The 60,236-nt window shown below is 39.0% G+C and overlaps 3 protein-coding genes across 3 annotated transcripts in view; all 3 read left to right on the forward strand.

The window, feature by feature from the left end:
- The window catches only part of LOC149841742 (uncharacterized), a 3,648-nt gene extending 311 nt beyond the window's left edge, over positions 1-3,337 (forward strand). Inside the window, exons 1-3 of the mRNA XM_090001138.1 lie at positions 1-137; positions 1,409-1,756; positions 2,000-3,337. The exon at positions 1-137 is cut by the window's left edge and continues 311 nt beyond it. Coding sequence (XP_089857264.1) covers positions 1-137; positions 1,409-1,756; positions 2,000-2,614 — 1,100 coding nt within the window. The 3' untranslated portion in view covers positions 2,615-3,337. The remainder of the gene's footprint in view (positions 138-1,408; positions 1,757-1,999) is intronic.
- A 34,581-nt stretch (positions 3,338-37,918) lies between these two features.
- On the forward strand, positions 37,919-39,056 carry LOC149841743 (uncharacterized). Its single transcript, XM_090001139.1, has 2 exons — positions 37,919-38,610; positions 38,733-39,056. Exons 1-2 carry the CDS (start codon positions 37,990-37,992, stop codon positions 38,814-38,816), a joined length of 705 nt encoding a protein of 234 aa, XP_089857265.1. The 5' UTR covers positions 37,919-37,989; the 3' UTR covers positions 38,817-39,056.
- Positions 39,057-43,354: 4,298 nt separating this feature from the next.
- Positions 43,355-59,524, forward strand: LOC149841744 (upstream activation factor subunit UAF30-like). Its single transcript, XM_089998515.1, has 3 exons — positions 43,355-43,453; positions 55,716-55,880; positions 59,392-59,524. The coding sequence occupies exons 1-3, from the start codon at positions 43,355-43,357 to the stop codon at positions 59,509-59,511; spliced, it is 384 nt and encodes a 127-aa protein (XP_089854641.1). The 3' UTR covers positions 59,512-59,524.
- Positions 59,525-60,236: the final 712 nt, after the last annotated feature.

Consider the following 60,236-nt stretch of genomic DNA (forward strand, 5'->3'; position numbering starts at 1 on the left):
CGACCTCCGTATCTTCGGTCTGCAACAAGCGGTCCGACCTCCGGCTGCTCCTCGGTGTCATGGGCGCGCCGCTCGCCCCCGTTCACGTGAGCACCAGCGACCCTCTGCCTCATCTCAGCATCAAGGACACGCCAATTGTGAGCGACGCATCTTCTCCTTTTCTCTTCTTCATTACAAAAAATGGAGTCTTCTTCTGTATTTTTCTGTATCTTCTCTTTGGTGTTTGGTTTTCTGGGTTGATTTGTTTCATGGGTCATGAGTGCATTTTCTTTTTATTTTATAATGTTTTTAGTGTTTTTGAAATGGTGATTCTATCGAGTAGTAGGAGGATTAAGTGGATTTTTTGGAGATGAAATTTTGTTATTGTTATTTAGTTGGTTTATTTTTCATTTTGGTGTTTTAGTAGTTCGGTATGTCCGTTTTTTTCGTTTAATGTAACTTTCCTTTTTTCTCCTCACAGCGTTTGTGAATAGTAGGCAAATGTAAGGAATCTAGTGAGTATTGGTTTTCTTCGGCCTTTTCTTTTTTAGTTTGATTTTGGGGTGTGGAGATAGGGTTTGAGTTGACGATATTTTTTGATGAATATGAAAATGTTGTTCTTATGATTTCGTGTGTGGTATGCGGGAGGTTTGATGTGATGGCTATTCTGATTAGTTGATGCAGAAGAAGAAAAGAACAAGCAATTTTTTTTTTGTTTTTTTTAGTGGAAGTTTTTATCGTTGTTGGGGGATTTGGATTTGAGTCATTTTCTTAGTGTCCAAGAAGTAGATTTGTTAGATTAATACTTCGATAGATGTTTTTTAAACTTTTTGTTCTTAGTGATTTGGGGATGTGGATTGGTCTTTGATGTTATGTGCTGTTCTTAGTACCAAGAGGAAGTAAGAAATAAATTTCCAGAAGGAGTAATTACAGTTGGGTAGATGTCGTAGTGGCAGATTGTTGGTTGATCCGTGATCTGATGGAGACTAGGGGTTCCCGATCTTATATTTCTCCTGTAGTTGGAAATGCTTGTGGATCAGAAATCCGAGTTATGGATATAGTGACGGTTTAGCAAGAAAGAAGGAAACTGGGAGTAACTTAACAGCGTCTACTGAGTGTTAAATTTTAGGATATTCTGTTGAAGACCTGACCCTGCACGGCACCATACAAGTAGAAGAGAGCCCTGTAATTTTTACTTTCTTTTGTTTTAGGTTTAGTTTTCTCTTTTTTCCCTCTCAATTATGATAATCTTTTAAGAGATTTGTTATTGGTTAGGACATGCTTTCTCTGTATACTGATACACTGAGGCACAAGCGAGCCTATGTTTTTTTGTTTTTCTTTGGTTCTTCTTTGCGTTGGTAAGGAAAACATTCATCCTCTTTGTTTTGTCTAATTCTTTCTATGCATTTTTTTTTCTTTTTCTCTATAGGAAACTTCCTCTGCCCAGTATATCTTGCAGCAATACACGGCTGCATCTGGTGGGTTGAAACTGCAGAGCTCAATCAGGAATGCATATGCCATGGGGAAGGTGAAGATGGTGGCATCTGAATTTGAGACTGCAACAAAGGTTATGAAAAACAAGAATCCTTCAAGCGCTGCTGAATCGGGTGGCTTTGTTTTGTGGCAAATGATGCCAGACATGTGGTATGTCGAGCTTGCAGTTGGTGGTAGTAAGGTTCATGCTGGTTGCAATGGTAAGCTTGTGTGGAGACATACACCATGGCTTGGTGCCCATGCTGCAAAAGGACCTGTGAGACCTTTGCGCCGTGCCCTTCAGGTTGGTCAGTTGTTCCTTTTTCATGATAGTTCATCTTCTCAAATTGATTGGTCTTCTCATGCTATAGTTCATTTCAGTTGGAATTTCTACTTTATTGAATGTGTAGAATTTCATTAGGAAAATCTTTTCATATTTTTCATGAACGACTGTTTTCCTGAATTTGTGTAGGCTTGCTGGTTTCCAATTTAGGTATGTTGTGTCTTATCTGTTTTTCTCTCTGTCCATTTTTTGGGTGGTGAGCAGGGGTTGGATCCCGGAACTACTGCAAGCATGTTTGCTGATGCGAGGTGCATAGGAGAGAAGCAAATAAATGGAGAAGAATGTTTCATTCTCAAGCTCTGTGCTGATCCTCAGACGCTCAAGGCCAGGAGTGAAGGGCCTGCAGAAATAATAAGACATGTTCTGTTTGGTTATTTCAGCCAAAGGACTGGCCTTCTGGTTCACATGGAGGACTCGCACCTCACTCGAATTCAGTCAAATGGGGGAGATGCTGTTTATTGGGAAACAACCATCAACTCTTTCCTTGATGACTACAGGCCAGTTGATGGAGTGATGATCGCTCATTCGGGTCGATCAGTGGTTACCCTTTTCAGGTTTGGGGAGATGGCCATGAGCCACACAAAGACAAGGATGGAGGAGGTGTGGACAATAGAAGAAGTGGCATTCAATGTGCCTGGCTTATCCATGGATTGTTTCATCCCTCCAGCTGATATCAGATGTGGGTCAATCAGTGAAGCCTGTGAACTCCCTCGTGGAGAAAGAGGTAAGGGTATGCCTGGTGCACATCGATCTAAGGTTGCTGCCTTAGAGAAACCACAAGACAGTGTCGATAACATCATATGGAGGGTGGAAGTATGATAGGTGAGGGAAGCCCCAAATACTGAAACCATTTGTTCATATGGGTAGTGTAGTTTACTGACTCTATGGTAGCTGGTGGCAGTTGACACTGATCCGGATAAGCAAATTGTTTGGATTGCAGTCAGAACATGGTGTCCTTGAAGGCGTTAGTGTTTTTTACTTTCAATGTTAAAACTCTGCTTTTGAGTGCATCACTTTGGGTTGTGGGTCAGTGATGGATCGTATACGGAGGTTTGGTGTTTTTTCCGGTATGCCTCCCATGCCTCAGAGATGGTGGTGACCCTTTGATTCTAATTTACTTTCCATAACCCCTAACCCGTTTATTCTACTGATTTTGATGTCAACAAGCATGTATCAGATATAACCAATCTGTTCATTCAACCTGTATGCCGTGTGAGTGTGAGTAAACACTCACTTACCCACTTATTTTCTTCAAGTATTACTGTTTGTGGTGTTGATTGATAGTTAAGCTACCAGTGTTGGGTTTGGGAAGAAGTAGTTTTCTCTGGATCAACATCAGCAACAGCAGAAGGAAGGATGATGAACTATCAGCTGTTTTAACTACTTGTAGAGAAACCTGTTTCAGTCAACCCCAATGTGTAACTTGTTTTTCTGTCCTTTCACTCTGGTGTCAAGGTGAAAAATATGTAAACAAACTATTTGGTCTAATATTGGATGCTTTTTATTATAGATATGAACATCTCATTTTGGTGCTTTGGAAAACGTAGCTGCCAACAAGTTGATTGCAGATGCTTATCCTTTTTCTCTTTTTCATGTGCTGTTGGTTGTGGGTGGTGTGACGTATGGTGGGATGGCTTTCATGTGAGAAATCCTACTGTGCTGCAGAACTTGCTGGCTTTTTGACCAAGGTGACCCAATGTGAAATGAGTGTCTGCCTTGCTTTTGTGTACAGTAGCAAAACTATGTGTGTTAAAAGCATCATTACAGCAGGGCACGGGGTTAAAGTCCCCCCCCCCCCCCCCACACACACACACACACACGCTGTTTGTGCCATCCATTTCCCATGCCAGACTCAAACTTGTTGCAAGGGACCAACCTTTCTGAATTTGTCCCCTTCAACTTCTCTTCTTAATGCACGTTCGTGGAACCTTGCACTTCATGGTACTTTTGTTATGTTAGTGGGCCCCTTCATTGATCAAATTTTACATTATAAATAACTCCTATATTTTTAAAACGCCATGATTTTATCGTGATATTTCTCATTTGTGGGCCCAAATTGGAAGAAACAACTCATGCAAGTGGACTGAGCCATGGAAAATGGTCAGATTTGTGAAAACATCGCTTTAGTTTTAGCCTTTTAGTAGTTATGGGAATTTATTAAATGCTTTGGTGAAATTGGGGCAAACACTGTTTGGTAGTTTGTTTTTCTCAGGACCCACCTGAGTGCCCATTCAAAGCCATGATTTATGGGGATCTGATGCCCTCCAGATCTTTGTTCTCCGTTTCTTAAGTGGGCCAAGAAAAAAATTGTCCATTAGAGCTATAAAATTATCCTTGGTGCTGTCTAAGGTCTCCATTCATTCAAAGGAACTTTGATAGGTCTGATTATGGGTGGATCATTTTATATTGTGGCTTGAGAATAATAATTAGTGAGAAAAATTCATTTTGAGTCAAGCCATTCTTTCCATATTAATCTAAAAACAGTCCTATGTTTCTGAAAAGACATTGAGGACCTAACTTTTCACTGAATCTGCCCAATAGGGAACTTAGTTGGAGGAACTCAGGTTAACCATGACTTATTCATAAGGGTGGCCGTTGGGCCAGGCCGCCCCTTGGGCTTCTGGTACCCAGCCCGAATTGGGTCAGGCTCGGGCTGCACTTTGCAGCCCAGGCCCGAATAAAGTCAGGCCGGGTCCGTCCCAATGCCCATGTACAAAATGCATAGGACCCGACAAGCCCGATCCATTAACTGGGTAGGCCTTAAAGGGGCCCGGCCCGACCCGGCCCGACCCGATTCCGAGCCGGATTATATCTGAGTCGGGCTGGGCTTGGGCCTCAATACAGGTCGGGCCTGTCGGGCTCTTACCGGGCAGGACTGACGTCCACCGCTAGTTATGCATAAGGAAATTACTATAGCACTTCTATAGAATAATAAAATAGTCAAGGCACGACTTTGCATACCACGGGTTAAAAATGATACTCTATATTAGGGATGGCAGTGGACCGGGGGAAAGCGGGGCCTTGCCCCGCCTCGCCCCGTTTGGACCGGGGATGAAGGGTATGAAACGGGGATGGAGGCGGGGACGAAGGTTAAAATTCATCCCCGTCCGTGGGTGGAGGTGGGGATGGACGTGCACTTTTCCCCGCCCCGCCTCATCCCCGCCCCGACCACTTTTCCCCGCAATATCCCCGCCCCGCCTCATCCCTGTTTGAACTGGGGATGGAGGACATGAAACGGGGATGAAGGCGGGGGTGGAGGATAAAATCTTGAGGCAGGGGTGGAGGATAAAATCTTGAGGCGGGGCGGGGATGGAGACCTTGTCCCCCGCCCCGCCCCACTGCCATCCCTACTCTATATGGATCTTAACCATGAAAGTAACTTCGGTATTTGGCAGTTTTAGTGAAAAAGTTGGGTCGTGAAATGCCTTTTCAAAAAACATGGGGCTCTTTTTAACATATCAGGCAAAACGAGGGTCTCTACTTAATTTCCATAAAAACAAGAACAGCCACATACTCTCTCTCTCTCTCTCAATGTTTTAATCAGTTGCATGATGCATATATAGATCTTCTAAACTAGAATCTGGATTTCAGCCCGAGGCAGATAGAAGTCCAACCAGTTTGCATGTAAAACACCAACCCAAAAAAGCACCAAATCTGATTACTGTGGATCATGTGGGATTGTTCCAGCCCAAAGTCCAATATGATCAGATCACATGAGGCCAAATTTGACTATGCTGATGGACCAGAATCCTAATTTATACCCATATGAGAAAGAGAGAGCAACTCTAAGGAGTTGGGTTGGTCCAATATCCAATTTAATCCAAGCAACCAACCTGCTGACATACACTGTAGTACCTACATGCATTACTCAGTCAGTGGAAAAGTCAGTCTGTACGTTTTGATTTTTCTTGTAATAAATAACATTAGTAGGGCCATCAAGTCATGCTAATTATGTATAGTTCATGCAGTGTATGAGCAGTTAAGTGTATCAATCATGAGCAATTGATAGCTTGTTTCTTTATGCATAATAATGACATTATGTTTAGAATAAAAGATTGAACAGTTAATCCAAACGCCATCCCATTTATATCCTCCTTGTAAATATGATTAGGCCTTCAATGTGACGCTTCACTCTCTCCCTTTCTTGAATGAAAGCTCACCAAAAAGAAAAGTGGATGTGGCTTACCAGAATTTTCCTTTTTCTTCTTTTCAATAGTTCTTAGCACATGCGGTGATGCTCTGTTCATGTGATGTGATGTATCATGTATATGCCTGTGTGTGTGTGTGTGTCTGTGAGAGAGAGAGTCATGGTATGCAAAATAATTAGACTGAGATTGTCGTGCCTATCCTTACTTTAGTGAGTTTCAGGTTTTTGGTTTGGCCTGACTTGGTCCAATATAGGCCAGGCACACCTGAACCAATTTGAGTTAAGCTACTCGAACCTACTTTTCTTGCTCATCCCCATTGAACAGTTTTTGTCACAATGGTCAAGAACTTCACTCCCTTGGATATCCTACATATAACTCGTTAAATTAGCATTTTTCACCCGTTAATAATACATGTAAAAAGGCCATACCTATATACATACTCAGATGGGTGTGCCCCACAATAGAAATTCCCATACCCTAATGCGTGCATGTAACCTGGTCTCTTGAGATATAGTGCTCAACTTAGAATCTTATGCATGGGATGCAGGCCGTCGATCTCGAAGATCCAATGGCTTGGTTCATCACAATCTTTGCCATGATCAACACTGGGTCCCATTTAACTTTGGAATCTTGGGAAGATATTCCCATGACCAGGCCACCCTTGACCAACTTTGTGCCGGGGCCCCTCTCTTTTCCACTTCCTTTTTCTTCATGCACTCATGTAAAATTATGATGCACCTTTTATGATCATTTGGGATAAAATGGGTTCTGGGTCGGTCACACATCCGACCCAAAACCGAACCATATCCCTAACAATGTGGCAAGCAAAAAAAATAAATACATGATTAAACATATTTTTATTCAAAAAGACGCATGAAAATAGACTAGCTAAAAATGAATCACAAAAGAGAGGAATTTGTTCCTCCTACCCGTTCATAAGGGATGGTATTTATTTTCAATATTCCAAGCCAATCATGTTTTTTCAATAAAACAATATGATTTTGTTAGCTTTAAAATTTTGAAGCATTGATTTTTTAATCCTTATAAAACCCTGCTCATGTGCCATAACCTGATGATTCAAAAGCTGGTTCCTACTCAACAAACCATGTACGGCACATTTATAAGGTCAGATTTAAAAAAAAAACATTGAGAAAAAAAAAAAGAAAAACTGAGACTGTCCATAGACTCCAAGTTCCAACCGTTAGGAGGTTTCTCGAAAGATATTGGCATATATTATATTTTATACGGGTAAACAGTTTAATTTTATAAACTAGGCAAAAATAAGACACATATATTTTCTTGTCAACATTGTACGTAACATGTGGGGGGTGGGGTTCTAATCTACATCATTGTGGTTCAAACAGAAGATTGGATAGAACTGAATCCATATTAGTTATTTAGAAGTATTTTTTTTTATATTTACACAAAGAAACCGCCCCACGATAAGAGACTTAGCCGCGCTGGCTTTGCCTGCCGTACTTCCAGTAAGTGTCCAAACATGATTACCGGGTTAACACCCAAAACCCTTGCATTAGAAAAAGAAGACCTTAAAAATAGTGTTAACCACCTTTCAATAGGGATGGCAGTGGACCGGGGGACAACGGGGCTCTGCCCTGCCTCGCCCCGTTTGGACCGGGGATGAAGGGCATGAAACGAGGATGGAGGCGGGGATGAAGGTTAAAATTTATCCTCCTGTGGGGATGAAGGCGGGGATGAACTTAAGCTTTTCCCCGCCCCGCCCCATCCCCGTCCCAATCCCCGCCTCAATCCTTTAAGGGATCACTATAGACTAAGGGGAAATGGAGCCCCACCCCGCATCACCCACGTTTAGACCGAGGATGGAGGACATAAAATGGGGATGGAGGTGGGGGTGGTTGAAATCCAACCCCGTGCGAGGATGGAGGCAGGGATGAAGGTTTGGATTTTGAAACGGGGCAGGGTGGAGACCTTGTCCCCCACCCACGCCCCCGTCCACTGCCATCCGAAGGTTGAATTACCTACGTGATTTTTGCAAATTGCATTAAATTTTAAACTAAATTCCAGTTTGCATATTTAAAGTGACTATATCACCGTGTGAATAGGCTGAGACAGCAGGAAAATAATTTTAAAAGTGGACCCAAGGGGTTTGGTGTAGTGGGATGGGGCCTAGCCTGTTGGCGTAAGCCCTCGGAGTTTTACGATGACATGGACAGCGACCATAAAGTATGTTAGGCTAAGTCAGCGCGGCTAGGTCTTTGTGGCTGATGCGGTTTCTTGGAGTAAAAAAAAAAAAAAACAATTTTAGAAGTGTTTGACTCAGCATAGATTCCCTTGGACGAACATGATTGTGAAGATTCTCCTTACTTGACCCAATTAATCAACTTGATTGCACTTCACGTGATGCCCCTATGACCATTAAGTGGGATAATGATGCTTAAGAAAAACAGGGTTTAACTGGGGATGCTTTGAGCCTTTGACAATGAAGCTCTTGGATTGTTTAGTGTAATAACCAGTTCTTAAGTGAACGAGGAAAAAAGCATCCTATAAAAATACTATCGATTCATTTGTCTGCCACTTTCTTTTCAGTGGAAGGTACATAGATCAAAGTTTCCCTGGAAATTTTGGTTCAGTTGCATTGCAATGTGACCATATGGTAGTGTGGGTCGCAACATAGAACAAGAATTCTGATACTCCACCAACGGGTCTCCGCTGGCTTCGCAGGAGCTGTTCACCTCACCTTGTGTTGGGGACGTTGCAAGTTTGAATCTCAATGGTATATAGTTGTATAACTGGTAGGGGTCTGACTAACCCCAGCTTTCTCTGTCAAAAAAAAAAAAGGAAAAAAAATTCTGAACAGGGCATGTTTGATTGTTATGTCACAGCATACCATGAAAATCAAGCAGGTAGATCACATCTATATGGTCAGAATAAAAAAAAAAAAACTTGAAAAACCTTTTTTTTTTTGACAGAGAGGAGGGGGTTAGGCAGACCCGTACCAGTTATACAACACTATACAAAAATGTGTGTGGAGAGAGAGAGAGAGACTCTACCGTGCTTCTAAACTACAAAACTGTTATGGTGCACTCTTTGTTTGTGTGGGTCTCAATCAAATGCTGCTTCCAACGATACACATTAATTATTTACTATATTCAATACATCATTATTTCAAAGTAGAAAAAAATATATGGCCAAAAGTGACTCAAAACATCAACTTAGAGTCAACCAAAATGTAAGAAAATAGTAAATAGGACATACTAACCATGCATGAACCAAATGTTAGTCATTACTTTTGGAGTCTCGATCTATGTAAATCCACATTGTACTATAATAAGTTATGATATATAAAAGTATTGTACGAATCGATGCAACCAACACTCGAGGAAGGGTGAATAGTACTTTTAAACTTTATTTTTGGAATTTGAAAGATTTTGAATTCTGCAAAGCAATCACACACAAAGAATATGAAGATTTTATTCTAGTTTGGTCCTTCAGACCTACATTCAGTCTTCAAGCAAAACTCATTTAAGATTTCCACTATCAAACGTGTGTCACTACAAGATTAAATAGACCAAAATTGGTCTCACTTTCAGCAACAACCCTGATGAAAGCAAACTTCTCCTTTAAACCAAGGCGACTGCACTTTTACAAAAAAATTTGAAATAAACAACTTACAATTAGCCTATGAGCCATTCTTGTGAATGCAAAAGAAGTGGAATAGGTTTGCAAAGGCTTCTAAGGCTTTAGAAATACTTAACTCATGATTTCACTGACTCCCAAAAAAATTAAAGTGAAAAACTTGAGTGAAAAGATTTAGTGAGTAAAAAAATGAATACTTGAAAGAATCAGAGTAAAAAATACAGAATTTGATGTTTCAATTCATTTATTTTGAGTGTAGATCTTACTCTTATTTATAGCTAAATAATTTCAGACGTTGGTGGTACGAAGGGGTATCAAACTGATAGTTTTGAACAATCAAAATGTTTGAAAAATAAAAGAATGTAACTTCTGAAAAGTTCAAAAAAATGACTATATTAGTCAACTAAAAAATTTATCAGTCAACTGAAATCAAATATTAGCAGACTGATTGTTAAATCAGTCAACTACTATGTCTAGCCGAAAAGATTTGAATTTGGGATTTTAAAAATTAGCCGACTGATGAAAATCGTCAGTAGACTGAAAAAAGCTTTCAGTCGACTTCTGTTAAATTTTTCAAAAATTAGACATTCGGGTCGGTCGACTAAGAGTAGATTAGTCAACTGATTAGAAAAAAGAGATTTGGCTTTAAAAAATGCCCGAAAAAAATGGTCGATTGATAAGACTATTGGTCGACTGATAAAACTAAAAATATAGGTAAAGGGCTTTCTAAAATGATTTTTGCAAGGGTTCTTTTTAAAAAAAGTTTTCCTAAGTATTTTTAGGTGTAATGCAAGTGAGATATGCAATTAAAGTAAGGCTCTTATAAGAATCTAAGAATTTAAAGAGATTTACACTTGCACAAAATCTCCAATCAATTCTTCAATGTAGAACTTGTAAACTTTTTCAATTCTTTTCTTCTTTTTTTATTGTTATAACTGAAATTCAGTTGTTCATCATCAAAATATCATACTTGAATTATCGTATACAACTTTCTTGTCTTAACAATCTCTTCCTTTTTTATGATGACAAACTAGTTACAAATAGAGCATTAATAAACAAATAGAATAACTTACTCCCCTTATCAATATGATGTCAAAACATAAGAAGATAGCATATCAAATAACATATATCACACATCCATATTAATCTCCATATATCACACATTGTTCACATGCATATTGTTCTCCATATATCACACATTGTTCACATGCATATTGTTCTCCCCTTTGTCATGATCAACAAGAGTAGGTGGAGTCATAGTATCAAAAAGATACACGCAGATACAAGTTCAAAAATATTACAAACCAAAAATGTTATTATAACAATCAATGTTCAAGAAAAGTGATGCTTGAACATCTTCTTGAGTTCAACTATATCAGACTAAATAGATGAAAGTTGTTGACTAACATCCTCACGAAATGTGTGTTGGTAAAGTTCCAAAGCTTCAAGTCGTTTCAAGATTTCATCATCTTTTTCAGTAGAAAATTTCTACCTTTTATCTTGAAATTATATCATTCATAGACATGAAAAAGAACGTTTCGACCGGATAAAATTGGAAGGGCAGATATAGACCCAAACCTATCATAAAGAAAAGGATTTCAAAGAAGGTTAAGAAAAAAAACATGACGTGTTTTGGCCATGGGTGTGTTTGAGGAAGAGGAAGCATGCCCGAAAGTAGTTTTCTGACGAGGCATCTTCGTCAAGAAAGGGGTAAAGAAAATGAAATTTGTCGAAGATGGTGTTGTCGCAGGGAGTGACAGGACACTGTGAGGAACGGAATGGATGTCGTCGTCTGGTGCTGCAGTGACATCGTTCGACATTATAGAGGTTGTCGTCATCTGACGAGTGGAAGAGGCATGCTGATTCACCAAGGGTTTTAGAGAAGAGGAAAAAGGGTCGACTACTGTAGAGGAGAGAGAAACACAAGGTTTTTTTTTAGCCTAAGTCGACTGCTCTTTATTTTTTAAAACAAGTAAGTTGTCAGTTTTGTTTTGTTTAAAAAAAAAAATTTAACCAACTATCAGTCGACTAATCGACAAATGTCAGTTGACTGAAAAGTTTAGTCTTAAAATTTTTTAAGTAAAACAAAAATTTCAAAAAAAAAAATTATAAGTCCAATAATGAGCAAATACCAAATTCTCTTCTAATTCTCACAAAATCTTCATTTTTGAATGGTTTAATAAAAATATTGGCATGTTGTGCATTTGTGGGTATAAAATTCAAAGAAATATCATCTTTTAAAATATGATCTCATAAAAATTGATGTCTCACATCAATATGCTTAGTTCGTGAGTGTTGAACAGGATTTTTTGAAAGATTTATAGCACTAGTGTTATCATAATAAATAATTGTTATGGAGTAATTCAAACCAAAATCTCTTAAGATTTGCATCATCCATAGTACTTGTGTGCATGCTAAACTAGCTGCTATATATTATTCTTTAGTTGTTGAGAGTGATACCGAATTTTGCTTTTCACTAAACCAAGAGACTAAGAAATCTTCTAAGAAGTGACAAGCTCCACTAGTACTCTTGCGATCAGATTTGCTTCCAGCAAAATCTGCAACACTATATGAAACTAAATCGAATGAAGATGACTTCGGGTAAAACAATCCAAAGTCTAAAGTATTTTTTAAGTATCGAAGAATTTGTTTTACAACAATTAAGTGTGATTTCTTCGGATTAGCTTGAAATCTAGTACACATACATACACTAAACATTATATTAGGTCAACTAGCAGTTACATATAATAGAGATCTAATGATACCTCTATAGAGTTTAATATCTAAAGTTTTACCATTTTCATCTTTGTCAAGAGAGGTAATTATACTCATAGGATTTCTTCTTGATTTAGATGAGTTCATGTTAAATCTTTTAAGGAGTTTTTTTATATACTTGGCTTGGTTGATGAAGATTCCTTCTTCAGTTCGCTTTATTTGAAGTCCAAGAAAGTAGTTAACTTCACCCATCAAGCTCATTTCAAACTCTTCGTGCATAGCTTTAGCAAAATCTTTGCAAAGATAATCATTAGTAGAACCAAATATTATATCATCAACATAAATTTGCAGAATAAGAATATCTGAATTTAGATTTTTAATAAATAGAGTGGAGTCTACCCGATCGATAGAAAAACCAAATAATTCTAAAAAACTTTGTAGTCTCTCATACCATGCTCTTGGTGTTTGTTTGAGTTCGTACAAAGCTTTTTTTAATTTATAGACTCTTTTTATATATTTTTCATCTTCAAAGCCCGGTGGTTGTTCTATATAAACTTCTTCGTTGATATATCCTTTCAAACATGCACTCTTAGCATCAATTTGGTATAACTTAAAATTTATGTAGCTAGCAAAAGCAAGCATAATTCAAATTAACTCCAATCGAGCCACAAGAGTAATGGTTTCATCAAAATCTATGCCTTCCTCTTGGTTATAGCCTTGTGCTACTAGCCTTGTTTTGTTTCGAATGACTTCATCGTTCTCATCCAGCTTATTTCGGAAGACCCATCTCGTTCCAATTATCGAATGATCATTTGGTCTATCAACTAGATCTCATACATCATTCTGAGTAAACTGGTTAAGTTCTTTAGACATGGCCAAAAGCTAAAATTCATCATCACAAGCTTCATTGATATTCTTTGGTTCTAATTTTGATATGAAAGCAATATTTGTAATATATTCTTTAAACTGGCTTCTAGTTTGGAAACCACTCTTTATTTCTCCAATAATCTGCTCAATTGGATGATTATAAAGTTCTTTCCAAACCAGTGGAAGATTTTGAGGAATATTTTGTTGTGAAGTACTTTCTATCAAAGGTTCTCCTTGAGGTATGACTTCTTCTCCTTCGCTTAGAGGTACAACCTACTCACCATTCTCATTAAATACAATATGTAAAAACTCTTAAATGCAAGACACTCTTTTATTAAAAACACGGTAAGCTTTGCTTCTAGAAGAATATCCAAGAAATATTGCTTTGTTTGAATTTGAATCAAACTTATCAAAATTATCTTTGGTATTTAACAAGAAGCATTTGCTACCAAAAGTTTTGAAATATGAGATCTTTGGTATACGATCATAATATAATTCAAAACAGGTTTTATGTAAAAACAGTCGAATAAGAACACAATTTAAAACCTAACATGATGTATTTACTACTTCAACCCAAAAGTATTTTGGTAAATGTTTATCTTGAAGCATAGTTCTAGCACATTCTTACAATGTTTTATTCTTTCTTTCAACAACTTCATTTTGGGGAGCCACTCTAGGAAAAGCAAAGTTGTGAGATATTATATGTAAATCACAGAACTTTAGAAAAGATTCATTTTCAAATTCTCCTCCATGATCACTACGAATAGTAATTATAGAGGCAGATTTTTCATGTGTAATTCTTCTACAGAGTTTAGAAAATTCAGAAAAAACATTATTTTTGTTTTTCAGAAAAAAACCCCAAGTAAAACAAGAATAATCATCTATTATGACAAAAGCATATTTACTACCATTCAAACTTTGAATTCTTGACGGTCCAAAAAGATCTAAATATAAAAGTTCGAGAGGACGCTTTGTTGAGATTAGATTTTTTGCTTTGAAAGAACTCTTGATTTGTATACCCATTTGGCAAGCATCACATAAGTGATTTTTTTATATGATATTCTAGGTAGGTCTCTAATAAGATCATTCTTGGATAACTTAGAAATTAATTTGAAGTTAACATGTCCAAGTCTCTTCTGCCATAACCATTGAATTTCATTTGAAGCAATAAAACATTTTTCATTAAGGGTGGGTAACTCATCAAGATAAATTTCATACACATTGTTTCTTCTCTTTTCTTTAAAGATGGTCTTTTTAGAACAAGAATAAGAAATCAAACATAAATTATGTTCAAAAGAAATGAGAAAACCTTTATCACATAATTTACTAATAGATAATAAATTATGAATTAATCCATCTACTAAAAGAATATTTTCTATTAAGGAAAATTTTGGATTATCAATATTACCAATACCAATTACTTTTTCCTTACTATTGTCACCAAAGGCGATGGTTCCTCCATCCTTACTTTAAAGGGTAAAAAATAACTTCAGCCTTTCAGTCATATGTTTGGAACAACCGTTGTCTAAGATCCACTTGCTCTTTATTTTGTGTACCTACAATAAAATTGAAAGATAAAACATTTGGCCCCTTTTCGTTTTCGGGTCCATGAGAATTAGTCTTAGGAACCCAAATCCATTTGGATATTGGTTTCCTTTAAAAATAATGATTTTTTCTATCATAAAATGTTTTAGCATTTCTAGAATTGTAGAAAGAAGCATGATAAGATGGATAAACATGTTTAGGCTTATATATATTGGAAGTACCATGATGAAATATGTTTCTACCATGATATGCATGACTACAAAAGTGAGTTCTTTGAACCAATGATTTTGAGTTTTGACTTTGATGATTCTTTACCACATAGTTTGGTCTATTTTGAGTATCGAAAAAACTATATTCCAATCCAACTTTATTAACCGAGTATCTTTGAGAACCAAAAAGTTTTTCTAGATTTTCTTGACCATTAGTCAACTTAGTCACTATAGATAGAAGATCATTTGATTTTTTTTTTCAAACTAGATATCTCTTCTTGTAAAGCATTGGTTTTAATGCCAATTTTTTTTATCTTGAATGCTTGAGAAAAGTTTTCCTTCTTGAGATCTTCCATCTTTTGAAGTAACACTTTGTTCTTAGAGTCAAGAGTCAAATTTTCTGTTTTCAACTCTTTGTTTTTAGAACTTAGACTCTTAAATTTAGCATATAATTCATTAAAAGCTTCTAATAACTCATCATAATTAAATTGACTTACCGATTTTTCTTATACTGAAAGCACATGTTGGCAACTTCTTCATTTGATTCTTCGTCGGAAGAAGAGTCACTTTCGTCCCAATTTGCTTGAAATGTTTTTTTCTTCTTGAATTGGTTCTTAAGCTTGACTTTGAGAAGAGAACAATCTCTTTTGATATGTCGAGCCTTTTTGCAGTTGAAACACTTAACTTCATCAGAATTTGATGATTTAGTTTTCTTCACCTTTTTTGAAATCTTTTATTTTTTACGAATCTTTTGAATTGCCTAGTGATAAGGGAAATATATTCATCCTTATATGAATCTTCAGAATCTGAAATGGCCTTGAATACAATAGATTTCTTCTTTAGTTCTTCTTCTTGTCTATCTTAAAGTTAAACTTCATATGTCATCAAATCATCAACCAAGTCTTGAAGTGAAAGGGTGTTCAAATCATTGGCTTCTTCTATTGTTGTGGTCTTTTTCTCCCATAATAGAGTTAAACACCTCAAGACTTTTCTAACCAAATACACTTATGAATAATCTTTTCCAAGGGATATGAGTGTATTTGTAATGTCGGTCATTCTTGTTATTGTTTCAAAAATTGACTCATTTTGCTTCATTTTAAATAATTCAAATTTATGAACTAAAGAAGCAATTTTAGATTTCTTGACCTTTGATGTACCTTCATGAGTCACAAGAAGAGTATGCCAAATTTTATTTGGAGAGAAACAATGTGATTCGATTGAACTCTACCTTGTTAACAACACAATATAGAGCATTCATAGCCTTGGCGTTGAGTGAAACAGTTTTCTTTGCTTCATCTGTCTATACGCTGAAATCTATTGATGGTGCTTGATACTTTTAAAAAATGACCCTTCAAATTTCAAGATTCATGGATTGTAGAAATATTGTCATTCTTACTTTCCAGTATCCATAGTTTTTTTCGTTAAAGAGAGGAGGACAGATTGAGGATCATTCTTCTTTATGCTGAGAAGACGATGTTGTTGTCATGCTAGATGATGGTAAAATCAAAAGATAACAAACAAAGTAAGGCTCTTACAAGAATTTAGACATTTGGCTTTGAAAAAGACTCGAGAAAATTGGTCGACTGATAAGACTATTGGTCGATTGATAAAACTAAAAATATAGGTAAAGGACTATCTAAAATAATTTTTCCAAAGGGTTATTTTTAGGAAAGTTTTTCAAAGTATTTTTAGGTGTAATGCAAGTGAGATATGCAATCAAAGCAAGGCTCTTACAAGAATTTAAAGAGATTTATACTTGCACAAAATCTTCAATCAATTCTTTAATGTAGAACTTGTAAACTTTTTCAATTCTTTTCTTATTTCCTTTTTGCCATAGATGAAATCTAGTTATTAGAGTTATTCATCATCAAAATATCATACTTTAATTATCGTGTACAACTTCTTTGTTTTAACTATATATATATAATGGTTTAATACTATACTCTTGTTTGTATGGAACTAACCACCAAATGGATGATCTAACCATAAATACATGTATATTGCATAATCGATGGACCCATAATCTTCCATAATCTTCCACAGTAGCTATATGGATAAGGTTACCAGTTCTCAGCAGAGCTCTGGTCAGACGACATCTCTGAAAACCCCAAGGCAATACTCAAACTAGCTACCCTCCAGCTGCTCGCTACATTGGAGGACAGACCACCAGGTTTCACTTTAAATGCCATGAATAGGGCTGGTAAATGAACAGAGCAGCTCGTGACTGGGCTCGGGTCTGCTCGTCACAAACTTGTTCATGTTCAGTTCCTATAGCTAGCAAGCCGAGCCATGAGCAGCTCGTTTAGCTTAGACAAGTTGAGCCCAAACAGAGGGTATTTGACTCAGCTTGAGAGAGCTCGTTTATATGAAAAAGAAGATGAATATATACATAAAATATGAGCTATTGAGTATAATGTGTGTGTGTGTATATATATATATATAAGCCAGCTTGTCTCATTCAAGGACGAGCTGAGCTCAAGCTTGGCTCAACTAAACATGAACACGAGATGAGCCATGAGCTCAATCCACTGGTAAATGAGCCAAGCCTAAACATGCCCTGTTAGGTTCGTTCGGCTCATTTACCAGCCCTAGCCATGAAGCAAAACTCGGATGGGAGGATCTTGGACCCAGACACGAGGACCCATCTGTTCAAATGGCCATAGCCAATGAACCCACAATGTCAAGTCAGAGGGAGAGATATTAGTGCTGTTGATACAGGGGACTGCGATCTCAAGCATGAAGAGAGTCCTCTCTAAAAAGACCGTCCTATGGGATTTCAGTAATGTGAAGGAGCATAGATGGATGTATGTTCAGGCCGTAGGGAATCAGGAAATGACAGCAGATGAATCGCTATACATTGAGACTAGAGAAGACCTATCAGTTCAGATGAAGCCAAGAGCAAGTGGTGGGGATGTTGCTGAGACAAGCGCTCCCCCTCACAAGTTCACAACCACCCGTGAAGATGGTCGCATGGAATCTTAGAGACTGTGTAGGAAATGGACACACAAACAGGTAGCTGAGAATCTGGCAGGTTTAAGAGTGGACATAGCTTTTCTAATGGAAACAAAATTCCACTGTCAACCATAAAACAGAGTGTGAGAGAGAGTTTAGAAGGCAGTCCTGCAACTGACACGTGAAGCAAGAGAGAGTTTTGTGTTGGGTTTTGGGTATGGGTTGGTGTTTCTGTTGGGTCCTTGCAAAGTTTTCGTTTGGTTTTGTGGTTCGGGCCCTCACAATTTTTTTTTAATTTTTTAATGTGGGTATGGGTGGTTGTTTCCGTTGGGCATGACAGTTTGGGTGCTGGGTGTGATGTGGTTCGGGTCGTTACAAATCTTTTGTAATCTGATAGACAATGGGTGGGTGTTTTGGTTGGGCCTGATGTGATTCTGGGTTTTGTGGTTCGGGTCATCACAATTTTTTTTCTAAAGTAGGTCTGGGTTTGGTTTGGTTTGGTGTTTGGGTTTCTGTTTGAGCAGAGTTTCGGTTTGCTTGTAAGAGAGAGAGATCAACCCCAAAACAGGCTCCAGACAGGCCTAGAGCACAGAAACAAAACTAAGAACAAAAAGAAGAGAGAGAGAGAGAGAGAGATTTGTTCTTTAGGAAGATTCTTTTGTTTTATGTGGGTCTGGGTTTCGGGTATGGGTTTGTGCTTTGGATCCGATAGATGTTGGTGGTACTTGGTAGTGGGTTTTATTATTGGAGCGATCGAGCTTGCATGCATGTCGTCGTATGGGTAAATCTTTGGAGATGCATGGGTGTGGGAATGGAGATGTATGTGGTTGAGGTGGGTATAGGGATGTATGTATATGGATGCGTGTGGGAAGCTTTTTTATTTTATTTTATTTTATTTTTAGGAAATAAGGGGGCAGGTTTTCTTGATCAGTTGTCCACTGAGTGTCTATTCCTCTGTAGTGCTTGTATTTATCAATAGAAATTAACTTACAAATAAACAAACTTTAAGAAATATATTTTTATATGGAACAGAAAAACCCAATTTAATAACGTGAAAGACATAGCTGATCTTTTAACAATATCATCCTGCTAACATTTTATAATATCTTCATGTTTTGGGTGATGTTTTTAAAATAGCGTTATTGACAACTGGATATGGAATCCATGGGATCACCAATGAAGAAAACACCAGCGTTGATTCGTTTGGATTCTGAACATTCTTCAAGCAGCAACAGATTAATAAACACAACTCCACCTATGTCAATTTACTGAATGCTTGCAAGGCAACACGAGTCAAAAAAGATATTAAAAATTAAAATGCAAATCGAGCACGATGACCACCAGACTGATGCAAGTTTGTCTTTGAGGGGCGATATTGTTGGAAAGAAGAAGATTGATCTGCTATGGAAGGAGATGTTCAGAGTGCAGGGTCTGCTCAATCTTCCTTTACATGGTGTGAAGTTTAATGGGATTAGAAATTGAAACATAAGGCATTTAGCACATCTTGTTGACTCTAAGCATACCTTGTACTTCTTATATTTTTGTCGTTTGAAGTTTTAACTTCTGTAAGTTTTATTTTTGCTTTCTACGACTTCCTTGATTGTAGCATGCAAGGACAATTAGCGGTGCCCCAATTGTTTCTGCCCTTGCAGGAAGGGGGGTCGGGGGCTCCCTCGACGCGGGTCCTGGGAGGGCCGCCCCTCGCGGGGGGTTATAGGGGGGCAGCGCCCCCCCCCCCCGAAGAATTTTTTTTTGGACTTGTCTTTGGGACCCGGTTTCCAGTAGATCAGACCCGATTTGGTTAGGGTTATGGTTGCTGCCCTTGCCTTGTTTATATTCTCTCTTTTTTTTCCCCATCTTGTAACTATTGGAAAAGTGTAATAAGATTTCTCTTTGGGCGGTCGTAGTTTTTTTTACTCTTTCTCGGATTTGAAGAGAGGTTTTTTCACGTAAATCTGTGTTTTTCTTGTGTTTTGTTTGATCGTTCTTGTTCTTTGTTTCTTTTTGGTTGTTTCTTGCTCGTGGTTTTCCTAACACGATTCTCATGGGTGCATTATGTGCAAGCCAATGCGTAGAGCATAGGTCTCGGGGGCAGGAGTCCTAGCCTCTGGAGTTTTACGATGCCGGCATGATGGTCTTAGGTATGGCTGCTGAGCCAGCGCGACCTGGTCTTCTTGCGGGTGTGGTTTCTTTGGGTTATAAATTCAGAAAAACTACCAATATCTGTACTTGGATGCATAAAAAGATGAACAAGCTATGGACCACGTCTCCGAGGATGTTCCTGTTTCAAACATGGAAATTGGACCAGACGGTCTTGTCTGGGCGTGTTCAGTAAATAAGATCGGCTGGTCTGCTAATGAAGTCATTCACCACAAGAAGACAAAGAAGCCTTAATACACTGGCCAGCATGGACAAAAATTACAAGACTTCAATGTATACGTTTTAACATGCGTTTTGATGCAATCCTCTTCTTCTCCTTCCTTTTTCATCTTTCTGAGCTGGGTTTCGAAGGACTGCTGCTGGCTTGATGCTTTATATCAGAAGTGGGAATTGAAGGTAGCCGTCCATTTGTGATGGTTGTGCAAAGCAATTCGTACATCCTTTATGGTTTTTCCAAAGGAAACCAATTTTTCTAAATTGGCTAAAAATTCTTGCATTTAAATTTGCTTTTTTTTTTTAATGCTTGGAAGAAGCCTCATAAAAGTAATTTTTTTAGCCTGAAATTGTTAAAGGAAGATGACATGTACGGACATGGACACAGACTTGAGGTGGCATGGGAAGGAAAGGCTTAATCTCAGTGGTTTGGTGAAACATGCAAGTGGACCTGGTGATTTGGGTCCTCGTGATTTGGTAAATCAAGCAGTAAGATGGCACATCCAGACAAGAAAGGCAACAGGTGATTCAAGGTTGCCTTTCCACAATATGGCAGCATCATTAGGCTTCACCCTATATGGAAACTGCAATCTCAGAAAAATATAGTAACATGGATTCAATACAGATTAGAAAGTTTATCCTGTAAAAAGACTTTCTTTAGTGAGACATGTAAACCTGATGTATAGTAATAGAGTCTCTCCAAAATCTTGTAAGAGAAAGAGAAAAAATAAAAGAGTGTTTTTCTCTTTCGGGATGTAGGCATACATTGTTCAACCACATCAACTGGGTGTGTGATATTTGAGTGTCTTTTATATCTCTCACAACTTTTACATAAATATTTTTCTGCTTGCTGGTGGTGGTTTGAGTGGCGGTTAGAATCAGGGTTATACAGAGTAAGTGTGGATTCATAAAAGCACAAGGTGACGTTTCGATGTCTAATCAACAAGTTGACCAACATGGGCAAGCTTGGCGAGTTAACAACTTAAGGATCCAAACCAGAAGCTTTCTGATGTAAATCAGAAGCTTGATTAGTTATGTCCACTCTTACTAATGAAACTCGAAATAGAACAAAAAAATAATAGAAAATATAAAGTAAATCAACTCAAAAAAATAATCAATAATCTCATCTGTCAACTCCATAAAAAACCACTATAATGAGTATTTATAGGGAAACATGAGAAACCTTAAGTTTTGAATCCAAGATGCATCCATTACATTAAAAAGATCTAAATATAAATAAAAGCTTATATTAAAATCAGATTCAAACAGACCTTCTTGGATCCGGGCTGCACGTTATTCCGCTCATGCATCATTCTCCCTTCGTTGAAAAGAGACTCGGCCTCAAGTATGGTTTGCTTTCAGTAATTCCAGTTTCACTCAACTTATAAAAACCATGAAAGTGATGCCATCTGAAATGGGTGTGGATTGATGTTCTGATTTAGAGAAACTAATGACGACAATATCCCTTTTTCCAACGATCCAAATAGAAAGAGCATAAAGACCATGTTACTCCCTGGTGCATGGTGTAATACAATACTAAATGAATCCACTTGAAATATATGAGTCAGTAAAAATGTTCAAATGTAATTGCTTATGGATCCAAATAAAACTAATCAAATCTAAAGCGGTTTCACCTTGGTCAAGCGGGTACTTCATGGGCATCTGTGGGGTTTGAATAACATTTGGGTTGGTGTAAGCCCATTTAAGATATTGGGTTAAGTTTGGGTTAATTTTGACTTGGTTAGGATTCGGTTGGGTTTAGTACTGTGAAATAAGACCAAAAATAAGGTATTGGAACTAACCAATGAGATCTCAACCTTGGGCAAAACTCAGGTGACCCGGATCAGATCAGGGATTCGGATGGGGATCCGCTCGGGTCCGACCCGGATAAGGTAAAGTCCGGGTCAGACCCGGATCCAGCGGTAACCGGGTCTGACCCGGATTCGATCTTAACCGGGTCCGACCCGGATCTGTTCCTAACCGGGTCAGACCCGAATCCGGTCTTAACCGGGTCCGACCCGAATCAGGGCTGTACCGGGTCCGACCCGGATCCAGATAACCCCGGGTCTAACCCAGATCCAGTTAGCAATCGGGTCTGACCCGGATCCAGAAGGGTCCAGGCACTATTTGGCCTGAACCGGATCAGGGACTGACTCAGTCCCCTTCCGAGACCGGTTCGGAGCCGTTTTTGGCCGGTTCCTTCCAGTTTCTCACCGGTTCCGAGATGCTAAGACCCTGTTTTCTTAAATATAAGAAAATATAGGGGTTTTGGCATACGGTTATAAGGTTTTAATGAACTTTTGTTCATATTTGACCCGGTTCATAAGGTTCAGAACCGGTCCGGACCCTTGGATGACCGGTTCGGGGCTGTTTCAGACCGGTTCAGAGTGCTTTAAGACTGGTTCGTGAAACATATGACTAGTTCATTCAGTTTAAAACCATTTCGAGAGTCATATGTCTGATCCATTCGGTTTACGGACCATTTTAAGATATAATTTTGCATATTAGCATTAAGGATAGTTAGATGAATCAGTATTTTCATGTCACCAAAGTGACTGAATACATGTGAGTCATAAATGAATTTTATACTATCATACAGTTTCTAAGCCGATATGCACATTGTACTTAGATTCATGAAACGATAGACGACCCAAAGGTAGTTTTATCGTGTTTGGAATTTAAGTAGGGTAGAATAAGGTAAATGTGTCGAGATACATCACACATGAGTATCCAAAGGTACCTTGTGTTGATTGTCTATCTTCACAAGAACCTTAGTTTTACCGAATATGGTCGGTAGGCGAAGTGGTTTCGCGTGTCGGAGCTCTTACCAAAGTAGGACTCCGATGACCCCCTTCACTCGCCTGGAAAGAAGCATATCAAGGGCCTTTATCATTTTGCTTTTTTCACTAAAGTTTTAGTCTCGTATGAATGCTTCCTGATACGTGTCTTTTGTCAAGCAGTTTCTAGTTCTGTGGTTTTAGATGGCTCTAACTCTATACATTTTCTAGATGGATCCAATTTTAGTGATTGGAAAGAAACTGTTTTATTTGCATTAGGGTATATGGATCTAGATCTGGCCCTAAGGATAGATGAACCCGCTGTCCTCACTGATCAGAGTACTGCTGATCAAAAGATTGCTTTTGAGAAGTGAGAGCGCTCGAATAGACTTAGCTTATTGCTTTTGCAATCTAAAGTAGCTAAGAACATTCGAAGTGCTATCCCACAATGCAGAACAGTGAGGGAATTCATGAATGCCATTGAGGCACAGTTTGTGAGTTCAAACAAGGCCAGAGCCAGTACCCTGATGTCAAAATTGATATCTATGAAATATACTGGAGGGGGAAACATTCGCCAGCACATTTTGGAGATGAGAAACATAGCGTCTCAGCTGAATGACATGAAACTCACTATCTCTGATTCTTTCCTAGTGCATTTAATCCTTACGTCCTTACCTTTGGAATACGGACCTTTCAAAATCTCGTACAACACACATAATGATGAATGGACATTTAATGAACTCATGTCCAAGTGTGTTGAAGAAGAAGAGAGAATGAAAGGTGAGAATGTGCAGAGTGCACATATGGCTTCCCATACGTCCAAAGTAGGACCAAGGAAGAATGTATTTAAGAGAAATGCTAGGAAGAAGCCAACTGTGGATAAGTCATCCCAAGATAAGCAATCCAACTCTGCCCCCATAAAGTGCTTCTTTTGCAAGAAGAAGGGACACATAAAGGCAGATTGCATAAAGTACAAGAAGTGGTTGGAAAAAAGAGGTAATTTGTCATTTATTTCTCATGAATGTAATTTATTACAAATTCCTGAAAATAGCTGGTGGATTGATTCTGGTGCTACTGTTCATATTTCCAACTGTCTACAGTTGTTCCTGAGCAGAAGGGAACCAACAATGCATGAGAAAAGCATCTATTCGGGAAATAAGATGCGTTCACATGTGAAGGGTGTTGGAACCTGCAGGATTACTCTGGATACGGGCGTAGTTTTAGATCTTCATGATGTCTTTTATATTCCATCGTATAGTAGAAACTTAATTTCAATTTCAAAGTTGGATAAATTTGGATATTGTTTTAAGTTTGAAAATTCCAAATTGTTCATATTCAGAAATTCAATTGAAATTGTTTCTGCATCTGTTTATGATAGTTTATATAGATTGAATATGAAGATCCAAACTCAGGAGTCTTTGACTTCTAATTACGCATTGGTTGGAAATAAATGTAGCATGACAGATGATAAATCTTACATGCTTTGGCATCGAAGGTTGGGTCATATCTCTGAAAAGAGAATAAAGAGACTGGTAAATGAAGGGATCTTGCAATCTCTAGATTTTAATGACAATGACCCATGTGTTGATTGTATAAAGGCTAAGCATACAAACACATATAAAGAAGGTGTCAAACGCAGTAGTGAGATATTAGAAATAGTCCATACGGATGTATGTGGACCGTTTTCTCCATGTTACACAGGTGAAAAATATTTCCTCACCTTTATTGATGACTATTCTCGGTATATGTATCTCTACTTGATTTTCGAAAAATCTGATGTTTTTCAGATGTTTAAGGAATTTAAGAAAGAAGTAGAGAAACAAACCGATAAGGTTATTAAAATAGTCAAGTCTGATAGAGGTGGCGAATATTATGGTAGGTTTACTGAGATGGGGCAAAGGGAAGGACCATTAGCGCGATTTCTTAAAGAGGAAGGCACTGTGCCTCAATATACCATGCCTGGTAGTGCCTATCAGAATGGTGTAGCTGAAAGAAGAAATCGTACGCTTAAAGAAATGGTCAGGGCTATGTTGAATTATTCAACACTTCCCATAAAGTTGTGGGGTGGAGCCTTAAGGACTGTTGTGCATATTTTGAATAAGGTTCCTACGAAATCTGTGCCTAAAACTCCTTACGAGTTGTGGCTAGGTAGGAAACCATCACTGTCTTATATGCACATATGGGGATGTCCTGTAGAGGCTAAACTGTATATCCCTCACATTAAAGCCTTTGATTCAAGAACAACCAGTGGATATTTCATTGGTTATCCAGAAAGATCAAAAGGGTACAAGTTTTATTGCCCATCTCACTCACCACAGATTGTTGAAACGGATAAGGCTAAATTCCTAGAAGATGGTTCAGTAGGATTGCGTGCACTTCAAAGCATTGGTTTTGAGAAAATACAGGATCCAGTTTCATCACCTGTTAAGGAAAACATTGAAAGATACCACATTGTTATTCCTAATGATGGTGTGGTTGATCATTCGATTGTTAATGCACAAATCCAAAGTGAACCTATTGTGGACAATGCGGAAGAGCACGAGCAGGATGATCAGGTTTCATCTGAGCCTGAGGAACGACCTGTTTGGAGATCCACAAGGATTAGGAGATCTGCCATACATCCTGATTATGTGGTGTACCTTCAGGAGCCTAGTGATTTCATAGATATGGATGATGACCCGTTGACTTTCATGAAAGCTGTTGAAAGCAAACAATCTTCGCACTGAATTGAAGCTATGAAAGAAGAGTTAGACTCTATGGCTAAAAATCAAGTGTGGGATCTTGTCACGTTACCTAAAGGAGTAAAGCCCGTAGGGTGTAAATGGGTATTTAAGACCAAGAAGGACTCCAAAGGTAACATAGAGAGACATAAAGCAAGATTGGTTGCTAAAGGATTCAACCAAAGCGGAGAATGTTGGGTTAAACCACCACGTTGGTGGTGGTTACCCACAATGTGGGTAACGCTTCCCACATGAAGTGTTCCTTCCGTTAAACCTGAAAACAGAGGGAACGGTTACTCAACCGTTCCCATTTCGTGGCTTATAAAAGGGTCTCATGAGCAACCCTTTCCATAAGCGCAATACAGAAATTACAAGAGGGGAAAAAGGTCGACTTACTGGTAGCATTCGGAGGCTTGCGCTCTTGGTGGCTGCATACCGGCTAAGTTGAAGGAAATCTCCTCTCTGGCAAGCACAACTCTTTCAATGGCCGCCTCAGATACGCCCTGCGTGTTTCTGTTTTCTATTTTCTATGCAGGGCCACTGCTACAGGGAGGCCGTCTGGTTTGCCGCCTCGCTGGAAAATCACGCCGGACCCGACATTGGGTTATGGGCCCACACCCCGCTTCCGCCGCGGGGTGTGCTCCGGTTTTGACCAGAAACGCAGGTCACCGTGGGGTGACCCTGCTGCTGGTCACCGGCGCCTGTCGCCGGCACCGGCGCCTGTCGCCGGCACCGGCGCCTGTCGCCGGCACCGGCGCCTGTCGCCGGCACCGGCGCCTGTCGCCGGCACCGGCGACTGTCGTCGTTGGGCGACAGTATATATATAAAAAAAAAGAAGACTTACCTGTGTCGTCTTCAAATGCTCCGGCGTTGATCGTCGGCAGGCGCCGAGGTTGTTCGACGGCGGGCGTTCGCCGACTGCCAGCTGCATGAGTCGCAGACAGGCAGCGGCAGAGGCAATTTTTTATATATATACTGTCGCCCAACGGCGACAGGCGCCGGTGACCAGCAGCAGGGTCACCCCACGGTGACCTGCATTTTTGGTCAAAACCGGAGCACACCCCGCGGCGGAAGCGGAGTGTGGGCCCATAACCCAATGTCGGGTCTGGCGTGATTTTCCGGCGAGGCGGCAAACCAGACGGCCTCCCTGTAGCAGTGGCCCTGCATAGAAAACAGAAACACGCAGGGCGTACCTGAGGCGGCCATTGAAAGAGTTGTGCTTGCCGGAGAGGAGATTTCCTTCAACTTAGCCGGTATGCAGCCACCAAGAGCGCAAGCCTCCGAATGCTACCGGTAAGTCGACATTTTTCCCCTCTTGTAATTTTTGTATTGCGCTTATGGAAAGGGTTGCTCATGAGACCCTTTTATAAGCCACGAAACCGTTCCCTCTGTTTTCAGGTTTAACGGAAGGAACACTTCATGTGGGAAGCGTTACCCACATCGTGGGTAACCACCACCAACGTGGTGGTTTAACCCAACAATAAGAGCATAAACCGATGGGTTTTGGGTAGGAACCATGCCTAAACCCAAAGAAACCAGGTTCAGAGCCTTGTTCCTTTCCTATGACTAGGGTTGCTTGGAGAACCGTGTCAGGAAACTGGGTCGCCTAAGTGCTCCATCATGGGAGAGCCCACGGGTGGTGGGGAACCCCACCTTTGAGGGCCAAGTGGGAGTCCTCACCGATCGACAACAAGGGGGCTCCTCCCGCCAGTAGGTTGGGTGGTTGCCAACAACCCCCATTCGACAACTGGTCACTGGATGGGGTGCCATTAGTGTTGCCTTCCCGTTGGTGGGTTGGCTACCAGCCATCCTACCACCTCTGATTGTTTGTCACCAAGAGGGGCTAGGTCAGTTGGGACACCTTCCCTTGGGTCCTCCTCATGTGCGAGGAGAGGTAGAGAGAGTCACCGATGGTGTGCCTACTCGAGACTTGTTGCCTTTCAATGGGACCGACGATGGCTGCATTATGGGTTGTTTCATATTCACTATTGGATTGAGCTGGTAAAGGGTCTCTAGAAATGCCTTGGATGTTGGATTTGTTGGATGTGATCCAATGGATCTCAATTCACTCATTTTTATTTGGGTCTTTAATGTTGTCTCTTATGACTGCATGTTCATCTTCCTCCAATCATTTGAATGCCATATGTATTCTTCAAGCATCAAGGAAAACTTTTGATCCACCTCTTTTTGCCCTTCTTCACTAGTATACACAATCATTATAAGCTTTTTACTTATCTCTGCTATTTGTTGGGACCAAGAAGAATTTAATGGCCATTAGTTGTGCTCTTAAGATTGAATGCCTTGTGACTGATAAAACCAATTGGGTCCTCCTTCAAATGGAATTGAGGTGATCATCCTTCCTTCTGATACCAACTTATGTAAAATGGAAAGCATAATTCGTAAAGAAATTCTACATCACCTCACTCCTACGAATGAAACTCGAAAGAGAATAAGAAAATAATAGAAAATACGAAGTAAATCAACTCATAAAGAAATTAATCAATAATCTCATCCATGAACTCTCTCAAAAAATGCTATAATGAGTATTTATAGGAAAACTGAAGAAACCCTAGGTCTATTTAGGATCAAAGATGGATCAACTACATTAAAAGGATCTAAACATAAATAAAAGCCTATATAAACTGAAATCATATCAAAATGAACCTTCTTGAACACAGACAGAACGCTGCACTACTTCTACGCCACCTTCCAATTGCGAGACGAAGGCAGAGCTGTCTGAGAAGGTTGGTGGTGACAAAGAAGAGAAAAGAAAGACAGAAGAAGATATAGGAAACAAGTAAAAGTCAAGGAAGAAAGCAGACATATGGTGGAAGCAGCAATGCCAAGGGTGTCTACGTTGAAGATGTTAGGCAGGATTTGAGCCATCCCCTTTCAGCATGGTGTACCCTTGGAACACCGGCCTGGTTCACAACCCTTAGCGATGTCAATGAATCGGATTTTATCCAATATCTTTCATTTGGTAAGCCAAAACTATATCCAATTATAATCAGATGCGAGCATAGCTTTGAATCCGACAAGTATCACATATATTCAAAAAAATGCAGATCTGGTATGAGTTTTTCACCTCCCAAATCCAAAACCAAATTAGAATCCAAAACCAAATTAAAACCGAATTAAACCTGTATGTATTGTTTGCTGATTTTTTCGTGACTTGTTTTTTAATGCAAAATCTTTCAAATAAAGTATTCATCATTTATCCATTTTTTGCCATTTTATGTATTGCTAACAATACTACTGGGGGATCTGACAGGGTTCAACTCTTATGTAAAACTTCGGGCACAGAAACAGATTGGACCTGGACAGCCAGATGGTATCCAGATGAAACAAAACCCTAAGCTGGATACAGCAGGATCTTATGGATCTGGTAAGGATCCTTTATGTTTGGAGGTGGACCATGGGTCCATGACAGAGTTAATCCATGTGCAATTAGGGGTGTCAACGGGTCAGGTTTACCAAACCCGACCCGAATCAAACCCTATAGGGTCCGGGTATGGTGATAAATACGAAGACCCGATTAAGACCCTGGTCCAGACTCGAAGGTCCGATTAATGCATGGACCCGGGTATAGTTTACGAAATTTTATATCAGACCTGGGCCCGACCCGAGTTCCGATTAAGATCCGCAAATTTTCAATGTAAAAATGATAAAAAAAAAACTTTGTTTTACCGGGTATGGCTCAGGTCTGGTTCATGTAGTTCTTATCGGGTCCGGATATGGTTTCTTTTACAGTGGGTCTGATTAGAACTGGGCCCAGATCCGATACCATACCCAAAGATCAGGGCCGTGTCTAGTTCCACCTGGGCCTGAACCAAACCCGACCTGTTGACACCCCTATGTGAAATCCATTATAACTGCGGTTTGGGCTAGGCCTGTTTGGAAGTTCATTTAGAACATAGACAGATTGAGAACAAGTTCAGTCTTTGAGTGCACAAGTGTGTCTTAAATTCTAAACAACAATCCGTGTTTCTGTCTAACTTGTGCCACATACATCGCCGATAATTTCAAAATATCGTAATTTTATCATGATGTTTTCTGATGCCGATATAATAGTGAAAATGCAATACTTTCAAAAAATGTCGCTTTAAAATATTCTTGTTGTTATCTATATTGTGGGGAAACATTTGGTAATGAACATTACATATTCATTCCAACCTCATGGATGGAATCAGCATATTCAAAATAGTGGGATTCGTCTTTTGGAACAGGTTTTTTCAATGAAAAAAATGTGATTTAATGACTTGAGAAAGTTTCTCTCATTGTAGGCCATCTATATTATTATTTATATTTATCTATAAGTTATTGTATATTTTATGTATCAACCAATATTGACGACACCTTGTGTTGGGACGTTGAAAGTTCAAATCCCAATGGTATGATGTAGATCTGGTGGGGGTCTGCCTAACCCCAGCCTGCCTTTAAAAAAGAAATAGTAAGATAATTTTCAAGTGTTAATATCAATCATGGTTGGTTAAGGGTCTTGTTCATGTTTCTATTTGGGCATAAACTTGTGCATGTATAAAAAGGTGACATTTATTCTTTGAGTGAAAGGTACGTTCCAAACAGGAAAATAGATAGCTGGATGATGGCGCTGCATTTGTAGACACTTAATATATAAGTTTTTCCATTTTTGGATAATAAACATATAATATGTTTAGTGACTAAACAAGGATTTTATGTATGTGTTTATATTAGGTACTAATGAATGTACGAAACTATTGAGCTAAAAGTCATAGGTTCAAGCTATCTCGAGTTATTCTCACTGCATAAATGTGTTCAGCATAGTTTGTTTGCTAATGACCAAACCCTTAATCATGTTTCTTCGATGTAAACACTTGATTTTTTTTTTTTTAAGTGTAGAATTTTAGTACATGGTGGACTATTGGTTTTTTATGCCCTTAAAATCTTACCTACATATCACAATCACAGACACACACACACACATATATATAATTCAAAACTCATCTTTTACTTAAGGTCACATTCTCGAAGAGGGTTTTAAAGAATGATTTCATATTTGGTGGGTACATTGTTGTCAAAATCATTCTCAATCCAATTGCCCAAAGACTATTCAAAAGTGGCCGATTCAAGGTCGATTCAATTCATTTTTTAATTTTTATTTATTTCTAACATTCAAAATGTTATTTTTTTAATAACATTTTTTATTATTCTCAAAGATCGATCGATTGATTCAATTTTATTTTATTGAACTTTTTCATTTTTTAAAGAAATCTATTGACCTAGTGAACCGATTTTAACATCATTGGGTGCGTATAAAAGAAAGGGGCAGATTAACCTCCACAACAATCATTGATTAATTACCAGTGGGGTGGTTGTCAAGGTGATGAGATGATGGCATCGGATCAAACTTGGTTGGTGTGTGTCTATAGCTTTATAGCTTTCAGAGGTGGGCCACGTAAGGCAGGGTGGTCGTGGGCCCCACCGGTGGTTTTTCTCGCTTTGGCTAAGGTTTCTAATCATTGATTAAGTAGCCCATTAGGGGTCGCAATCGTGTCGGGTTGGGGGTCGACCCGACGGGTTGGCGGGTCAGCATACCTCAACCCGAACCCGACCCATTTATTAAACGGGTCGGCTGTGGCAAACACGAACCTGGCTCGTTTAATAAACGGGTAACCCGACACGACCTGCCAACCCATTTAATAAATGGGTTGGGTCGGGTAAACGGGTTCTCAGGTTGGAGGGTCGACGTGTTGGCGGGTCGACGGGTCAGGCTAACGGGTCGTCAGACGGGTTGGCAGGTTGACCCACCCGCCTAACCCGTTTATTAAACGGGTCAGCCGGGTTGGCATAACCCCTAACACGATCCCGACCCGTTTAATAAACGGGTTAGGCGGGTCGACCCATTTATTAAACGGGTTTGTTTTTTCCAAACCCGAACCCGCCTAAGAGGCGGGTTGGCAGGTCCTGTCAGGTTTTGCCACCCCTATAGCCCATATATAAAAAAACAAGAACTTGGAAATTCTATTTTTTGAGATTTAAACATGGGAACTTAATTTAAAGTAAAAAAAAAAAGAAAGAAAAGGGAGTGAAAATTTGAGAAAAACATGTGCTTCACTCTTAAAAATATTCATTATATTGACCTGAATAATAATAATGTGCATTTAGGAGGCTAACTCGGGTTGTGTTGAAATTAAGAGTTTTATAACGAATATTGCCTGAGTCATGTTGTTTTCTTTATTTAATTATGAACACCTGACATTTAGGTATTGAAAATTAGAAAACAACTACATAACTTTTTAACCAACTTGCATATTCTAAATCCGTTATCTATTAAATAGTATATTTATATCTAGGAAATTTATAAATAACAATATATAATTAAACCATAAAGGTTTTAAGAATTAAAACTTTTTTGTCGGAATGATCAGACTCAGGTAGAGTCTGGTTTACGTTTATTTTGCATCGAGATAAGTCTAAATTTGGACCCAGATCCAAGCCCAAATTAGGTCATAGTTGATTTCTATTGTGCGAACAAATTGGGTCATTTGGCCAGGTGGCTACACACCACGTCTTACTAGACCCAGTTGCAAAATATGGGACTGGGTTTATGATCTTCCTGGTAGTCAGATCTGGATTCAGGAATCCAATGTAAGACCTGGGTCAGGTCTGGGTCTAGTTCTGAGTGTCTTTTGCAAAGTTGGATATGAGCATGACTGATGGAATCTCACAACGAGAATACCGAGGAGTTACCAATATCGAGATAGATCCAAAAGTAAGAAAAACCCAGAAAGAAAAAACAGATCCATAAATGGATCTTTTACAGCTCTGCCCTGTCAATGACCCACCTATATCCAACTCCTTTTTCATCGTGACCATCCTTGTGCAACTGTTGTCTCATTCTTTATAATGTGTATAGGTCTGTGGAATTGCTTGGAATATGAATCCAAATCAAATTGACAAAGAGGAGAAAATAGAATTTTGATGGAATTGGATTCAAATTCCACCCTGTTCCATGACTACACACATATATTTAAGAGTTTTTGCTAACGGAAAACGATTTGTGCAATTACAGAAGTTAAGAATCAGATAAACAAGGAAAACTGGTAAGGTCGTATCAATATTCTCCAAAACTATGTCACAAATATCCTGATATTTTGGCAACCATCGTGATGTTTACAAAAGTAGACATTTCACTAAGAAAACAAGATATTGCTAAAATATCACATATTTTTCAAAATTCTTGATACTTGTCGTGTTTTTTGGATTTATAACATGAAGAAATTGCACGCGCCACACAGAGTCATCGTGTTTGCGGCATAAAACTCCGAGGCTAGGACCCCCACCCCGGGGACTATGCTGAGCGTTGGCTTGTACAGAGAGGAGACACCGATGGGAATAGAACCTTGACCACCCGTCTAGTGGGCAAGGTCCCACCCCACTACACCAACACCCCTTGAGACAATACTTGTCGTTTATTAATGAGAACTTTTGCAAAATCTTCTTTGCAGATTATATTTTAACTTATATATATATATACATATATATATATATATATACATATATATATGTAATATATATATATACATATATATATATGTAATATATATATATGAAAGGCGACCATAGGAAGGTCCAAAATCTATAACTAACAACGATCCAGATGGCTTCCCTTCTCTAATGATTGATCATCTCATTGATCAAACCTTATATATTTGTTCTTTATAATTTATTTAGTAAGAAATATGTTTTACAACGAAGACTTTACAATATATAGAAATGTTTTTCAAAACAGGAAAATTTGACTGCTCATAATGCATTTAAAGCATTACAATACAAAGTATTGTTGGCCATTGATTCTTAGTGCTTTTAAAAACACATCTAAACATAAAAAATTCATAATTCAAAAGTTGTCACTCCCAAAATGAATGATAAAAATCCAATACGATGAAAAACTCAATCGTTAGATAAAGAACGCTGTCAATATCATCAGTTGTAGATTTTGGATCTTTATATATATATATATACAAGATTTGTGTTAAATGAAATGTTTTATTAGATTTTTGGTGTTTTTTTATAAATTCTGATCATACAGATGTGTTCAGCATGATTGGTTTACTAGAAATACATACTTGGATCATGCATTTTGGATGAAAAAAATAGTATTTGGATCTTCAAAACTTTATGAAATTTATAGGCCATTGATTTTTAAAACCTTGTAAAACCTATCCATGCATATAAATCATATCTGTATGATCAAAATTTCAAAAAATATCAAAAAATCCAAAAAAATATTTTATTTAGCACTATGTCATACTTTGTTTTTGAAGGGCAAGCTGGGGTTAGGCAGACCCCTACCATTTATACAATGATACCATTGGGATTGGAACTTGCAAGGTCCCAAAGCAAGGAAATGTGCACTGTGTCATATTTAGCATGTATATATAGGCAATTTTACAGTGGTACCGTACCACCATAGCTGATACACACTTGATTTACATAGATCTAATCTCCAAAAGCAAAATCTAACTTGTGGATCATGTTCAGCATGTTCTATTTTATTATTTTTATATTTTAAAGTTGACTCAAATATAATGTTTTATATCATTACTAAACCACCCTCTTTTTTAAGAATTGTGAGTCATTGCTTTTCATTATCTCAAAAATGAAATCTTATAGTTTATTAAACATGTTAAAACCTTCTAACATATGTTAAACACGCTTATATGGCTAGATTTACAATTTGGTGGCTAGATGTTTGCAAAGTAGAGTGTTTACCATTGTATGTTGTAATGTTACTAAACCACTATATATATATATATAATCACTAGAATATGAGAATTGAAAATATGAAAACTAATGTGTGAACCACTATTCTCGTGGACTTCTTGTTCTTTTTTCTTGAATCTAACTGTATGGATGTGATATACAGGCTTGGATTTGTATGAACGCGCTCTTGAATCATCCGATTTTGATGCATAAATGTGATTTTTTTAATATTTTAAAATTAATAGCTCATAATCTTTATAAATATTCAAGCATTCAAAAATCACATTTTTCATAAAAAAAATACACTATTCAATGGTTGATTCCTAACTAGAATATAAGAACTAGAAATATGGGCATTTTCAACACTTTTTTGCAAATCCAACCTTGTGAATGTGATTGGCATGGTGAATTTGCTATGAATCAACCATTGGATCGTGTATTTTAGATTAAAAAAATGTGATTTTTGAATGCTTGAATATTTATGAAGATTATGAGCCATTGATTTTAAACCCTTAAAAAATTCTCCTTTATACATCAAAATTGAATGATTCAATAGTGGGTTCTTATAAAACCAAACATGAAAAAATCTATGAAAATCGCGCTTTACACATTAGTTCTCATATTTTCAGTTTTCATATTCTAGTGATTATATATATATATATATATATGTGTGTGTGTGAGAGAGAGAGAGTGAGTTAATCTAACATTAAACTAGTTGTGTTTAAGAGTAGATGAATTCAACTATATTAAAATAACAAAAATATTCTTAAAAATGATATTTTTAAAAATATATTATTACTTTTGAGATCAAAAAGGTAAATTTGATGAATTCATAAAGTTATTTTTTTAGAAAAAGTATTTGAATTCTCAATTTATTTTAAATTCTAACGACCTTTAAGTACCCAAAAATTAGTTATGCATTTCTAAAAGTATCATTCTTTTTTTAGAATAGTTTAGTTATTTTTATAATATTGAATTCATCTAATGTTAATACAACTAATTTATTGTTATATTAATCACGTGTGTGTATATATATATATATATAATACATTTTTCTATGTATTACAAGGAACCTTATTTTTTAAAAAAATAGGTAAGCTTTTTTTTTTTGCCGACTATTTTTTCGAGAGCAAGATTTTGTGACATTGCCCAAAATTGTCAAATCAAAATGGTAGTAAAGAAAGTTCTTTTTTTTTTCTTTTTCTTTCTTTTTTAACATTTTGTCCACTTGCATGATTTAAAAGGGTAGCTTCACACAAAATTCCGGCTAGTTTGTTTAATCATTAGTTGTTAGAGTGTTGGAGCACACCTTTTGAAAGGGATTGAGAAAATTGCAGGCGGTGGCCCCACATTTTTTAACCTTTTAAATGCAAGCAATGCTTCCCCCACTTCTTTGAGGAGTATAAAACACGTTATTATTGAGCATCTTAAACATCAAGGATTATCAAATCATTGGTCAATGTTTGAATAGAATGTTGATTCTTAGTCTATGTAATCACGGCCTAGCCGAGATGACTTGATTGATGCAGACTCACTGTTAGGTACGTAAATGGGTTGGACTCAGGTTGGATATCTAGACATTAACGAGTCCAACTGAATTTGGATTCAGAGTCAGATGGGGATCAGCCAAAACTGAATTGGAACCAACTTGATTAAAATCCAATGTTCACATGCATTCATATTTGGATTTTTTGGGACCAGGACTTGGATTTGAGTTTGTGTTCTATTATTAAACGGATTTCATTTTAGTTACTAAATCCAACTAAACCGATTCAGATTCGGTCGGATATCTGACTTCTGTTAAAATGGGCCGAACAAACTGAACATGAGGTGTTCAAAATCGGCTCAATTTTGAGGCTAGTGGAGTGGAGTTCAAGCTAGCTTGTTTATAAGAAAATTGCATTGTTTAAAGGTTAATGTAACAAGATTTGAATTTTAAACCTGTTGAGTCAAGCTCTAGCTGACTCTTTTACAGAAAAAATACACTGCTTTGAAGTTGTGTGCAATAAGATTTGAACTCTAAACCTATTGCTTGCAAGCTAAACACTTTGACTGTTAATTTTACACCACAACATGCATTTTGAGAATACATCTAGCAGATAGTTAATGAACAGGCATGTGTAGTTGAGCTCATGTTATTCATTTTTTTTTAAAAGGCAAGCGAGGGTTTATACAACTACACCATTGGGTTTTGAACCTATAACGTCCCAACACAAGGTGACATGCACTAGATGCTCCTACCAGACAAGTGGAGTCCCTGTTGGCAGCTCTTGTTATTCATGTTAAGCTCACCGAGCCTTTTTTATGAGTTCAAACGAGCTCGCTTTACGAGCCAAACTATAAGCCATTGTTGTCAATATGAGTTTCAGACCTGAATCTATTTTCAAGTTGATTAAGGCGTTGTTTGGAATCTAGGCGCAGGAGTGGGAAGTGTGGAATACCCATTGCCAAAGTCGTTTGTGAAAGATACATCTGTAGGAAATGATGGAACTGGGATGGTATTTGAAACCTCCAATTCCACATTTCAATTCCCACCTGGTAGTTGCCAAATACTACACCAGTGCCTACTTCAATGACCTTCCCAATGCTCTTCCCAGTTATAATTTCAACTTTTCAGCTGCATTCCAAACAGCTGAATCGGTCACTTTATTTTATTTTTTAAATTAAAGAAACATTAAAAAAATAAAAGGCATCTCCGTCATTTTCACTTCCGAGGTCGATCTTGAACTCCTACATAAAAAAAAAAATGTGTACTCTTTGGTAATTTGCTGCATCATTGTAACTTGTAAGCACAGATCTACTGGTGGTGAGTCCCTCTCCCAAACCTCTTGCTTTTGTCCTACTCCTACACAATCCGTATGTGGGACCCACTCTAAACCTACCACCTACCCTTCCGTGGGGCCTCATGTCCCACACCTGACCGTTGTGTAAATATTTCAATTATTTTACAGAGATTATAATATGAACCAAAACAAGACAAATTTCCAAAAAATCTGACCGTTGGTACACATCCCTATGCAAAATATACCGCCCCACATTATTCGGACAGGAAAAAAAAACACGAAAAAGCAACGAAAATCATGACCCCCCCCCTCCAACTTTTGGCTTAGGGCCAAAAGGTTTAGCTGTCTACCACATCTCCTCTCCATTACTCTTAATCGACAGATTGAGATCCAACGTGTAATTTGTCGTTCAATTAATTCCAAGTAATTACACGATCACATGCAAGGTGGGTCCCACTGACAGGTTGTGTGACAGCCTGACAGTCTAGTGGCGTTTTTCCAACTTTGCTCTTCTCTCTCTCTCTCTCTCTAAAGTGTGTCTATACGGTATATCCTCTAGATCTAATATTTCCCAAGATAAAACTCTCTCTCTCTCTCTCTCTCTCTACAAATAACTCAAACTTCCTGCTGCCCTCCTTACCATCTGGACTCTTCTCCTCTCCATACCTGGCATAGAGAGAGAGAGAGAGAGTGTGCAGACTAGAGAGGGTCAGAGAGAGAAATCAAGGCAAGCAAGAGGAAGAAGATGCTGCAGTCTAGCAAGGGTAGGATTAGGGTTGGGGTTTTGGTTCTGTCCTTGGCCTGCATTATAGTGGGGGCCTCCGGCCAGGCACCAGCAGCGGCACCCACCACCACCACTACCTCCCATCCACCCCCAACCACCACCACCCCACCTGCCTCCTCCCCGTCAGCCACCGCCACCCCACCATCCAAATCCGCCTCCCCAGCTGCCCCGCCACCCGCCAAGCCGCCGGCGGCCTCCTCCCCACCACCCGCCAAGCCGCCGGCGGCCTCCTCCCCGCTACCTGCGACCGCTCCCACCGCCACACCACCCACTCCAGTACCTCCCACCGCCGCACCCGTCACTCCTCCTGCCGCCACCCCTCCCCCGGTGGCTTCCCCGCCTGCACCTGTCCCGGTGAGCTCCCCGCCACCGGCTCTGCCGCCAGTGGCCGCATCTCCAGCGTCGCCACCGCCGGAGAAGGAGACCCCCGCGCCTTCCCCGGCGCCAAGCAAGAAGAAGCCCAAGAAGAATAAGAAGGCCGCCCCTGCTCCTGCGCCTGTGGCCGTCAGCCCTCCGGCACCTCCCCTCGAGTCTCCCGGCCCTTCTCAGGACTCCACCTCCCCCATATCTTCTCCTGACACTGTACTTTCTCTCTCTCTCTCTCTCTCTCTCTCTATATATATATATATATATATACCTGAGTTTATTTTGCCTACTTTTTGGTGTTTTGGTTGTTAATATTCGGTTGTTATTGATGGGTGCAGAGTGGAGCAAAGGGAAGGATGAGCGTGAAGGGAATGGTGGTTGGCATTTTTGCTCTTGTTTGGGCTCTCTTCATTGTGATCTGAGTACTCTTCTGTTCATGTCTCACCTTTCTTTCTTTTTCTTCTCTCTCCCTCACACTTCCTGTCTCGTCTTTTGGGGTATTAGAGATTCTGACCCCCTTGTAGGGGGTGAGAATGTGATATATTTTGGAGTATGGATTCTTTGAGATGAGCTGTTTGTAGCAAGGATTGATTGATTTGGACCTAGATATATGCTGTGTTTTTTTTCTCTTTTATATATATAATACGTATGTTTTTTTTTTCTACTACATTGTTACTGCAATCGCGGACATCATTAGCATGGATTTGGTCTTATTTGCTAGATTTAAGTGGTTTTTGCAACTCGAAACGTGGTATGTAGCAATACTGTCTGGTGTATATGTGGTGAGAAAATTAGTGGAGGGAGAAGGGAGGTAATGCACTAATAATGCTGCTAATTCCCATTGGCAAGAATGATTAAATAAGTGTTTTGGAGTAGTTAACGCGTAATTAGTATTTTTATCTTGTGGTTGGTTTTGTATCGTCGGCAACATCTCTTCAGTCCTCTTGGTTTTGTCCTTTTTGAGGTCCGCTTTTCACGCCAAAGCCCGTGGGCATGTTAGACTGCACGCTTTGTGGCTTGTTTAACTTGAGAGAGAGTCCAAGCTCATTTGGTTGAGTCCTTTGTGACCATAAAGTTCAGAGAGAGAGAGAGAGTGTCTAACATATGCTCATTCATAGTTGTTGACGACAGTCATACTGCACTCTTTGTGGCTTGTTTAACTTGAAAGAGCGAGAGAGAGTCCAAGCGCATTTGGTTGAGTCCTTTGTGACCATAAAGTTCAGAGAGAGAGAGAGAGAGAGAGAGAGAGAGAGCTGATCCTGGTCTAACATGCTCATTCATAATTGTTGGCGGACATTCCGGTATAGTTTGCCAAGTATGTCAAAAAAGGGCGTACAAAAGCTATGATTGACCTAGTATCTGTTAATAATGCCACATTGTAAAGGTTTCTTTTTTATTCTGCCCAAAGCAAAATTTTTGCATAATTTCTACTTTCCTTGCACTGCTTAGAATCAACGATGCTAAACCCAGCCAAGGGTTCAAATTGAATCGTGTCAAGTTGGTCGCCTGCATTAGAACGATGCCTAGTCCTAACAAACATATTAGAACTATGCCTTGTCCTAACAAGTACCGAAGTACCCAATGTGCAAATGAAATGGGCCAATTGGTTGCAGCGGGTTGGGATTAAGTGATATTGAAAATCACCACCAAATGGTGGGGAGCGGAGCACAGGAGTCCTTTCGAGGGTATTTTTTTGTACCACCAGGGCTTTTCCTTCAAAGGGCATTTTCAATATCACCAGGGCTTGTTATCTCAGCCAGGTTTACTGCCCCCTTCATGATGGTATTCAATAGGCACCTATAAAATCAAGTGATGCCGCCCCCCTTCGTGATGGTATTCAATGTGCACCTATAAAATCGAGTGATCTGTCAGTTGTTTTTTGGAAGGCAAGCTGGGCTATATTATTCAGATCCCTGCCAGTCATACAATTGTATCATTAGGTTTTGAACCTGCAACGTCCCAACACAAGGTGACGTGACCTAGCTGCTCCTACCAGACAAGCAGATCTCCCGTTGGTGAGTGATCTGTCAGTTTTCACGAGAGGACTCGGTCCAATTGATCCCATCTCTCTATTTATTTTCATATCTGAATCAAGCGAGTTGATCCCGACAAGGAACAACGGTTGTAGTTCTGCATCGGTTGGTCTAAAAAAACAAATACAGGCAGATGCTCTTTGTCCAAATAAATTTAAAATGAAAGAAATAAAAAAAACAGAGAAAGCAGGAGCCGTTTATATATATATATATATATATATATATATATATATATATATTGTTCTGCATCGGTTGGCGTAAAAAAATAAATACAGGCAGATGCTCCTTGTCCCAATAAATTTACAATGAAAGCTATAGAAAAAATGAAAGAAATAAAAAAATAGAAAAACAGGAGCCGTTGATGATAGGGATGGCAGTGGGGCGGGGCGGGGGACAAGGTTTCCACCCCGCCCTGCCTCAAAATTTTATCCTCCACCCCCGCCCCGCCTCCGCGGCGGGGATGGATTTTATCCTCCACCCCCGCCTTCATCCCCGTTTCATGTCCTCCACCCCCACCCCGTCCCCGTCCCCGCCCCCGTCCCCGACCCCGCGGGATGAGCGTGCTCGTCACCGGCGCCGCTGGCTTTGTCGGCACCCACGTCTCGCTCGCCCTCCGGAAGCGCGGTGACGGTATCGTCGGCCTCGACAACTTCAACGACTACTACGACCCCTCGCTCAAGAAGGCCCGCCGTCGAATCCTCGGCGACCACGGCGTCTTCGTCATCGCCGGCGACATCAACGACGCCCGGCTCCTGGCCAAGCTCTTCGACCTCGTCGCCTTCACCCACGTGATGCACCTCGCCGCCCAGGCCGGAGTCCGGTACGCTATCGAGAACCCGGCGTCCTACGTGCACAGTAACGTCGCCCGGCTCCAGGGTTAGGAAATTAGGGAAGGGAGTTAGGGTTAGTAAACAGTTCATCTGAGTTGGGGGCGGGGATGGGGTGGGGCCGGGACGGGGATGGGCCGGGGGCGGGGCGGGGATGGGCCGGGGCGGGGCCGGGGCGGGGATGGGGCGGGGCGGGGCGGGGCGGGGGAACGTGCCAGTCCATCCCCGCCTCCACCCCCGGACGGGGATGGATTTTAACCTTCATCCCCGCCTCCATCCCCGTTTCATACCCTTCATCCCCGGTCCAAACGGGGCGAGGCGGGGCGGGGCCCCGCTTTCCCCCGGTCCACTGCCATCCCTAGTTGATGATATATATAACTAAAGTTTGGATCTTTTCCTTGGCTTCAAAGCCAGCAATTGTGTCTCAATGATGGTCATGTGATGATACTGCAAGAAAGTGGTACAAAGGATGGACAGAGGGGAGTCTGATACTCTACTGTTATCCAATGAAGCAATTTTTTTTGTGGGTATTTGCTTTTCTGAAATTCGATGAAGGCCAAAGCTGTGAAAAAGTTACCAAAGTAAATTCTACAGTGGCTTGTCATCTGATCTACTTACGGAGAAGAGGTGTGGTAGTAGTTACTGTAGATGTGAGTTGCCATCCTGTGTACTCCTCAGGGTGTCAGATGGTCAGAATTAGGGTACAGAGAACACTAAATGCTTTTGATAGTACCTACTTCTTTAGTAACACGCTACCATTGTCCAGTGTCAGATGGGTCCTGTGTACTCCTCAGGAGTCCAGGTTTCAACGTATGTTATCTTGTTCATCAGTTTCATGATGAGTCTCTTTATGTGCAGCTTTACGTAAACTCCAATATTTCTGGCATCTTGAAAAAATGTCATTGTTTATCAGAATGAAATGTCTATCTAAATAGCAAAATAAAAAGGTAAAAAGGGTAGTATTATATTATATATTTACCTATTAAAAGAGATTGGGTTTCGTGTTCTGCAAGTGTGTTTAATAAGTCTTTCTTATTTTGATATTATATTTAATAAGAATCTTGCCGTTTTACAGTTTAGCACGGGGCTTGAAACTAAAAACAGCAACTACAAAACACTATAACAAATATCGATGTTCACAGTTCACTGGATGAAAATTGGCAGGTTTTGCTTATCTGGGGTCGCATCGGGACGGCCTGACCCGCTAATGTACCGGGCCGACAGGGCTGGCCAGGTCAACGGCCCGGCCCATTTACTATCGGGCTGGGTTTTGGTCCGGTTGGTTTGAAGAGAGGCTCATGGCTCGACCTATTGGCTCAATGGGCCGGGTTCGAGTGGACTCAAATAAGACTATTCCTACACAAAACAATCCTAGCCAGCTTTGCGTGCAATTAATGTGATTTGGTGCACTCAATTATCTTTCTCTTAAAATTAGTACAATTAATTAGGTAATTAAAAATAATTAACAAGTTTTCATATACCAAAGTTACTATGTGATTTCTAATTTTTATAAAAAATTAATAAAAAGTCAGGCCCATCAAGCCAACCTGGTTTCAGCCCGATTCTCGGCTTAAAATCCTTTCTAAACCCGGCCTATGGCGAGAAAGGTTGGCTTGGCAGCCGGTTGCCCACCCGTAGGTACGGTCATTTACTTATGCTTGGAGACTACTCGTGCATATGGGAAACTCATTTATTTAAAAACAATAGCTCACCCGTCTGAAACTTTGTGAGAAACTCATGTGAATCATGTTCATCATTGTGCAAGAAACTTATTTCCCATCACTTGAAAAAACTATTTTGTACAAAAATAGTATTTTTTATGTGCTTTTATGCATTTTATTTAAATAAATATATTTTACTTAAAAAAATGTGATATATACATGTATATGCACTTTTCTCATTTTACATTAACCCCAAAAAGACTCTTTCTGCTTCCTTTTCTGCAAACGTTTCCTATTTTCATCTCTCTTAACCTATTTGAACATATGGAAAAAAATATACTATGAGGCAAACCAGTTGATTGATGAGGATTGTGATGTCTGTGTTGGCAATTTTTGTAAAACAAACACAGAAAGCGTACATGTATTCGTCACAGAGCGCATGCAGGGTATTCGATATTCTCCTCAGTCGATCGACGCCCTCGATGAGCCCAGGCCTAAAGTTGACGGTGAGCAAGACCCTGAACCCATGTTGCTGAATGTAGGCAAGGCTGAGGCTGAATGGCCATGTCTCACATCATACGTTGTTCAGCCTCTTCTTTATATAGTGGGGCATGAAGAGGGGATACAGTGAATGTGGACATCCACATTCACGTAACCTCCTCTCTTAATGGAATTAATTGTTTTCCACTACGCAACCCACTACTCCACTATTCTTTTAATATCATACCGGGTCACCCAATGAGTTGAACCCGATCTACATGTTCAACATTCTCTCACTTGACCCATTGACACTAAAAGTGCACTAATTCAAGGTTTATACCGTTATCTCGATTTAATTTTTCAGGTGAGTTTACATGCTACCCGTTATCACAAAGATGAACCAAATGAGTCATTGAGATGAACATTCTTTTATGAAATGTCATATTCTCATGTATTACGCTACAATTCACCTTCAGCGCTTAAGCATGTTTGAAATTACCTTTATGAATAGGTTGGTCTCTCACCGATTCTATAGGTCCTTTTATATTGTTGTTCTGTTATTCTCTCTAGCCCACATGAGAGATCCTTTATGCAAAATCAATAATTTACAGAGCCATAGATAATTAAATTTATATACAGAAATGTGATTATTTAATGTATTGTCATACATCAGAAGGAATAAAAAAGACCCATCCCCTTTACATGTTGAGAATACAATCTCAATGGTAGCCCTTTAGTAAGGAGATCTACAGTCATTTCCTTCATCCCAATTGTATCAATACATACTAGATGATTCTGAGTCTTTTCTTTAATAATAAAATATTTTAACTTCATGTGTCGACACAATATTGAGCTCTTGTTGCTATTTGAAAAGGATACAGTTGCTTCACTATCACAAAAGATCTTTAGTAGTCTCACAATAAAACCCACAATACCAAGACTTATAATGAAGTTTCTTATCCAAATAGCCTGTGACAAAGTCTCGTATAAAGCAATAAATTCTGCCTCCATAGTATGAACATAAGTGGTAGACTATTTTTCACTTCTCCATAAGACAACACCATCTGCTAGAAGAAAAATGTATCATCATAGTATCCAACAACCTCTAGGTGGTCAATTTTTCTGTAGGGCAACATATACTCTTTTGTTCCTTGTAAATAATGCATAACCTTATTTGTTGCCTTTTAGTGCGCAATGCTTGAATTTGGCTGATATCTACCAAGCATTCCCACAACAAATGTTATATCAGGTCGAGTGCAGCTATGTGCATACTATAAACTTTCAACTGTTGAAGCATATGGAACAACATCCATCTGAGCCTTCGCAATATTATCTTGAGAACAGTTTTTTAAGCTCAATTTATCCTCTTTCACTATAGGTGTCAAACCAGGAGAACAATTCTCCATCCCATATCTTTTAAGAACCTTAATGATATAGGATTTCTGAGAGAGGCTAAGGACACCCTTAGTTCTGTTACGATGTATCTCGATTCCAAAGATATAAGTGGCCTCACCCATGTCATTCATATCGAAATGAGAGGAAAGAAAATCGTTTGTTTCATATAGTAGACTCAAATCATTAGTTGCAAGAAGAATAACGTCAACATATAAAACCAAAATTATGAACTTACTCTCACTAATCTTAATGTAAACACACTGGTCAACAATATTTTCAGTTTATCCAAAGTTCATAATTACTTGATTGAACTTCTTATATCACTGGCAGGAGGCCTGTTTAAGTTCATAAATTGATTTATTCAATTTGCAAACTAAGTTATTCGAGTCATCTATACTGAAACCAGGAGATTGTTGCATGTATACCTCCTCATCCAGATCCCAATTCAGAAAAGCAGTTTTCACATCCATCTGATGTAGCTCTAAATCAAAATGAGCAACGAGGGCCATGATTATCCTTAATGATTCCTTAGTTGAGATAGAAAAAAAAGTCTCATTATAATCGATGCCCTCTATCTGTGTGAAACCGTTTGCAACAAGCCTAGCCTTGTACCTCTCCACATGACCTTTAGAGTTTATTTTGGTCTTACAGACCCATTTGTAACCAACAGGTCTAACTCCATTTGGTCGAGGTACAAGATCCCACACTTGGTTCTTTGCCATAGAGTCAAGCTTTTATTTCATGGCATTGATCAAATGTGTTGATTTTTCACTTTCAATGGCTTATGCAAATGTGAAAAAAATTCCATCAATGTCTATGAAATCATTTGACTCTTATAAATACACCCACATAGTCCGGATGGATAGTAGATTTCTTGATTCTGGTGGACCTCCATACAGGTGCTACAGACGGTTCAAAATGAGCATTTGTATTCTGTTGTTGTATATCCTCATCAACAATCAGATCTAGTTGGGATTGATGTTCATTGATCGAACTTTCTCTTACAATACCCGAAGGGACAATGATAAAAAAATCGGGTTTTTATCCTTAGCAAGTGTGAAACCTGAATCCTGCATTTCCTCAAAATCAAAATTTTGATACGCATCTATCCCAACAGAACTATTTTCAAGAAATCTTGCTTTATTTGCTTCCACTATCTGCGGTGTACGAGATGACCAATAAAACCTAAAGCCTTTTGACCATTCTGAATAACTAATAAAGAAACCACTAATTGTCCTAAGATCAAAAACTTTTGTATGTGGATTATACAATTTAGCTTCTGTTGGACATCCCCATATGCGCATATATGACAAATAAGGTTTCCTACCTGTTCATAACTCATAAGGAGTCTTTTGAATAACCTTCGTAAGAACCTTATTCAAAATATGCGTGGTTGTCCTAAGAGCTTCACCCTAGAAGGTCAAAGAAAGGTTGGAGTGATTCAACATCGTTCGAACCATTTCTTTAAGCGTACAATTTTTCCTTTCAGCTACATTATTCTGGTAAGCACTAACAGACATAATATACTGAAGTGCAATACCTTCCTCTTTTAGAAACCGTGCTAATGGATCTTTCTTTTGTCTCACCTCAGTGAAATGACCATAGTATTCGCCACCTCTATCAGACCTGGCAACCTTAATAACTTCATCGGTTTATTTCTCTACTTATTTCTTGAAGTCCTTAAAAACCTAAAAGACTTCTGGTTTTTTAAAAAATAAGTAGAGATACATATACTGTGAGTAATCGTCTATAAAAGTGACAAAATACTTTTCACCCGTATAACACGGTGAAAAAGGGTCGCACACACCCGTATGCACTATTTCTAACTTTTCATTGTTGCATTTGACATCTTTCTTATACGTGTTTGACTGCTTAACCTTTATTCAGTCAACACATGACTCTATATTTGTAAAATCAAGGGATCCGAGGATTCCCTCTTTCAAGAGTCTTTGGACTCTCTCTTTTGAGATATGTCTTAACCTCCGATGCCAAAACAGATAGGATTGATCATTCTTTAGGCCACATTTATTGCCAATCATTGTGTTCTCAATGAAGTGAGATTCTCAAATTTGGAATTTTGTTCTTAATCGATACATACCATCACACATATATGCAGAACCTATATTCATTGAATTTTTCATAATAATAAGTTTAGAATTTTCAAATTTAAATACAAAGCCAAACTTATCAAGTTTTGAAATTGAAATCAGGTTCCGACTATAAGATGGAATATAGAATGTATCGGCCAAATCCAATATGAATCCTGACTCCAACACATTTCTGCAGGTCCCAATATTCTTGACATGCGAACGCATCCTATTTTCAAAAAAGTTGTTTCTTTCATGCTCTGTTGGTTCTCTCTTGTTCAGAAATGCCTGCAAAGAGTTGATAATGTGTACCGTGGCACCAAAATCAATCCACCAACTATGCAATGAAACATGAATTAAATTATACGCATGAGAAACAAATGACTTATTACCTTTATTTTTGAGTCACTTCTTGTAGTTCAAACCGTCCACCTTCTAATGACCATTTTTCTTGCAGAAGAAACAATTTATAGAAGAGCCTCCTGAATGGGATTTAGCTTTTGCCTGAGAGTTTGAACTCACCCCTGTGGCTTTCTTCTGATTCTTCTTTTTGAAGGAGTTTTTCTTTGGCCTCGACCTCTGTTTATTCTTATGAGAGGTCATATGTACACTTGGCAGCCTCTCACGCTTCAATCTCTCCTCTTCTTCAACACACTTAGCCAAAAGGTTATTAAAAGACCACCCATCATTATGTGTGTTGTAGGAGATTTTGAAGGGTCCATACTCAATAGGTAATGAGGTTAAGATCAGATGGACCAAGAAGGAGTCAGAGATAGTGAGCTTCATGTCATTCAACTGAGTCGCAATATTCTTCATTTCCAAAATATGTTGTCTGATGTGACTGTCACCAGCATATTTCATAGACACCAATTTGGACATGAGCGTTCTAGCCCTTGCCTTATTAGAAGTGACGAATTGAGCCTCAATGGCTCCCAGAAATTCCTTCTCTATTCTGCAGTGAAGAATGGCGCCTCAAGTATTCTTAGCCACCCGAGATTGCAAAAGTAATAGGCTAAGTCTGTTCGTGCGCTCCCACTTCTCAGAGGCAGCCTTTTGATCGATTGTACTCTGCTTTGCAAGAGCAGAAAGTTCATCAATTCCAAGGACCATATCTAAATCCATATAACCCAAAGTGAATAACATTATTTCTTTCCAATCCAAAAAATTAGATTCGTCTAAAAGGAGGATATTACTAGAATCATCGATAAAGAAAGAACCTGATAAAACAAGAAACAAAAACGAAAAGACATTACTATTATTGCTCAGTCGAGACTCGTGTTGAAAAGGTAAAAGTGAGACCCTTTATTTTTACCTTTTCTGAGACAAGCATAGTTGAGCCATTATCGTTTCACTTTGGTAGAAACAACAATACTCATAGTTGCTCTATATCTTCAATTATTAAAGAATTGACTTCAGTTGGTGAAACGAACAAATCATGTATCCGGAGGCAATTCAACATTGTAGCTTTAGGTACGACCATGCTTCATGGGCTAGAATACACATCTACTATGACACCCTGTGTAAATTTGAAAAACAATGACCTACTTTTGGGTAGAATCAATGTTTCATAAATTTACACAGAATCATAATAACGAATCTTAATACGGTCCAAAGAATCCTTAATCAACACGAATCAGATCACTTTGGTGATTACATGAATCAGTTAATTAAGATCTTTTACCGAAAACCTATTTATATTATAAAGCACACCCATGCACACATTTTAATGCATGTATATTCATAACATAATACAAGTTCATGCTTCAACTAATATACATAAACTAACTGTCATAAATTTAGTCACAATTCATGCTTAAAACTATCATGCACAACTTAACCAACATAAAATGCATGAATTAACATGCATTATTTAAAATAAATACTTTATAAAGCATGAAAAATAACAAAAGCATGCTCATATAGGTAAAACCCAGGGTCCTCAAGTAGGAACCGATTTGAAAATACTATAAACCGGTCTGAAACGACCTCAAACCGGTCACCAAAGGGTCTGAACCGGTTCTGATCTTTATGAACTGATACCAAATATGAACAAAAGTTTATAAAACCCTATAATCATATGTCAAAATCCATGTATCTTCTTATATGTATGAAAATAGGGTCTTAGCATCTCCGAACCGGTGAAAAATTGAAAGGAATCAGTCAAAAACAACTCTGAACCGGTCCCAAAAAGGGCCGAATCAGTTCCTGATCCGGTTCAGGCCAAATAGTGCTTGGATCTTGCAGTAGCATGGATCCAATCCAATCCGAACTGGACCCGAGTTTGATCTGGTCCGAAATGGACCCGGTCCAAACGATGCCCGAGGCTAACCCGACCCGAAATGGATCCAGGTCTAACCCAATCCAAAGTGGACTTGGGTTGGATCCGATTCAAAAAAGGACTCGTGTCTGACCCAGTCCTAAGTGGACCTGGGTTGGACCCAATCCGAACAAGGACAGGGTCAGACCCGGTCCTTAGTGGACCGGTCAAAAAGCCAGACCCGATCCGACTAACTTTATTAAAATGAAACAGAAACCCAAGGGTTTCTATTTTCATTTTACTGAGAAACCAAAGGGTTTCTCCTCTTCATCGCCGACAGCGACCCATGTTGTCGTACGACGACTGACGTCAGTGACCAGCCGACGACGGTCACCTCCTTCGGTAATGTTCCTCCGGCGACAGCCCCGGCACTGGCAGATCCAGATGGCGACAACAGTCGGTGCCTAAGAGGAGCACTAATGCCCCCGGTGACACCCCAATGGCGCCGGCAAAGCCGTCGACGACCGACGGCCACCCCTGCCGGCATATCGCCCCTCGGCGGTCAACCCGATCCACCGACGAACTCACCCGCGGTGACATGTAAGGGTTACTGTTTTTTCTTTTTTTTTTTATGGATCTGCCGTCGAAACAATCGATAAATCGGCGATGCCGTCGGGCAGCCAGTGACGCCAGCAAGGTCACCATCATCGCCTTCAATTCCCTGGGGAAAAGCCACCGACCAAAAGCCCTAGCTTGACGGCTGAAGGGTTTGAATGAAAAGGGGGGGGGGGGGGGGGTTGAACCCTGCTTTTTCCGGCGACCAGCGCAACAGGTAAGGAGTTCACCGCACTCTACCAACAATTCAGTGGTCCGGCAAAACCCCCTTCCCCCGTTCGACATCCTGCGATGATCCTTGCATCGCCAGACTTCCCTGCTACCCAATTGTGCAGGGTAAACGCTCGACCCTATGCATATATATATTTTTATAGAGGGTCGCCTGAGCCGACCGCTGCCGGGAATGGATGTCGCCCCATGACGACAATTACCGTCGTTTGGCAACTAACGTTGCCCCATGGCGATGGGCGGTCACCGACTAGAATGGCTCCGTCGCCGGTGAAGGTTGTCGCCCCTTGGTGACAGTCTGTCGGAAACTCTGTCGCCTCATGACGACAGTTTGCCGGGAATAATTAACAGTCGCCTCACGGTGACTATTGCCATCAACCTGCGAGTTAAGTCCTCCGAGGGCGGCAGTGGCAACGAAATGCCAGAAGGCCCTACCCGCCCACACGTGCTGCAGAATGTGTGAGTCGTGGGCCCATAACCCAATGCTGGCGATTTCTGTAAAACAAATACAGAAAATGTACCTGTATTCGCCATAGAGCGTGTGCAGGGTATTCAACGTTCTTCTCACCGGTCAACGCCCTCGATGAGCCCAGGCCTAAAGTCGATGGTGAGCAAGACCCTGAACTCATGTTGCTGAATGTAGGCAAGGCTGAGGCTGAATGGCAATGTCTCACATCATACGTTGCCCAACCTCCTCTTTATATAGGGGGGCATGGAGAGGGGATACAGTTCACGTAACCTCCTCTCTTAATGGTATTAACTGCCCTTCACTACGCAGTCCACTACTTCACTATTCTTTTAATGTTATACCGGGTCACCGATCCATATGTTCAACAGTCTAAAGTAGGGACAAGGTCTCTACCCTCATTTCTTCTCAAAATTCTGCCCTCCATCCTTGCATGGGTTCGTTCCCGCTTTCATTCTCATTTCATGTTCTTCATCATCGGTCTAAATAAGGCGGGACCGGTCTTCGTTTCTTCCTGATCCTATGCCATTTCTAGAAGTATTTTAGTTATTTTACTAACGAAGATCAAGAATGGGGTGGGAAAAAGCGTAAGTCCGTTTCCACCTTCATCTTCGCATAGGTTTTGATTTTAACCTCCATCTCAGTTCATGTCCTTCATTCCTGGTCCAAACAGGACGAGGCAATGCAGGGCCCGTTTTCCTCCGGTGCTATGAAGACGTAGAAAGCGGTGTTGGATCACGATGATACGTAAAAGAACAAGGATAAAAAATTCTGATACAGTCCCAATTTTTACCCGAAATTCCATAACCTTTTTCAAAATTCCTGACAGTAAATGCTGACCTCGTCTAACTCACCCTTACCCCCACCCAATTAACCTAAGTTAGTTACTTTAAAATGTCAAAACTATCCTTTTACCTTTTTCTTTTTTAATTCATTAATATATTTATTATGGATTTAATTAGGGGTGTCAGTAGCTCTGCCCATCACTGAATTGATGTGAGAAGGGATCAGGTCAGAGTGTACCGTCAAAGCACCTCTGGATGCCGTTGATCCAGAACCTGTAATAACGGGATGCTTACCACTTGGATGGGCCTCACTTTTTTTTTATGTCGTTTGTATTTTAGATGGACGGCATCCAATCAATGAGCTTATTCACTGTTTTGATGGGTGAGAGGTGCCTCCCGATTTATGTGGGTTCAGAGTCTTCAGACCCATACTTTACTTTGTGGTACTGCTGATGGGTCTGCACCTGAGTCCATATGTACCAATCTAACCTGTTGAGACCCAAATATATTGGTTAACTATCTAACACACATGTGGGTTAGATCCAGGGGTGTCAACGGGTCGAGTTTGATTCGGACCCAGGTGGAATCATACATGAACCTGGTTTTTGAGTATAGTATCCAGTCTGAATCTAGGTGTCATTCGGTCCACTATAAGAAAAACCATACCCAAACTCAATAATGACTAAATGAACCAGACTCGGGCCATACCCGATAAAACCATATTTTCTATCATTTTTACATTGAAAATTTACGGGTCTTAATCGGAACTCGGGTCGGGTCGGATAAAAAATTTCACAAACTATACTCAGGACCGTGTATTAATTAGAACTTTGGGTCCGAACCTAGGTCTTAATCGAGTCTTCTTATTTATCACCAAACCCGAACCCTATAGAGTTTGGTTCGGGTCGGGTCTGGGTAAACCTGACCCATTGACACCCCTAGTTAGATCTAACTTTGGATTTGGTTTTTATGTATTGGTTTAGGTTAGGTCCTATATCCTACTTAAGTCTCAAATAAAGTTTTGATTTAGGTCAAAAAATGAGATCTTGTAACATGGGATCCACTAAGAAAAAGTTACCTATTGATTTTTTTGTGAAAAATAGGTCAGTATACTCTGGATATATTTCTCTTGGATTGGACCCACGTTTGGCCAAATCTTATGAAAAACTGAAATATGGGTAAATCCATTTTGGATCTAGGTATGATCCATTTCAATCACTTATAAGTATGGGCATCGGGCCAGCCCGACCTAGCTCAGTCCATCCATCGGGCTTTAAGTGTGGCCTGATTCTTAATGAGCTCGGGTTTGATGATCAGCCCATGGCCCGACCTATTGGCCCAACAGGCTAAAGTGAAGCGGGTTGGGTTTGAGCCGGGGCCAAATCCATTTGTAAATAGTAATAATTAACAAATTTTCATTTTTCAAGCCCCCAATTAATTTTCTTTCTATTTTTTATAAAATTAATGTAACTGATTAGGTAAATAATAATAATTACCAAGTTACCATGCAATAGTTAATTTTTTTAAAAAATTATTATTAAAAAATTAATAAATAACTCAGGCCCATATATAGGACCGGGTTTCGGCCCAAGCCTAAATTCTTGGCCCAAAATTGACCCATGGCGGCTTGCCACATGGCCCAGACACTTGCCCACCCCTACCTATAAGTTCCTACAATAGAAGGGCAGGTGGACATCAGTTCAAAACATTAAAAAACAGGTTTGTATTAGTGTTTTTAAAAAAATGGTGTTTTGAGTCTAATTCATATGCACACCAAATTGTGAGGGTTTTCAATTATGCATCAAAGGTTTGTCACCGTTAATCAAATTTCTCTTATTTATGACTTGCTGTTATTTGTCCTTGAGTTATTATTTTACCCTTGCGGTAATTCAACTGGATGTTGGGGCTTCTCCGCTTGATTAAAATTACTGTTAGACCCCTTACAATTCAAAATGTTTCTCGTAAACGGAGTGAATATGGGCTTTTCCGATATGAAATCGTGATTTTTTTGTGATGTTTGAGTTGGATTTAGATCCAATTTTAGACCCATTTTCGATATTTCAGTTTTTTTATCAATAAAATAAAATCCCTAACTAATCCTATTAATTTAAATCAATGTTATCAGAATTGATGTGTATCAACAGAATTTCGATAAGCTGAATGGGCGGTTTTTTAATAAATATAAAAATTTAGGAGTAAACTAGATAACCTTTATTAGATATTTAGACTATATAAAAAGGTTATAGATTATTCCATCATGATAATGGTTTAATGGAAAGCAGAGACATATTCTTGAAAGATCAAAATATGAAACCAATAATTTACTAATCAAATATTGACAATTCATTTGATTTCATGTATGATTCCGATTATTCACTAGAACAATTAGGTAACGATGAACCAATTATTAGTGATCATGAACAGTTATATAAAAAGTGATTCGTTTTTTTTACATCAGACTTATGTTGACAATAAAAGGTCAAGGGTTCATCTTTCATATCTTGATGACTATTATGTTTATTTGTCGAATGAACTATGTTATTCGATATATAGGAGATAACATGTCATATAATAAAACAATAAAATTACTTGAATCAACGTACTGGGTAAAGGCTATAGACAAGAAAATTGAGTCAATTGAGAAGAACCAAGTCTAAGAATTGAATGATTTATCTGAGAAAAGAAAAGTCATTGGATGCAAATGAATATTAAAAAAGAAATTAAAGTCTAATGAAATTATAAATAAAGATAGATTATGTTGATACATATTCTCTCATTGCAAAATTTATCTCTATAAAGATAATCTTGACTATCATAACTTATTATGATTTAAATCTATATCAGATGAATGTTAAGATCGTATTCTTAAATGGTGAACTTAAAGAAATTATTTTTATGGAATAACCTAAAGGCTATGTTGTTAAAGGCTAAGAGAATAAATTGTATAGGTTGAAAAAAATCTTTATACGAACTCAAACAATCACCACGTGAGGGGTACTTAAAATTTTATAAAGTAATTATTTTATTGAGATTTGTGACAAATAGATTTGACCATTGCATTTATGTTTAGAAAAGTGAAAGTAAATTCTCAATTTACTCACCGTTTGTGGATGACATTCTCTTGACTAAAATTGAGAATTATATGATTGTCAAAATCAAGTTATGGTTAAATTTATAATTCGAAATGAAAGACAAGAGAGAAGCAACTTATGTTCTTAAAATTAAAATCACTCAAGATAAAAATTCTAAACTTTCGTGTTTTAGTCAAAAAATATATATTAATAATATATTTAAAAAGTTTAGAACTAGTGATTGCAAGCTTTTTAAAATACCTGTGGTAAAAGGTGTAAAATTAAGCAAAAATGATTGTTGAAAGATAAGAAAGACAAAATATCTCTTATAATGTATACTATGCTAAGCATGAGTCTTAATATCAGTTTTATTGTTAGTGTCAAGTGATACTATTCTTGAAAACATGTCTAGATTTAGATTTGGTTTCAAATCTAACTCAAACATTGAAAAAAAACCCATAGAATTTGATAGGATCTAAACATCAATTGTTCTTGTTCAAGATGGACCAAAAATTGGTGAAACCTCTTCCTTTTCGTGCTCAAATAAAGTATGTGCGTGGATCAGACAATATGGGTTAGATCCAAGTTTGACCTAACTTTATAGACTTATCCTATATATTTTACTACATTTGCTTCTTCAACTCATTATTTTGTCAAATATTTTTTCTTAAAAACGGTAATATGTCAGTATTACTTTTAGAAAAATGTTAATATGGGAAGAGATACTATAGATGAGACCAGAATGCAATAATGAAAATAAGATGCCCACACCGGTGCTAGCTGAAGTGCAGAGAGAGAGAACTGCCGATAAATTAGGAAAGAGGGAGAACACATGGTTAAATTAGGAAAGCTTCCTAACCATTCTGATCTCCTAATAATAATGGTTTAACACCTTTAACTCTAGAGCTTCTAACATATGAGAGAGAGAGAGAGTATTTAATAGTAATGGATTAGCTCCACAGCTTCTAATATATGAGAGTATATGAGAGAGAGAGAGAGGAGCAGTTCTGATATATTTGCTGCCACTTGTAAAACTGGCAGCACGAGATTGATCAACTTGACTTTTGAATACAATCGGGGAGTCACTACATCAATTCACGTGTCTGCAATCTGCAAGTATCAGAATCAGATTGAGGGGGAAATTCAGCCTGCTCCCTCTCTCAAAAATTGAACCCCCAGAACAGAGCTACTCAGAAACCACACTCGACCCTTTCGTTCCCGAGAGAAAAAAGGAGTAGCAGCCAAAGGAGGAGGAGCAAAGCAAAAACCATGACCACTCTCTCTCTACGGTGTCGGTGGCCGACCCTCTTCGTTCCGAATCCCTCCTGCATTCCTCCCTCCCCTGTTCTCAACGTCCTTCTGTTGCCTTCCCCTCCCCATCAATGAAGCAGCATCTCCTGCTCTGCGTCTAAGCAGCCGGCCACCACTACCACCACCAGCACGGGAAAGAAAGAGCCTCGAGGTATCATGAAGCCTCGCCCTATCTCCCCGGCTCTTCACGACCTAGTTGGCGTCCCGGAAATCCCACGAACTCAAGCCCTCAAGCGGATTTGGGCGTACATCAAGGAGAACAACCTTCAGGTCCCGAAAATGAAAGATACCCATTTGAGTTTTCGCAATGTTTTATTTCTTTCTTCTATCTTACTGTTTGCCTGCAAGATTAGTGCTTGTTTTGTCTTTGTTTCGATGGTTTGCGTGAAACCCATTGCGTGGTTTTTCCTCTTTCTCGGGTTTCTTTTTGTTTCCGGAAATGGGTTTTGATTGCTTAGTCTGTTGGTGTGCTTGTTCGGTTATGTCTCTTGATGGGTAGGAAAGGGTTATCGTCTCTCTGCATGATTAGTGCTTGTTTTGTCTTTGTTTCAATGGTTTACCTGAAACCCATTGCGTGGTTTTTCCTCTTTCTTGAGCTTTGACTGCTGAACTATTGGGTGTGCTCGTTCGGTTATATCTCTTGATGGGTTCTTGGTAGTTTGGTGAATGGATGCACTGGGAGCATCATGTGGCGATGGTCATTATTCTATGTTTTCGAGCGTTTCATACTGTATTTGTGCATTAGTGTGGAGGCAGCATTGGTTGCAGTGTTCCCTTAAATTCTTGACGTGGTTGCTTTCCATTCTGTCTCATTTCTTTTCTTGGTGAATGCATTTGTTTGATTGTAACTTTTTTATTCTGTGGGGTTGCGTCCTTGTGTATCTCGAGGTAGGTTTTGCTTTTGTAGTTGTTTATACTTACTGATGTGCAAAAGACCATCTCTTTCTCCTTTCCCTATTTTTAACATAATGGAAGCAAAAAACCATCTGTTTCCAATAGATCAGCATGCTTTTACTTTGAGTCTCTTATTTCTTTCTGCGTTTTCTTTCACGTGCGTATAGATTTGCCTCTTTTACATGGAAAGATGGACTGTCGAATGTCTTCAGGCATCTTTTAATGTGGGATATTTTGTGGTCAGTGTTTTATATAGGGGCGTGTCTGACAAGACTTAGATGTGGCTAAATAGGATCCTCTATCTGAGAATCGAGGTGAAATATGTTGAATGAAGGTTCCTGCTGAAATGGGTACTTTGTTTTCACCTCTATGGGCATTAACAAGGTTTTGTGTTGAAAATACTATGTATATGTACCTGGAGAATTTTAGAGAATCCAAGTTTCATTCAACATTACTTGCATCATGTTGATATTGTTTTTGAATCTCAAGTAATGGGGAACTTATTGTGTTATATGCTGTAGTTCAAGATAACGTCACTTGTTGTTAGTAGGAATGTAGGATTGCTGCAAGATGGTTGAAGTGTATATGAGGAGAGACTTTAACCTGAAAATCAGGGGTACTTGTCCTGTCTTTGTTGTTATTGGTAGCGCTTCCTGTAGCCCTTTAAAAGGATAGATGTATAGCTATGTTGTTGGCTGTTTTGTTTCAGGTGATCTATTGGACGCCTTTCTAAGGGCCTTATGTTTTCACTTAGATGTCTGGCTTCCCCCTGGTTTGACTCCACTTCTGAAGGTTTATCTTTTGAAGTCTCCTCAGTTGTCTTGATTTTCTCTTGCGGTTTGCCTGTTTAAAATCTAGTAATCTTCTGGCCTGGATGTGACTATGAGTCCAACACCTGGGGTCCTGACTTGATAGTTTTTTTGCTTCTGATTGGATGTGCCCAAATTGCTGAGGTTTTTCTTAATTTCCTATGAAAGAATGTTTACATTATTTGAAGATCTATATGCAGCTGACCTTCAATACGAGTTGAATGATTTGAAAAGCAGAAACGCCTGTGTTGGGTGCATGGTGCATTTTATGGATTTACCGAGCTGTTGTGATGTGGAAAATGAATGCTTCTTTGAAGTTTCTCCTACTAAAGGCTAATACTAAAATAGCCAATAAATCAATCTGCAAAATTCAAGTGCAATTTTCACCATCATGTTCAATGCTTTACTTCGTTTGTGTTCAAATTCTTTGACATGGGGCCCACACCAATCTGGGCAACTCAAATGCTGAGTCTCAGGTTCTCATTTTTTGAGGGTCTTAGATTCATTTTTTTAGTGTAGATTCTTCAGTCCATTGGGTTTGAGAACAGAGTCATTCAGATACACCATTGTGAATGATGTGGGAACCCATAAACTTGTACAAGATTATATCTCATTAAAGTTTGTGCTCTTGACTTTAAACCCACGAATTGCTGCTTCAGTTGAGATGAGAATGTTGCTCTTTTGCCAAAGATGGATACTGTTCGATATGCATTGCAGTTGAAAATGAGGATATGTGGGTGTTTTATGTTTCAAACTGACATTCTTCCAGTCCTCTCCCTTTGTGGGAGAAGTTGGTTTTCCATCTACCCATATATATGCATGAAGCCATGAACTGCATCATTAATTCTTGAACTACTGTTGTTAATTTCCTCTCTAATGGTGTATTTTGTATTGATTTGGGGTGGCAATAGTAGGTCTCATGTTTGTGACCACCCTTGTGGGGACATGAAACCGGTGAAATTTTTACTCGACAGTGGATCTGTTGTATTTAAATGCATCATAAAATGCCATCTCTTGAAAGTTTTTGTTGAAGATGCTTGAACATCTTGAAATTATTAGGATACAGGCTATTTCAGTTGTCCTATTCTATAGATCATGGTTACTTCAAAGCTCATGCTTACCTGGGACACTTAGAGGATTTTTAGCTGCTCTTTTCTTATCTCACGCTCATGTTGTTAGTGTTAAATATATTGGTTGACTATATATATATGTTTTAAATTTCTTGATGTAAATGTAATAGGTAATGTCTTCTAGGGGCATTTTAGTCATTTTATCTTATGTACTAGCTGTTGGGCTAGTCCAATGGCTAGTTGGACTAACCCTCTTCTTCCTCCTCTGTTGTATATATTGGGAGCACTCCCATATTTTTTCTTATGCTTTTCTTAAACATTTGAGAGTTAATAAAATTATATTTTTTATTTTGCGCTTAGCCCTTAGGCTTATAATGTGTTCTTGTGCTTGCCCATAGTGGCTCTTGTGTTATGCCCATTAGTGGCCTTGTGATTGTGCTCCTTCTCTTGAGTTCTCATTACAGTTAGATGTCTTCTAACACTTTTTTCTAATGCTTCCTGTTGTTTCACTGTCTTTGCAAACAGCTCTTTTCTTTGCAGCCACTCCCTGTTTTTTATATACACTTGCAGTTTCACTTTATGAAGACTTGCACCTCTGTTTTTTAGTCATTGTGTTGGTTGCTAAAATTGTCTGGTTATTGAGTATTCTTTGGCATGCATGGTGTTCATTTATCTACTTCTCCATGCTAATTGATGGTTTTGCAGTCACTTTGATAGGTTATTTTTCATTTTTTTACATGATATCCATCAGTTTATGGTGACTGTGTGGTGGCTATGCTTTGACTGCTCATTCAAATTAGCTTCCTTCATGTCTTATTCTTTGGACGCACTTTGTTCAACAAGCTGAGTAAATCCCTTGATTCATGGGTTCTGTATCTTTTGATTTTTAATTTTCTTATTTCTGAGCTTTTATTGTATGTCAGAAAGCTGTCAAAAGTAGCTTGAGCATTGGTATTGGGATTCTTATTGTTTTAAGGCTTTGCGATATAACAATTTTTATTGTTTCAGGACCCTGATAACAAGAAAATCATTATTTGTGATGAGAAGCTGAAGAACATATTTGGAGGTAAAGAAAGGGTTGGATTTCTTGAGATCTCTGGTCTGATCAATCCTCACTTTTTGAAGTGAACTATGGATAGTTGAAAATGTTTCAGAAATCTAAGATTAGATATTAATGTGAAGTTAGTATTTTGTACATCGTAGCTTCTAGATTATGTTATAGCTAGTATCCTGTCAAATTTCGCCCCGTGGTTTAGCAATTCTGTGTGTGTGTGTGTGTGTGTGTGTGTGTGTGTGTGTGTGTGTGTGTGTGTGTGTGTGTGTGTGTGTGTGTGAAAACAAGGGTATATAGCATTTGCTGATTCTTGCAGCAAGAAGATTGGGTTTAGTGGGCTAATTCTAGGCCCAGAAAGCTTACCTTTTAAGCTGGCTTCGTGGAGGCGTCTATGTCAATTATTCACTGCAGTGGTGGCTTGTTAATGTACACCTATGACTGTCATACTTTTCAAGGATTACTTGACTTCTCTTTGTGTAGCTCAAGGAAAAATCTGGGTTTTATTTTTGGTGCATCCCAAGCTCGATGGAAAATGTGAAGAAATCACTCTCAATTAATTAAAATGATTGTTTTCTGGTAATGGTTGGGATTGATTCAAGTATGAGGTGGCATCAAAGTTTGTGGTGCTTTGCCACTTATAACCGGTCACCAAAATATATGGAGACCAATGACCACTAAGTTATGGATGGTGACACCATGGAAGAAGCTATCTTCTTCTTTGTGTTGGTGGTAAGTTCTGTCCAGCTATGTTCATGTAGGTGTAACAGTGATGATTTTTCATGATCATGTCTCTAAATTC

The sequence above is a fragment of the Nuphar pumila genome, chromosome 3, assembly GCF_984573655.1.
Source record: "Nuphar pumila chromosome 3, dmNupPumi1.hap1.1, whole genome shotgun sequence".
Taxonomy (NCBI): Eukaryota; Viridiplantae; Streptophyta; class Magnoliopsida; order Nymphaeales; family Nymphaeaceae; genus Nuphar; species Nuphar pumila.

Bases quoted from the DNA above. Each gene is read 5' to 3' on its own strand.
- LOC149841744 (XM_089998515.1), top strand. From the start codon at position 43,355: ATGCAGGGTATTCGATATTCTCCTCAGTCGATCGACGCCCTCGATGAG. The intron at 43,454-55,715 runs GTAGGCAAGGCT...GCGTCTAAGCAG, and splicing joins CTGAACCCATGTTGCTGAAT to CCGGCCACCACTACCACCAC. The intron at 55,881-59,391 runs GTCCCGAAAATG...TTATTGTTTCAG, and splicing joins TCAAGGAGAACAACCTTCAG to GACCCTGATAACAAGAAAAT.
- LOC149841743 (XM_090001139.1), top strand. From the start codon at position 37,990: ATGCTGCAGTCTAGCAAGGGTAGGATTAGGGTTGGGGTTTTGGTTCTG. The intron at 38,611-38,732 runs GTACTTTCTCTC...TGATGGGTGCAG, and splicing joins CCATATCTTCTCCTGACACT to AGTGGAGCAAAGGGAAGGAT.